The following is a 72,089-nucleotide window of genomic DNA, read 5'->3' as shown; positions in this document are numbered from 1 at the left end:
AGAGGAGGCCGTTTCAAGGAAATCATATTTATGCAATCTGAATCATATTTTTCAGAATACTTTTCAGACTACTGAGTAGAGAATGCATTGTATAGGGTCGAACAGCAGAAGGAGTAGGGAGATCATCTAGGAGGCTACTGTCTAGGTGAGACACGGTGGCCTGAGCTAGTGGGTAGAAGGAAAAATAATGAGATACAGATAGACCTATTTCTGAAATTCTTGCAAATTCATTGCTTATTGTCATTATAAAGAAAGCATAAAAGAGAAGGGAGTTTTTGTTTAGATTTAGACAAAACTAGGATTGAAGTCTGACTCCATAGTTTAAAATTGTGTTATATTCTCTAACTTACTGTCTCTATCTCTTTTATATTATTTATATTATCCTTCAGAGTAGCCATTCTCACCCAGAACTAGAAGCACAGAGCCACATTCTGGATGTATTGCATCAGAATCCTCATGGAATGTATCCTGCCACTATTTTTAAATTACCCCAGTCAATTCAGACCAATGGTAAAATATGAAGTCACTATTACAAGGGGGTGTTGACATTAAGATAGCAAATAAGCCACAGGAAAGAATTAAGCATGAATAATTCCTAGGTTGTTTGACTGGTTTTCAGAGGAGCTGGACTTTCCACAAGATTAGATATGAAATTTTCTGCTGTATGGCACATCCAATCCCATAAGCTAAAAACAAAACCCCTAGACTTCCTTTTTTCAATATAATTATTTACACAGTTCCTAATCAATGAAGAATTATGGTGTCAGTTCTTAAGAAAATACATTTCCATCTACATTATATTAAGAAGGCAATTTTGATTTTAAAAGATTTTTAAAATGTCTAGAAAATAATTTCAGTACCAATTGAATCATTAAAAATAATTGAAAGTGCATTTTTAAAATTGTGCTTAAATGTTGCTAACAATTTCATTGAGGATTTTAAAAGTACCGATACTTTAGATGATTTTTTTCATCCATTTTGGACTTCAAATAAAAAGTATCATTTTAATTTAGAATCTTCTTCTTCAAATGAATTTTTATGAATATTCTCTCAAAGTCTTACAATAGAGATTGAATTCCCTTTATTCCAAAATTATTTTCAATTTTGGGGGAAATTATTGCCATTATACTCTACAATCTGATATTGTTTGAATTAAAGCATAATTCAAGAAAATTTATTCTTCTTCTATTCAGTTTTTTACTGCATTTATAGCAGCAATATTTGCACCTCTTTTCAATATCAATGTGATAACAATATATGACACAATTCTTTTCTTTTAGAACTGTTGTTCTTTTATATGAATGCTGCTCTATTAATCATAACTGTGGCAGCTCAATGCTTGGATTGCGGCATAAAATGTAATTTATTAAAATCTTTTCCAGGCAGCTCTGAGACAGGGAATTCAGTATTTATTAATGCTTTCTCAATTTTGGGTTTAGGGAAAAGCTGAATTAAATTCAGGAAAACTTGTGACACTTTCTTCACACTCATTTTTTTTTTTTTTGAGGCACAAAAAGAAGTCTCCATAACCAGTATTATATTTTTCAGGATGGTCCCACTGATAAGTAGCAAGTTAAATGGAAAATATATTTTGTGTGTAAATAGTACTGAGATTCTTAATAAAAGATACATGATTGTGAAAAGATAGAGATTGCTTATTTTCAAATTTGGTAAGTATCTAAAAATTAAAAAATAAATAAATAAATGAGGGATAAAGGATAGTTTTCTTATCTAGAAACTAGAGGGAAATGCTTTTTTTTTTCCTTGGGGGCATGAAGAGGAGAAGAGTACAGCTTTATATGATCACTAAAGCCAAGTGTTTCTAGGATTCTGGGCCACCAAAAAAATTCTGAAACATTTCCTTCAGAGATTTCTTTCCCAATATGCCAAATAGTTTCCATCCTTTCTTAATCTCCCTAGCCTACAAGCCTAAGAAAAATAACTGGATGTTGTTCTAGAAACATTTTGATTTTGCCTATATAGTTATAAATAATATGAATACAGATGTGTCAACATATCTCTATCCTTATTCATTATCATGTTGCTTTAAGTTTAATATTATTAGTATTTTGCATTTGAAAAATATTGTCTCTATGGTCTTTTGTCAAGAACCTTCCGGGTATGGTCCACATTGTCTCTCTGTATTTTTCTCCATGCAGCATTTAGTACAATGACCTATAAATCTGTCAAAATGATTAGGATTCTGTGATTGTACTCCACTTCTAGGCTAACAAATACTCTACTACAGCTTCACAGATAATGGCAAAAGGCCCTAGACCTCTGGAACACAAAAAATGATCTTTACTGTTCATGACACAGAAGGTGGCTTGGGTTTTATATTTCCTTCAATCACTTTTCTTTCTCAGGTCTCATGAAGTCAAATAGAATAGCCCATGAAGTCACAGGTACACAATTCTGAGTGTAAGATTTCTCCAGTCTGATTGTCAAGGCTATAAGCAATCTTGCTCAACTTTTGTTCCTGAGGAAGACATTATATTAATCTGGTCAGAAAGCAAATTTGCCAGTATCCTGTAGGGAGCATTATCTCTATTCTTCTAGGCTGCTTACTATACAACCTGGAAATGATAGTCCAGGATGAAACTGTTATATAATGTGTGGAAACACTGTGGAGAATTGCCTCCTAACAGAATGATCTACTGGAAAATAGAAGCTATTTTGTAAACTCAGTGAAGTCTCATTTTGAATATCCTTTACATTTAAAATATAGGTATGTCCTATCTCTCACCTGGCACAAAACTCAAATCAAAATGCCTCAAAGACTTAGGCATTATACCTGAGATCCTGCACTTACTAGAAGTCCAAATCTCCATCATGTTGGCTTAGAAACCAAATTCCTCAACAAGACTGCTAAGGCGCAAGAAATAAAATCAAGAATCAATGAATGGGATGAATTCAAACCGAAAATCTTCTTCACAGCAAAGGAGTCACTCAGGACAAGAACTTGAAGAAAGAAACTATGAAATGGGAGAAAATCTTTGCCACCTTCATCTCAAATAGAACAGTAATCTCCAGGATATAGAAAAAACTTACCATTTAAAAAATAATAATAACTCAATAAATGGGCAAAAATAAACTGAACAAATACTTCACAGAAGAAATATGATTGGTTAAAAATATATGGAAAATGTTTAACATCTATAGCAATTACAGAAATGCAAATTAAAACTACACTGAAATTTCATCTCACTCTAGTCAGAATGGCAATTATCAAGAATACAAACAATAATATATGTTAGAGAGGATATAGGAAAAAGTTATACTCATACATTCCTGGTGAAACTGCATATTGGTATCACCCCTCTGGAAAGCAGTTTGGAAATTCTTCAGAAAACTTGGAATGGAACCACGATTTGACCCAGTTATCCTACTCCTCAGCATATATACCTCAACATATATACAAAGGACTTAAAATTAGCACTATAGTGATGTGGCCACATCAATATTTATATCATCTGTATTCACAATAGCTAAGCTATGGAACCAACCTAGGTGCCCTTGAACACATCTGAATGGATAAAGAAACGGTGGTATATATACATAATGGAATATTTCTCAGCCATAAAGAATGAGATTATGGAATTTTCCAGTAAACAGATGGAATTTGAGACTATCATGCTAAGTGAAATAAACCAATCCCCACGAACCAAAGGCTTAATGTTTGCTCTGATATACGGATACTAATACACAACAAGGGGAAGGGGAAAATAGAAATTCATTGGATTAGACAAAGGGAAATGAAGGAAAGGGAGAGGAGATGGGAATTAGACATTAAAATGAATTGGGCATAACCTTCCTATGTTCATATAAGAATACACAACTAGTGGAACTCCACACCATGTACAATCACAAGAATGGGAAGTTATATTCCATGTATGTATAGTATGTCAAAATATATTCTACTGTCGAGTATATCTAAAATGAACAAATAAAAAAATGTAGGTATGTGTCTTGGTTTGGACTGCTATAACAAAGTATCATACCCTGGATGGTTTATAAACAATAGAAATTAAATAAATTACATAGAAATTAAAATAATGTCAGCACAGTCACATTCTGACGAGTGCCCTCTACTGGGTAGCAGACTTCTGCTTTCCTGTGGTATTCTCTCAAGTTGAAAAGGATGAGAAAGCACTCTGGGATCCCTCTTATGAGGTCACTATTATTTATGTGGGGTCCACCATCATGACCAAATTTGCTACCAAGGGCGATACCTCCGAAGTGTCACTTGGGGATTAGGACTTCAACGTATAAATTTTGAATGGACACAATTATGCAGTGTATAGCAGTGCTCTTTCTTATAATACTGTATTCATTTTCTATAAATCTCATTCCCTAAATATTTTCAGTTTAGAATTAAATTGACTCATACTCTATAATTAAGTACTATTGAACCTGGCACCTTATCCTACTTTAAAAGCATTGTGCAAACCACATGCTATTAATCTCCATGGAGATATCGGAACTGCCAACCACCTCTTACATTCTCACACACACACACATACACACACACACACACACACACACACACAGAGAGAGAGAGAGAGAGAGAGAGAGAGAGAGAAATTTTAGCATTTGAGAGTATACAAAGGATTAATTCATCTGAAATGTCCTGCAGTACTTCTAATAATACTGAGAGGAAATAACTGTTGACAGGCTGATGATATATATTTTGGTCCAATATTCAAAAGCATATGTAGCTTTGCAGCAGTGCAAATCAGAGAACCCGTTCTTTCTTTTTCTTCTTCCTATTTTTTCCTGATTCCCTCCAAGAGCTAACCCTCTAAATTCTACTTCAATATTTAAGTCATGTTAAAGTTTGAATGCCTGAATATTTCATTTCCATTTCATCCCTAAGGTTCATCAGTTTTAAAGATGGATTATAAATCTATAGCAAGTTGTTCCTGGGTGGTATGGTGACCAAAAATAGCTCACTTGAGGTGTCTATTCAGTTTCATTCATTTTCTATGCTAAATTTTAATATCCAGAGTATTCTAAAGGGACAAAAGAAGTATGGCTCTTGTAGTGAATGTTTTTAGTAGTGAACTATTATAAATACATGATTGATAGCTTTTAAGAATGAGGTAATACAGTATATAAAAGCACATTTTTTAAAAAGTCAAATCATGAAAAATATTTGTGTACATGTAAATGTCACATGTAATTGCCAACAATTTTGATCTGAGATTTTACTTATTTCAAATGCAGACCTATGTAGAAATTGTCAACTAACTCATGCTTTTAAAAGAAAATTTTATTTAAATCAAGATAATAGAAAGGATAAACTGTTAGACAAACACTGTTGGCTACTTGTCATAATCATGTAAATATTCAGGCTATTTATAAAAAACTTTCAATTTGAGAAGGTTACAGTGCATTCAAAGATAGTTTATGTGCTGTTTCAAAGGTCACAGAGTTACTAAGCATAACTAGAGTTCAGCACTTCATGGTCAAGGTTATTTTCACTATCTTATAGATTAAGTATTGATAGTAATAACTATCATTTGTTAATATTTTCAATATTTTTTGTTCTACATAAGGAGTATTACTTGAGCAGTCTTATTTAATTTTCACAACAGTCCTAAGAGACAGGCTCAATTGTTATGTTTTTAAGTTCAATAGGTTGAAGCTTTGTCAGATCACAGAGAAAATTCAAGTCGAAGTACCTCAGAATCCAGAAATTCAACACTAGAAATTAAATACATTCAGCAACTTCCCAATTATACACATTTAATCACAAAGTGAGAACTTATAAACACTCCTCCATCATCAGCAAATATATTTTTCATAAGTCAAATTATACTCTGCTGTCATGTATAACTAAAAGAACAAAAATAAAAAATATATTTTTCAGATTGCACGAGTCACTTAAAATTCAATAGAAACTCATTTAAAATGTTAATTCAAGCATTTCTTTTAACCAAAGAACCTTAGAGAAAATATTAACAGGAAATACTGTCAATAAGGGACAATTTTCATAATGCATAGTGAATAAAGTATCATCTACCAAGGCAAGGCATCTCTTTAAAAAGTCATTTTGAAATGTGTTAGCAGGTGAAATATTTTCATTTCAACGCAGAGAGTTAACATTATGTTTACTCTGTATGACATCCAGTGCTCATTTGATCTGGTAGATCATTCAGGAACTGCTCAGAGCTAAGCCAAGGTTCTGTTTATTATTCTATGCAAATTCCATATTACTTTGTGATGCTCTGGAAACAAAACAGTTATTATTCATTTCTCACAGGGAAATTCAAACTGTATGTGAAACTATAAGCAGCCTACTCCATTTCATGCAGTGGTTTATAAAGAGCAGAATTTTCTTGCAATTTTGCTAAGGAACCAAATATAATCATGATACATTTAAATTTAAAAACCTTGAACTCCACTCCACTTACAAATAAAGATCTTAAAATCACATTTTAAGGTAGTGAGAATTCAGAGAAAGTTATTCTAAGGTTGCCTCTAAAAAACTGCAGAAATATTCTTTGTCCTGGCTTTTCCTTTTCAGAAATAGCTAGGACATAACAGTGTTTACAAAAAGACTGCATCACAAAAACTGAAAAATTATATCAAATTTCAAGTTGGAGAAAAATGGATTTTTCTAACTTTCCATTTGAATCCTAAAATTTCCCTCAAATGCAATTTCCATTTCTTTCTTTGGGAAACATATTTTTATGTTTGTATAAAAACATCACAGAACACTCTCCTGATAAACATTCTACATTCTTCGTTATAATAATCTAATACATTTTCATACTCTTATAATTATTTCCATCTTGGAAAAGAAAAATAAAAATTTCAGTAGACAATAAAAGGAGAAATTGGAAAAATGATGCTGAATTGCACTACTAAACCAATTCATGCTGTCTCTGTGAGATTATAGTGTTCTCATTTTGTAAGTCATTTTGAGTTGTTTCTATTATTTAGAACTGAAAGTTGAATGCACACATTATTAAAGGCGGTGTACATTTGCTTGTTCTTTTTCTAATTCCTTACCCCAGTAGACAAAACATAAACATCATGTGGAAAATAAAATCACAATTTGTATAAGATGCCTGGTTTTATTTTGGCAGTGCTAAATTTTGCCTGTTTTTCTAGCATAATTATTGATAATAGTTCACTTCATTTTCAAGTCTCGATTGGATGATAAATTACGTAGTTTTTGTATGTTATCTATAATTACATTATTGTGATGTCATAAGCCATTCTCAAACTTAATGACTTAAAAAGCAACTAATTAGCCAGGTGGGGTAGTACACATTTGTAATTCCTGCTACTCAAAAGCTGAGGCAAGAGAATTGCAAGTTTGAGGCCAGCCTCCGCAACTTAGCAAGATTCACTCTCAAAATTAAAAAAAAAAAAAAAAATAACAGATATTTTAAGAAAAAGTTGGTGATATAGATCAGTGGTAGACATCATAGCATCTATTCCCAACACCACTAATATAACAATAATAATTATAATGATTATAGTTACCTTTTATGAAAATGATAACCATTGCATTGATGTGATTCAGTAATTTAATCAGTCTGAATGATGGTGGCTGGGAGTGCTTATGTTTCTGTGGTCAGCTAGCAAGGTAGCTGGTAGATGGCTAATTGAGAATGAACTCAGTCTGGTCTGAGACCAGTCTCTGGTCTGATTTGTTTGTTTGTTATTTGTTCCACCAGTTTAGCCCTGGGCTTGTTCTTATGGTAGATCCAGAGTTCTAAGACAGTAAATAGAAGGATGCAAGCTCAACACCAGCATAATATCCTTTTCACGCTAGCAGACTAGCATATTTTGCTGGCTAACCAGACCCAGGAGTCCAGCCCAGATTGGATGGGAGAGAGGGACAAAAACATTCCAGGGTAAAGGTTGTCAAACCATTAATTGGATGAACCAAAACAAATGAACAGTGACTCAATATATATGTAAAATATATTTTTCTCTTCATTAACTCCCCCTTTCCCCTCTGGTTAACTATGTGTGCCTTTTCAAAAACAACCTAATGATTACTTTTTAGAATTTCTCAATTCTGTGAAACTTTTAAGTCTTGGTGTCTCCACAACTTATAGTAACCATTTGACAAATTCTGTTTATAACATTAATTTATTTTTCATATCTTTCTCCACAACGTATTTCTAATGTATTAAGCTTCTATTAAACTTAATAATTTCCCTAAAAAATGTTTGATAAGCATAGGATTATAGTTTTGCTTGCTTCTTTTAAAAAATGTGTTCTTCTTTCCTTTGTAAGTAATCCTGCTGAGAAAATATCAGACACAATCATCTAACAAAGCTTGCCAGAATGATAATTTATATTTTAAAATTCAAATGATTGATTATTATTACCCAATAAACATTTCTTTGAAACCTGCCTTATGCTGTTGATTGCAAGAACAGTAAGAATAGTCAGGAGAGTCATGTATTGATTTGCATCTCTTCGGTAACAGAAACTGTTTTCTTTTATTACCCAGTTTATGTTCTCATTACTGTATTCAATGTCATTGTTCTCTGTAATTTTATACTATATAATGCCTCCAGTTTGAAAATGTAAAATAGTACTGATGGATCTTGAAGTATATCCAGTATTAAAACTGTCTACTAAATAAGATAGTGCAGCAAAATTCTTATTTATAATATAACCTAGAGTTACAGTGTCACTTGGTAAAAAAACTTTTCTGCTTGGAAAAACATTTTTCCCAAAGCATTCTTTTCCTTTAAACATATTTCTCATTCATTTCTCATTTTAAGAATGCAGCATAGTCTCAGAAACAAAAGCCTCATATGTATATTGACAAGAGAATTCTAAAATAATATTTTCTTATTATTATTCAGAAGATTGTAACTTAGAATCACACCAATTGTCAGTTGAAATTGACATCTCTTTTGTTCAATGGAAGAATATTAGCTTAGGTACTTTGGGATTGAGGGAACCTCATGAATCAGCAATTTCCCTATTGAAAATGCCTTGAATATATAATTTTTAGATTTTCTTGATGAAATGTGATCTGTAACTTTCACCAAAATAAATAGAGAAAATAATATGACAGCACAGTTTATTTCCTTTCATCTCCAATAAATGCTATCCCATTAATGATGAAATTATTTTATGAAATTTTAGGAATTTATATTTTTTTCTGGGTATTTTAATTTTTAGAATAAATGATCCACTTAGCTACCATAGAGCTATGGAAAACCCATAAAACACTCACACACACACATAACTTAGAGAGAAATAGCCATTTTGTGTGATTTCATAATTCTTCAGTATAGTAAATGGAAGAGCAGACCAAGCAAAATTTTTTATTTATTTCCTTGTGTAAAAGGTACACACAGAAGAATTTAATCATTGCCTGTGAACTCTTCTCTAATGAAGCTGTTACAAACAAAAAGAAGCTGAGTGAAAATTCCTGGATTTTACCTATTGTTCTAGTCATCCAACCTATGTTACAAAACTGTATCTGATAGATCATAATGATCAAGAAGCATTATGATATTATTCTCATAATTTGATAGTTCCTAGAAACACAATATAATATCTCATAACAAGTATAATTTATCTCCCATAGAAAGATTTCCTGTTCAATATTGTAGAAATTCTACACTTATAAAATTCCTGGCATGTAATTACTTTTCATTTCTTGCAAATCTAATTCTCCAAACAAATATTTTGTTAATGTAATTGATTTCAGAAACAAATTATTTAATTTTGATATTCAATTGAGAAAAAAAAGTGTAGAGATTTAAATAGGGAAGTATTTAAAATCAACTTGCCACAGTTTACAAATGTTTAGAAATTTGTGAATTTTTCTAGAAAAACTGGTATGCTCTCACACTTTGCAATTAATATTTTATAAATATGATTATCACTCTCCATAGTCTTGGAAAAGTCAATCATGTTAATATAAAAACACTTAAATTTTTTTCACTTATTTTTTTGCATTTGCATTTTCCCTTTCATGAGAAAATAAACAGCCTCTTTGTTAATTTGAGATAATTAGAAATTTGTTTCCAAAATTCATAGGGCTACTTAACATGTAATATTAATTACTTCCATAATGTAAATTGTGTGTTACACTCTAAATTTTAATTCTAGTAGCAAATATAAAAATTACTTAAATATCTTGAATTTTTCTGTTCCAATCTCCAGTTTAAAAGTTTCTATTTTTATTTTTCCCCTGTTCTTACAATCCTTATTTGCCATTCGATTCTGAAGAATGTCTCTCCAGGAACCCAAGAGCTTTGTGACTCTGAGCTTTTCAGAAGAATATGAACCCAGCTAAGAGTCAACCAAAAGAAAGAATATGAAAAAATTAATGGTGGTAGTTTTAAGCCCTTGAATTTTAAAACATTGTTTCCACACAAAATTAGATAACTGGTATACCCAATCAAGAAGTTTTTTAATTCAGTTTATATGACATAGGTATTTTTAAAGTTCTTTAGATGATTCTAATGTGGAGCTGGTGTTGAGAGCAATAGCCTTAGAAAATGGAGACATCATATTTTTACCTAGAAATTCTAAAATGAATCTTAGTCATTTAACTTTTTATTTCTTTTAATTGGTAGAGTATAATTATGCCAAATAGTGGGATTTGTTGTTACATTTTCTTACATTCACACAATGTAACAGTAAAATTTGGTCAATTTCATTCCGCAGTATCTACCTATTCCCTCTTTTCCTTGCTCCTGTTTCCTTAACTCTATTGGTCTTCCTTCTATTTTCATGAGACTTTCTCAACCACCTCCTCTGTCCTCCCTCTCCCTCTGACCCAGCTTCCACAGGAGAGAGAAAATGACCCTTACCTTTCTGAGTTTGACTTATTTCACTTTGCATGAGCTCCATACATTTACCAATAAATGACATAATTTCATTCTTTTCTATGGATAAATAAAGTTTTATGGTGTATATATACCGTTTCTTCTTTATCAATTCATTCACTGACAGACACCTGGGCTGTGAACATGTTAACATTTTAGTACTAGGAAATAAAGACTTTAATATATAACAGATAATTTGGTAGATGACTTTATATTAAAGATGGATTTTAAATAGAAAAATAAATAGGTAACTGATAAATGAATAATTTTAGAAAATTATTTATTGATTTTACCAAAAACAAATTTCTGATATTTAATTTTATGTGCCAACTTGCCTGGACTATGAGATACTCAGATAAACAATGTTGGCTTTTTGTGTGCCACAGCCTTTACAGAAGAGATTAACATTTGAGTTAGGGCACTAAGTAAAGAAGATCTGCCCTCTACAATATGAGTGGGCATCATCAAAGGGCCTGAGAAAAACAAAAAGGAACAGAAGAGTGAGTCTGCTCTCTGCTTTAGCTGTGACTGTCATCTTCTTCTGCCCCTGGACATTGGGGCTCCTATGACAAAGCCTTTGGCTATGGATTAAGACTTATATCATTGTCTTCCCTGTTTTTATTCTACACTGCCACCGTTTCTGGGCCTCTAGCTTGCAGATCACAAAATCACAGGACTTCTCAGCCTCCATAATCACAAATTAATCCCTAATAATAAATTAGTCTCATCTATATATTGATTTTGTTTCTACAGAGAACACGAATTCAAAGATTGATCACAATTAACAAAGTTCCTTGCTTGATATTTTAAATTAAATTATTAATTAAGGAGTATTTTGGATAAGGAGTTTTTCTTTCCTTAATAGAACATTTTCTTAGAGTCTTTTATTCTATAACAATATTTACAAAAATGGATTAAATTATCGTTAAATATAAATGACTTATTTTCAACTTGAGAAAGTATTGTCAATGAAATAATTTATAAGGTTTTATTCTTTTTTTTACATTATTGTTTTTGGTTTTGTTTCTGGGTATTAAACACAGGGACACTTTACCACTGAGTTACATCCCCAGACCTTTTTATTTCTTTTTATTTTGAGACAGGTTCTTGCTAATTTTCTGAGGCTAGCCTCAAACCTTGCGATTTTCTTGCCTCAGCCTCCAGAGTCACTGGGATTATAGTTATGTACCTCCACATCTGGCTAAGTTTTATCTTTTATCCTACCCTGTTTGATATGTTTATTAAAGACTCTACTAAAAAAACAATTCTAGCTTATTAAATTTTCATAACACTGACAGAGGGATAAAGCACACATTAGGTATAAAGATTAAAATCTAAAACATTTCTTACTAAATAAAGATTTTTTTAAAGAAATAATATTTAGTATTCTTACTAAATTTAGATTCATTTTAAAAAATAGTATTTAGTTTTTCTAATTATCTCAAATTAACTCCTCCATTAATTCACACAGTTTCGGGGGAAGGGGTCGCTATAATTATTTCCCATATGAAACTTCAAGCAGTCATCATGAATTTTTATATTTTTCTTTTAAGTAATAAGTCTATAGGTTAATTGCAAGCAATTAAATGAAGAACATATGATAATTCTCTCCTTTCTTTCCTCATTTAAGATCTTTCCTTGCTTCTACCCAGCACCCTCCTAACTTCTATCTGTAACCCTTTCAGCTCTGGCAACTTAAAAAGGTAGTGTCAAAGAGAAAAAGGGAGAAGGAGAAGAAGACAAATCCGTACATGCATCCACAGTCAGAGAGATCCAGCATTGTCTTGTCGGGGGTTAGCATGGACTTTCTCTCTCATGGGCACTTTTCCCACTGGCAGATCAGAAGGACTTTCCTATTCTGCCCCCATCAAGCAGTTATTCCTCATCACTCAGATCTCTAAATCAAGACTCAAGTTTTTAGTACTTTCTCTGTCCTATTCCCTAGGTGATTTTATGTACTGCCCAGCTATACATGCTGAAAACTCTTCAAAATTTACACCAGTATGAACTTCAGACTAATTTATCCAAATGCACAAAGTCTTTTCTTGAATATCTAACAAGCATTTTATAAGTAACAAGACTAATCTCAATCTTCCTATTCACTTATCTTGTATTCTTCTAGAGTTCTTACTTTCTGGGTAAAGGAAAATTCCATTCTCTTGGTAGTATAATGCATAGGAATTATCCTTGATTTTCTCTTTTCTCATTTTTTCATGAAGATATGGTTATATTATCCAATTACAAGTACCTTAAATATCATCTGAGATTTCAACCACTCTTCCTCCTCTCCACTGCTCTCAAATGGTCTAAATTATGGTCATCTCCTACCAACACAGTGCCACCCTTCTGTGCTCTGATAGTGGCTTTCCATTCCCTTTTCATGATCTAATTTCTTCTCAACATATTATCTACTTGTCTCTTGTGACTAGAATATATGCTTTATGATAGCATGGGCTTTATTATACTTCATAAACATCGGTCTTTAGTAATGGTTTGTCAACCTCTAAGGTAGATGACTTTTAATAACTATTTGTTGAATAACTAATTTTAATGCCCAATAACTGATCATTGCTCTTCTGGTCATTGTGGTTAGAATAGCCTTTTTGTAGGATAGTCGTTTGCTTCTACATCTCCAATGAGTCAGTTTGGTTAACTCTGGCTAATGCAAATGACATCCATTCAAAGCAAGATAAATCCTGAGAATATTTTATTATTTTAATGTAATGCATTACCAAAGAGAATTTTTCTTAATTAGTTTTCCCTAAATGTACCTAACAAACTGAGTACTTTCTGCACTATTGAGAGATATATTCCTTATCGTTTTTACTCTATAGTTATTTCCATAAAGGTTAGTGGTTATTGCTATTTTTTGCATATTTTCACTCTTTGTAAATTTATTTCTTCCCTTTTAAGCTGGATATATTCTCATCAGTCTCCATAGTCTGTTACTAAGTTGCCTGGTATCAGCATGTTAACAAACCCTCCTAACTGCTCAGTGTTTCTAATCAATCATGGCGTATTTCTTAGAGAGCCCATGAAGGTCATAGACAAAAACTCTTGTGTTTTATGTTTGAGTATCTTATTTTTTTTTAACTAGTACTGGTAAAAGACAGGAGTTGAAGAATGAAGTAGTGGAAATTGGGAGAAGGCTGTTGTCCTTGGTCTGTAATTCCAATTTCAGATAAATATTTAGAGGAACACACCGTAGAATGTGGGATTATTTCTGGAAGAGAATCACTAATAATACGAATTCTCATGCTAAATGAAACAGTGAAACAGCTGTGTTTATTGGTTTATTTAGCTGTGCTTCCCAAAGCAATTTTTGTGTCTGCCTATTATACCATTTATCAGAGTCTGACTCTCCTGCTGCATTGTGAGATTCTCAATTATAAACAGGCTCTTCTTTTGTATCACCATCAAAACTGAGAGTGCCTGATCCATAGCAGTCATTATGTTAAACTATCTTGATGTTAATTAAATTTACTTGTCATATTATTTCAAATGATTAATCCTTTTTAAAATTTGGCCACAATGTCTTGGAAAAAAAAATCTCAGGATTTTCTCATTTGGAATTGCCTTGAACATCATTTCATTGCCCTAAAAACTGGTTATTTTATTTTTTGCTTTATGCTTTTTATGTATTTTCATTTAAAAATGTAAAACTTATTGTCATTACTTCATTGTCATACTTAATATTTATCACTAGATATTAAATATGTATTGAGTGCCTGGACTTTACAGTGAAATCCTATACCTATTTATAAACATAAAATTAAAATGAAAAAAAAAAAAAAAGCCAGCATGATACTACTGCTACTAGGCAGAAAGATTTAAAGAAGAGATCTGTTAGATAGGGGTCATAGATGTCTATCGATTTCTAGAACTGGTAGATACTTGACATACTTTGAAGAAGAGCAACTCCTAACAGTCTAGTCCTAGCAAAGTTCATTAGATGTAGTGATCAGGATTATAAGATTACATGTTGAAGATTTTCTGATCATTTCCCATATTAAGGAATATAAAACAATTTTAGTTGAAAGAGAATGTACTTAATTGGAACTAATCTAGGGGGAATTTAATTCTGAGATTTTCTCTTTTAATGATATTATTCTTGATGCATTATCTATGGAAGTTTGAAACACACTGAATGAATGGGGAAAATTTCCACGAACTCTTGAATGTGTACAGCAAAGTTGAAATCAAGTAATTGAATAATTGAGCACCTAACAAAGTTCATGATTTTTGCTTCAGAACTTTGTATTAATAGCAGAAGAGAATAAGTTTGGAAGAAAGAAAATAGTTACAAGAGACCAATGAGTAAGATTTGCAAAATTTAGTCTGGATATTTGATTTCACTTTGAGGCTTTGAAAAATGTGGTATATCTTATAAGTGTCAATAAACAGGGGTCCAATCAAACGGGCATTATAAACTGACTAAAAATTATGACAGACTAAAGCAGTTAATTCTTACATGAGGACTGGCTTTGAAATGACTGCCTATAAAAACATACACCATTTTCAAGAGCACATCTGTGACTTCTTTGGGAGAAGAGACCTTGAATCACTTCCTGTTTTCTGTTTTAGATGTTTATTTATGATGCTCACCAATGTTGCTACTTCTTTTGTGTCTATAATAAATCCATGAGAACTTCTTCTCTTTATGTTTTTGAATCAGAAAATAATCTCTTTATTCTGATTCTCTCAATCATGTATTTCTTTCTCTTTAAATTTCTAAGACTAACAGATATTAAAGCACGTAACACACTATTGTTTAAATAGAAATGGGGATTTCCTAATTCTGGAGATTTCTGTAGTTTATTATTGATATTTTTTGCTTTTTGGTTTCTGTATTAGTTCTAAATGTAAATGTGTGTGTGTGTGTGTGTGTGTGTGTGTGTGTGTGTGTGTATGAACACTCATGTATGTAAAAATACTTCTGATATTTTAAAAGCATTCCTGCTGAAGAATCTTTTTTTTTTTTTATTTCACTTATATTCTTTCACTCATCTTAACCTTGAGAATTGGTCATTTTAATTATGAAGACCAATGGGTCAACATCATAATTTCATGTTACTGTTCATATTAGTATAAAAGTTTTGAAATTATATCATGGATCACATTCTTCATTTGTATTGAGTACTAAATTTCATAACATGTGAATTGCATTTACGTGTTCAACCTATTGTATACTTTAAAAATCAAAATAATATCCTTTTGGTTTTTCTAAGCATATCATATTGATATTAGTCACTTAATTTTATTTCATGTCAACCATGTTCTCTTGGGTTTAAGTATTTACTATAATTATTAAAAATAATTATGAAGATATTTAGGAAAATTTCTCTAATACCTATACATTCTTATGATGAATAACTATGTTCTTTCTTACTTTAATTTCTAAATTTAATTAAGTATAATAGAATATTTATTTGTGTTATTATTTGATAGAAGAGTCACAAAACTATAGTTCCACAAAATATAATTGAGGAAAGATATGGTAATATCTTTCCTTTAATGCAATTGTTATGCTAGGCTAAAGGAAACAATTCACACTTGATTTCCTTTTAGGAATTGACCATACCCGCAAAATTTCCTGCATTTTTGTAATGGCCATAATGAAAAGTAAGGGTATGAAGAATAAACTTCATTCTATCAAGAAAATTTAAAAAAATATTTAGTAAATGGGATATTTCATAGTTTCTATTGCATTCAGTTGTACATTTCAGAAAAAAATGGTAAGATCTTCTATCATCTCAAGTACTGGTTTTAGAATGAATCTGTAAAGAAGAACCTTGCCATTTTCTGTAGTCTCCTAAATAAATTTTAAAGTTTCTCCCACAACTTAGAAAGAGTGTGAAAATAAATTTAGTTGTTTGGGGAGTATACATTACCAAAAAAGAATGACAAATATGAGAGACAAATCTACTGACAGAGTGCTCAGTGAGTGCTGTGGTTTTGTATATTATATTTAATCCAAAGTTTTGGTTTTTTTTTTGAGAAAGATGTGGTAATTTTCTTCACTACTCTATTAGCACTAACACAGCACAAATACTGTCAAATAGTAGGTCTTTAAAAAGTGTATATTGAATAAGTTAGTAAATGAACATTGATTCTTCAAAATAATAAAAAATCTGCAATATAGGCAAAATATTTAATAAATGGGAAGTAACAACAATTTGATCTGAGACTGAACACCAGTACTGAAGGCAAAGGGAATTATAGTTTAGGCATCCATTGTTTTAGTGTTCCATCAATTCTGTTTAGTAAAATTTACCCAAATCTAGTGGCTTAAAACAGCATAAATTTGTCTTACACCTCTAGAGTTCAGAAGTCCTAAATGAGTCATATGGCAGTAATGTCAAGATGGTGTCAGGTTGTGTTCCTCCTGACGACTCTAGGGGAGAAAAACACTTCCTAACTTTTCCAGTTTTTCAATATTGTATTTGTTCTGTGATTCTTGCCTCTTGCTTTAATTAGCTTTCTCATCATTGTAAAAAAAACACATGAATTTATGATTTAGAGGAGGAAAAGTTTATTTTGGCTCATGGTCAGCTAACTCTAAAGCTTTGAGTCTGGGTGAGGCAGAAGAATATCATAGTAGCAGGGTGTGACAGATGAAAGCAGCTCAGAACATGGCAACCAAAAACCAAAGAGAGCTCCCCTCACCAAAGACAAAAAAATAAACCCCAAGGGTACTCGATCAGTAACCTGCTTCCTTCAGCCACATCCTACTCGCTTACAGTTACTGACCAGTTAATTTCTATCAGTGGCTTAATCCACTGATTGGGTTATGCCTCTCATAATCTAATGGTTTCACCTCCAAAAATTCTTGCATTGTCTTATACATGAGTTTTGGTTATTAATATTCAGAATATATAAAGAACTCAAAAAATTACCACCAAAATATAAATAACATGATTAATAAATGGGAAAAAGAACTAAACAGACATTTTTCAAAATAAGAAATATAAAAGGACAACAATAATATAATTAAAAAGTTTAATGTCTCTAGCAATTAGGCAAGTGCCAATCGAAACTACATTGAAATTTTATCTTACTCTAGTCAGAATGGCAATTATCAAGAATACAAATAATAATAACTATTAGCAAGGATTTGGGGGAAAAACAAAAAGGCACACTCATACATTGTAGGTGGGACTGCAAATTAGTGCAACCACTATGGAAAGCAGTATGGAGACTTAAACAAACTAACAAACAAACAACAACAACAACAAAACGAGGAACATGATTCAGTTATCCCACTCTTTGGTACTTATCAAAAGCTCTAAAATTAGCATATCATGCGGATACAGTCACATCAATGTTTATAGCAGCACAATTCACAATAGTCAAGCTATGGAACCAAACTAGGTGCCTGGCAGCAGGTGAATAGATAAATAAAATTACACACACACACACACACACACACACACATACACACACACAAAGGAGGATTACTCAGCCAAAAGAAAGAATGAAATTATGGTTTTTGCTGGTAAATAGAGGGGACTAGAGACTATCGTGCTAAGTGAAATAAGCCAGACCCAGAAAGTCAAAGGTTGAATGTTGTTTTCTGATATATGAAAGCTAGTTCCAAATAAGGGTTAGGGGGTGTAGAGAGAAAGGAAGAATGGAGAGGGAATTCCAAATCAAAATGGAATACAGATCAGTGGATTAGATGAAAGGAACTGACGGGGGAGTGAGGAAGGATGGGATAAGAGAAAAACAGAAGAATGAATCTGACCTAACTTCCCAAATGTACATATATTAATATTTTACAATGAACTCATTGTAGTGTATATCCAAAAGAGAAGACACAATTTTTTAAAAATATATAAATAAATAGCAGAAAATCAGTAAAATACAGGGAAGGGAGCAGAGGGAGGAAGAGAGAGGAAAAGGGGAAGTCATAGGGACTGAAATACAGAAAATTATATTCCATTTTTTAATTATGTCAAAATAAATCCTAACGAACCAATATAAAAATGTAGACATTTTGGGGGGGGTCTCATTATTCTATGGTAGATAGTCTCTCAAATACTTGGTGATAGTGACCAGACAGTATCTAGTTTCAGGTTTCCCAAAATTAATAAGTAGTCATCCACCCTACCTTGTCTATTTAACTATATTTTGCCTCCTAATCTCTAAATAGGAACCAGTAACCTAGACACATCTGGCACAATTGATTTTGTTTGTTCTTGCTTCTTTATGTTGTGAGTCATGATATTTAAACTGGCAGGTATAGAAAAGGCATTGTCATAAAATGGTGAATCTGTGGGTAGATGTTCAAGACATAAAGATGAAATCTTAATTATGAGTCTTATTCAATATTTTGGGACAAAGAGGCTTCAGAGGAAACAAACTTTTTTTCTCTTCTTTTATTTGTTCTAATTAGTTATGCATGATAATGGAATGCATTTCAATCATTGTACACAAATGGAACACAACTTTTCATTACAGAAATGTTTTTGATCTTCATGTGGCCTTGTCTCCTTTGGTGTGCCTCCTATTCAGCATCATTCTCTGTTTCATTCCTCAGAGAACTAATCGAATCTTTTGCCCCCTTAATTACTCTCACAATGCAAAAATCTGTAGCAGATTTCTATGAACAAAATATCGTTACTGGCATAACTTAAAAGGGACAGCAATCAGTTTGCGCTGCTCCCCTCAGGACCTCCAAATCATGTTTATCCATTTTAGTTACAGAATATGTTAGGTCTTCTCAGCAGAATAAAATCACCATTGATAGTATAGGACAAATGACACAAATGTTCATCTGTGTCCAATGTACACTCTGACAAATACAACACCTCTTTCAGTTATGTTTTACTTTGCCAAAATGTCCATAGTGGCAGAGAAAGCCTTACGTAGCTCCAAAATGATAATAGGTCAAGTCTTTTTTAATTTTTTTAAGAGAGAGAGAGAGAGAGAGAGAATTTCAATATTTATTTTTCAGTTTTCAATGGACACAACATCTTTGTTTGTATGTGGTGCTAAGGATGGAACCTGGGCCGCACGCATGCTAGGCGAGCGCACTACCACTTGAGCCACATCCCCAACCCAATAGGTCAATTCTTATAAGGACATGAAGTTTATCTTCCTTTTCCTGGTACAATTGAAAGTAGCAGTCTTCATAACATCCTCACAGGGTGTGCCCATAGGAAGTTGAATATGTGTAAAGTTAGCACAATACAAGAGTTTGGAGGGGAAATTTATTTTTAAAAAAAGTGGACAAAATACTTTTGCAAATTTTACAAAAGTATATGATCATATCAAACATTAATTAAGTCTTTTCTAGAATCTACAGAAAATGAGAAGCTGTTTACACTGCATTAGACAACCCATTTACTTGTCCATGTTCATCTGCTATTTACAGAAAATCAGTCCCTCTCTTGCTCAGTGCATAGTTTACATCAACAAATGTTTACTGAATTGTTTCTGTTATCTTCCTCACTTTCCCCTTTTTTTTGAGAATACTTCAATTACACCAGCATCCCTCAGTTGCCTGAGCGTTGTACTCCTTTATATTGTTACCAGAAGCACAAAAAATAACTTCACATCTCCTATATCCTCCAAAATATACATTCCAAGATAATTGTCAGCACCTAGAAAAATAAGCAAAAGTTGACTCCTTCAGGCACAAAGATAGCCACTGTTTACTGTTACTGAAACCAGATATTGCTGCTGTCCCTGCAGCCAATGTGTACCATACAATGTCATGTAGAATTCAGTTACTGATAGGCAGATCTTTCAGTTCCTGGGATTCTGGAACAATTTATTACTCTACTTTTTCTTGTCCAGCTCAAAAATTGGCTATACAGGGGCTAGGGCTGTAGGTGAGTGGTGGATAGCACTTGCTTCACATGCATGAGGCACTGGCTTCAATCCTCAGAATCACATAAAAATAAATAAAGCTATTGTGTCCATCTACAACTAAAAATTTTTAAAAAGTGAAACTTAAAAAAATTGACTATACATAAGCATAAATTTGATATTAAGGCATTAATATAAAATGTTTTAAAGCAAGCAATTTATTGTTTTATTAATTATATAAATGAAGAAACTATTATATCATCTGCTTTTAAAAAAATTAATGGCCTGCATATTTACGTAAATATGTCTACATATTTAAATAAATACATCAGAAGAATAATGTCACCATTGATAGTATAAGACAAATGACAAAAATGTTCATCTGTGTCCAATGAACACTCTAAAAACACAACAACATTTTTTCATAAAATACCTAAAAATTTTGGATAAGATGCATCAACCATATTTTTGAATGCATAGCTATGCTTTCAAGATAACAAAAAAAAATTCTAAAGGCAAAAGTAAAAAAAAATACCACAAAATATCACAGTTCCATATTAATTGAAAGGGTTTCTATGTTTAAGATGACTTAGGTAATTTTTAAATTAAAAACAGCTGTAAAAGGAGTTGTTTCAAAAATAGAAAAGCTTGTATTTCATGTGTCTGTAATATAAGAAAAAGATTTCTGGTGTCCTTTAGGCCTTAATTTCTTCTTTTATTCCCTCTGTCTTGTATTTCTGAAGGCTGCCGAGTGTAGTCATATGTTGTATCCTTTCTGAATTGTAGTCCTGTGATTATTTTGTGAAGTCTTCTTTTATTTGCAAGGCAATGGGGAAAGAAAAAAATTACCTACTTCAAATAGGAAAGAAAGAAAAAAAAATGGTTTCCCACTAGGTCCCACTTCCCCAGCCTGACACCCTGGAAACAAATGATAAAAATGTTCAATTATACCAGCATCCCTCAGTTGGGAAACCAAGCACTTACTCAACACAGGAGGGGACACTGGAACCACACCCAGTTTGGCAGTCTTCTTCCTGATAAAATTGGGATAGGGGGTCATGCCTGAATTCAGGAGGGGAAATTTCCATTTTTTTGCCTTTTACAGGACAGAGCCAGGTAGAGAGCTTTTCCAACATCTGTTGCTCCCCAGAGGCCTTTGGCTGAAAATAAGCCATATGCTAAAGTGGTGTGGTTTGGGATGAAATGCCCTGATCCCCTTCATTACCCTGAAAGTTTGTTCTTTGTTTGTGTTTTGTTCATGACATCACATATCTATTATATGTAAGGTAAGAAGATTCACTATTTAAGAATAGTTTTAAAAATATATTGTTGGACTTATATTTTTCATCTGAGGAATACATTTGCATATAGAAATACTTTGACTACTGTCAACACCCACCCCTGCAAATTATGTATGTTTTCTCAGTGTTTTCTATGAGGTGTGTAAAAAATTCATCTGGCCCAACAGTTTTAAATATCTACCCTTCAAGTGATTCTGATTCTGGGTGAGCTCCAAAAGTATCCAGGCATAGTGCCAGTGACTAAGGAGGCTGAGGGAGAAGGATTGCAAGTTTGAGGCCCCCTTTAGCAATGTAGTGAGACCCTGTCTCAAAAAACAAAACAAAACAAAAACTGGGGATGTATCCCAGTGGTAAAACACTTCTGGGTTCAACCTCCAGTTCCAATAAAAAAAAAAAAAACACAAACATACATACATGCATACTTCATGTGATTCTGATAGATTTCCTGAGTGGACCATTCTTTGAGTCACTACTCTGAGAGGGAAAGATGTGAGTTCAAATTTGTTACCTGATACATGTTATCAGGTAACAAATTTGATGCTGATTGTATGGATTTTTTTATTGAATAGTGTCATACATAGAAAAAAAATAAAACTTTGCATTTTTTTTGAATTTAATAAAACAACATGAATCAAGAAATGGAGAGAAGAAAGGAAGACAAATTCAAAAAGGTATTGATGGCATAATCATTGCTAGGAAATGGGCTGTACATCCTATTTTTATTCAAGAGCAACTGTACAATTTCAACTTATTAAATCTTATTATCACATGGTCAGAGAGTAAGAACATGTAAGGATCACAATTGGAAGGGACTATTTTATATAAAATGTTGTAGTTTGGCTATGTGGTATCCCCCAAAAGTTCAAAAGTGCAATTGTGAGACAATGCAGGAATGTTCAGAAGTAAAATGATTGCTATGAGAGCCTTGGTTGTATTTGGATTATGGTTTAACTGGGGAAATAACCATAGGCAGATAGGGTGTGGCTGGAGGATGTATGTTACTAGGATGTGCTTTTGGAGTTTATATTCTGTCCCTAGTGACCATAGCTTTTTCTGATTCCTATTTGTCTGCCCAAATCTGCTTTCTTCTGCCACAGCCTTTGACCATGATATTCTCCCTCCCTCACTTCAGACTCAAGGCTATGGTGTCAGCTGACCAGGGACTGAGTCTCTGAAACCATAAGCACAAATAAACTTTTTCTCCTCTAAATTGTTCTTGTCAGGTATTTTGATCACAGTGAGGAAAAGCTGACTAAAACAATATTGTATACCTCATCCTCATTGGGCAGGTCTGAGATGGTTATAATTAGACTCCCTATCCAGAGCTTCTAACAGGCTTTTTAATATGTAGCCAAGGTCATGAACACCCAATTCAGTGTATGTACTCAAGGACATAAATATTTGTCTGTGAGCATGAGCCCACTTATGCAGTCATGTAATGTGCATTCTTTGGTTAGCATAGGAAAAAGACCTATGAAAATGGCTTAAGGGACTAAATGAAACTGGCTAGGGGATGAATCTGGAACTGGGGACTGGTTAGAGGCAATTGCCACCTCTAAATAAAGAACATCTGCTATCCCATCTTCTTTCCCCTGGCAAGAGCACCAAACCTTGCTTCCCAGGCCTGAGCCAAAGCAGCACAGGACACCCCCTTACAAATTAGGTTTATGTAAAGTTTGATTCATGCTGAGAGCTACAGCCGAGTCTGTATGGCTCCTGGCATTTTGCCAACAGTATTGGTTGACAGGCGAGGCATTACTATCTGCTTCCGCTGCTACTTTTGAGTTCTCACGCCATTTAGGAGTTCTCGTGGGGATTCCCGGGGATTCCGCGGAAGTTCCCATTGGTTGGGGAAGTGCAGGAGGAGGGATTTCTGAGAGAGATATTTCCAGCTGTGGGTTCCTGGACGAGCCGCGTGGTGCGTGGTGTTCGGGAGAATCCCCCAGGAGCATGTGTGAAGTGTTTTCTTGCAGTTCAAAAATACAGTTTGTTCCTGCTTCAGTGGCTCGTGATTTGTGCCCAGCCAGACTGCGGCAATTGGCGGCCCATACGGGGAACGTCTGAAGCTTGGGGGTAAGTGAAATTGCTCACCCCTAAGGGAAGGCGAGAGAATGGGTGACCATTTTAAAAAACAATGTGTTCTTGTTTTGATTTATTTTGTTTTTGTTTCAAGCTTCCTATCCCTAGAATTTTCTCAGGCAGACTAGGAAAAATGGTTGGCTCAAGGTTTGAAGAGATAGAAATAGACCACAAATGCACATGTCAAGAAAACAGGAAAATTGATACATGATTTTTTGTTCCGTTTTTGTTTCATTCTGTTTCGGTTTTGTTTTGTGTTATCTTATTGGGTTGCGTTATCTTTATAACAGATTAGAAATTAGTAAAAAACAAACTGAAAGAGTGTTAAGTAAATTGTTAGAGGTTCAGACCATGGAGAAAGACATTTTAGATCAAGCAAAAGAGAAGATCTCTCGAGCTAGTCAGACAGAGAAAGAAAATTTAAAGGAAGAAAGCTTAGAAGAGAAACAGCTATTAGGGAAAAAGCTACAACAAGAGGCTGCTAATAACACCGTTCTATCATCAGAGGGCGTAATTCAACCAACAGCTCCACCTATGGAGATAGCTGAGTGGCCCTCAACCCCCGTAGTTGATAGATGGGATCCTGAGACAGGACCTCAAAGATTAGCATGCCCTGTACTTGAGCAGGCAGGAGGGCAGCGAATTCACCGTGCTTTAGATTTCAAAACAGTGAAGCAGCTAAAGGAGGCTGTAACAACCTATGTTCCTCAAGCACCCTTCACTGTAAGCATGGTTGAATCCATTAACAACTTGGACATGACGCCAGCAGATTGGGTTAGTATGTGTAAATCTGTGCTAAATGGAGGACAATATTTGTTATGGAAGGTTGCCAATGAGGAATTTTGCATAGAGACGGCTAGGCGAAATGCAGCAGCCGGATACCCACAAAGAAATCTAGATATGTTGTTAGGAAAAGGACCTTATGAGGGTCAACGGCAACAAATTGAATATGATCCTGGTGTATACGCACAAATTGCTGTAGATGCAGTTAGGGCATGGAAAACTTTACAGGGGCATGGAGATTTACAAGGACAATTATCTAAGGTAATACAAGGAACTAATGAACCTTACACTGAATTTGTAGATAGGTTTATTCAAACAGCTTCCAGAATTTTGGGGGATACAGAACAATCAATGCCATTTATAAAACAACTGGCTTATGACCAAGCAAATTGTTGCTGCAGAGAGGTCATTAGACCATGGAGACATGAAGATTTAAACACATATATTAAATTATGTAGAGACATTAACGAACAAGGACAAGTTCTGGCACCAGTACAACAGGCTTTATATGCCAGGCCAAAAACATGCTACAATTGTGAACAAACAGGATATTTTAAAAGGAATTGCCCCATAGGAGGAGGGTATAACAAAACTAGGTATCAAAGGAATAGAATGCCGGGTATTTGCCCACGATGCCATAGAGGGAGACATTGGGCTAATGAATGCCATTCTCAAACCACCATAGAGGATACTCTGTTATCAAAAAATGGACAAGGACCAGGTGTTCACCCACGATATCATGGAGAAAGGCATCGGGCTCCATTGCCAAAAAACGGACAGGGGGGCCCAATGCTCCGGGGCCCACGACCACAAATATACGGGGCACTGGAGGAACCCAGAAACACCATGGAGGAACCCAACAACACCATCAGGGTAGTGACCAGGACACATTATCCATCAGATCTCTCATCAGACGAACCAGAGGGAGCACAGGGTTGGACATCTGCGCCTCCGCCAGAGCAGTACTAACTCCAGAGATGGGAATTCAAATCCTTCCCACAGGAGTAAAAGGACCTCTTCCCCAAGGAACAGTAGGCTTATTGTTAGGATGCAGTTCTTCTGCGCTAAAAGGACTTATGATAAGTCCTGGGGTAATTGATCCCAATTATGAAGGTGAAATAAAAATTATAGCTAGTTCTCCAAAGGGTATATCAGTAATTTCACCAGGAGATAGAATAGCATAGTTATTAATAATACCCAGCCTACATGATAAATTTTCCAGTAGTAGTATAGAAAGAGGTTCCAGGGGATTAGGCTCCACAGGTATAGATTGGGCTATGCTGTCTTTGAATTTAGATTCTCGCCCAATGCTGAAACTAAATATTCAAGGACATGAATATAATGGGCTACTGGATAAAGTGCAGACCTTAGCATCATATCTCATCAAGAATGGCCAAAACATTGGCCGTTACAACAAGCCACTCAAATGCTTCGAGGCCTAGGAGTGGCAACTAATCCCCATAGAAGTGCAATGGTATTAGATTGGAAGGATCCTGAAGGATGTGAAGGAACTATACAGCCATATGTATTGGATCATCTTCCTATAAATTTATGGGGACGAGATGTCCTAGATCAATTAGGTTTGACATTAACAAATAACATCAATCCAAATGTGCCCACTATTAGGGCTAGACAAGTTTTCAGGAAAGAAAAAAGATTAGGAGAACAAGGTATAACAGCACCAATTCAAATAGATCAAGGAAAAAATAGATATGGAATGGGTTTTCAGAAGGGGTCACTGAGGCAATAAAAATTACTTGGAAATCAGATAGACCAGTATGGGTTCCTCAGTGGCCCCTGACTAAAGAAAAGATACAAGCAGCCCATGACCTGGTCAAACAACAATTAGCGGAGGAACATATACAACCTTCCATATCTCCCTATAATACTCCCAATTTTGTCATTAAAAAGAAATCTGGTAAAAGGAGATTATTGCAAAATTTAAGAGCCATTAATAATGAGATGGTTATTATGGGACCTGCTCAACTGGGGATTCCTCAATTGTCTGCTTTGCCAAAAACCTGGTAGGTTTTAGTTATAGATATTAAAGATTGTTTTTTTTCAATTCCAATTCATCCTGAGGATAGTCCACATTTTGCATTTACTATCCCTGCACTGAATCATGAAGGTCCTGATCAGAGATATGAATGGAAAGTACTCCCTCAAGGGATGGCTAACAGTCTAACTATGTGTCAAATTTATGTTAACAAAGCAAACCAGCCACTTAGAAACCAAAATCCTGAACTACAAATATTTCACTATATGGATGATGTATTGTTAGCACAAAAAGATAAAAACACATTGCTAGAATGTTATGCCACACTTACAAATTTATTAAAAAATTATAATCTAGAGATAGCAAAAGATAAAGTACAATTAAATTTTCCAATTAATTATTTAGGAGTTCTATTATCCTCAACCATGGTCTGTCCACCAAAAATTCAAATACAAGTAGATCAACTCAAATCACTTAATGACTTTCAAAAGTTATTAGGAGACATAAATTGGATAAGGCCTTATCTAGGTATACCAACAGGAGAGTTGGGACCTTTATTTGATATCCTAAAAGGTCCATCAGATCCAAATTCACCCCACATGTTAACGCCTGAAGCAAGAAAGGCATTAAAAATTATTGAAACATATATGGAAAATATGCATTTGGATAGAATTGATATAACTTTGCCTTTATTATTTATTGTAATACCAAAAAAATATTCCTACAGGAGTATTTTGGCAAGAAGTTCCATTATTGTGGATACATTTATCTTATTCTCCTAACACTATTCTTACTAGGTATCCTGAGGCTGTAGAACAATTAATACTCAAAGGAATAAAAGCAGCAAAGGGAGTGTTTGGAATTTCTCCCAATAGAATTATTACTCCATATACTATGGATCAAATTGATGAGTTAGCTAATGAGTTAAATACTTGGGCAATAATCATGTGTAAATCTAATGTTTCATTTGATAATCACTTATCATCTAATCCTTTGTTGTCTTTTTGGTCTTCGCATCCTGTAGTTTTTCCAAAAATGACAAGAAAAACCCCTATCATGAATGCTCCAAATGTATTCACTGATGGGTCAAATAATGGTACAGCAGCATTAGTTACCCCTGATCAAACTTTTACATTTTTAGTACCCAAACAATCAGCTCAAAAGGTAGAGCTTAATGCAGTTTTACAAGCTTTTGTGATGTTTAAAGATTCTGTATTTAACTTATTTTCTGATAGTCAGTATATAGTTAATGCTATAGTATCCCTTGAAGATGCTGGTAGGATTTCCTCTTCCTCTACTATTTTCTGCTATACAAAGTCTAATCTGGGACAGAAAAGATCCATTCTTTATAGGACATATCAGAACACATACAGGATTGCCTGGAGCCCTTAGTTTGGGCAACGATTTAGCAGATAAAACTACACATGACATACATATTTTCTCTACACTAGAAGAAGCTACACATTTTCATAAAAAGTTCCATGTCAATGCTAATACTTTACAAAAGCGTTTTAAAATAACTGAGGAATAAGCTAGACAAATAATAAAACAAGGTCAAAATTGTGTGATATTTTTACCACAAGTTAATCTTGGAGTCAATCCTAGAGGATTGATACCTAACCATATTGGGCAGATGGACGTCACACACTTGCCAGAATTTGGAAAATTAAAATATTTGCATGTTACAGTTGATACTTCTTCCGAATTTTTGATGGGCTCCCTTCATGCCAGAGGAAAAACTAAAGATGTTATAGCTCATTGCTTACAAAATTTTGCCACTGTGGGCGTTCCCAAACAGTTAAAAACAGATAATGGTCCTGGTTATATTTCTACCTCTTTTAAACAATTTTGCTCATCATTTGGCATTACTCATATAACAGGAATCCCATACAATCCTCAGGGACAAGGCATAGTTGAAAGAGCTCATCAAACTATTAAAATTTACTTATTAAAGCAAAAAGAGGGAATTGGTAAGGGGTATATATCCCCCAAAGATAAACTTAAAATAACCCTTTTTACTCTAAACTTTTAAAATTTGGATTCATCAGGGCTTAGTGCTGTGGAAAGGCATATGTGTCCAAAGAATGTGCATAAGCCCAAGGTACTTTGGAAGGATATTCTAACAGGACAATGGAAAGGTCCTGACCCAGTGATTGTCTGGAGTCCGGCGTCTGTTTGTGTGTTTTCACAGGGAGAACAGCAGCCGATTTGGATTCCAGAGAGATTAACTAAAGCGATTTCTACAGACCAAAAAGAAGATGATTTGACTCAAATCCATAACAGCTGATATCCAGAGCTCCAGTTTGGCTATTCTTACATCTGTGACAATGATTAACCAGGATGCTTTTTTCAATATTTATTTTATTATTGCCTTTTCCCACATCATAAAGTTCTATTTTATTTTTGAGCTCATACAGACCTAGGTTAATGTTTTTCTGATCAGTTTTATTTTTTGACTATGGAGTTTTTACACATTGCAATGGAGATTTCACCTGTGTAAAGTTACAAGGCCTTTACTATTGTCTTATGTGTTGTATGTTATGTGTGCACACTTCTGTTTTGTGTTGTATGTCTGTATGTGCGTATGTCCATATATCATATATGAGGAGCGCTCATGAATAAATGGATCTGAATTTTTTTATTCACGTGATTTTAATGGTTGAATTTAGATTGGGTAAACAGCTGTTGAAAATTGTTTTAATATGTGAACAAATAAGGAGGTTAACAGATCTGTTTGTTTACTTTCACCTTTCCTTTTCATTATATTTAATAATTCTGTTCAGGATAATGTAAATTGTTCAAAAAATTGTTTTCTTAGTGCCTGTTGGAATCTTACATAATTTTTTTTAGCATCATTGCCAGAATTCCTATCTTCATCCCAGTGCCAGTGAAGACAAAGATATAACCAAACTACAGCTTCTTCGATAGTTATCACAACAAACTGTATAAACTGATGCATCAATGATTAATAACTCAACAAGTAATGCTCAATCAAGGAGTCGATTTACTTTGGGAGGAAATGGACATATTGACAGATTCCTCTGCTTTGAACTGCTTGCAGAACTTGCCTGGACTATGTATCACTTGTATGCATTGTGAACTATATTTTGGTGCAGCGAATTGTGGTAGTGCTGGAGTTCCCATTGGTTAGGGAGGTGCAGGAGGAGGGATTTCTGAGAGAGATATTTCCGGCTGTGGGTTCCTGGACGAGCCAGGTGGTGTGTGGTGTTCGGGAGAATCCCCTGGGAGTGTGTGTGAAGTGTTTTCTTGCAGTTCAAAAATAAAGTTTGTTCCTGCTTCAGTGGCTCGTGATTTGTGCCCAGTCAGACTGCGACAGATTCATTTAATATTTTTAAAGGTAGGCAGAATAAATAGATAGGTAGATAATTTATTTGCTTTTCAACATCCTTATAAGTAAATATTAGTGGTTTTCCACATAAAATTGGTACATACTTTCTCATGACTACCTGCCAATTGATTTAAGTAAACTTGGAATCATAAGTGATAAAGAAAAGATTGGGAGCTGTTTTGTGATCCATTTTGCCTTTCCTAGTGTCATAGTCAGCTTTGCATCACTGTGACCAAAATACCTGAAAAGAATGACTAATAAGAGTAAAGTTTATTTGGGCTTAGAGTCTCAGAGGGTTAGTCCATGGTCAGCTGACTCCATTGCCCTTTCCCCAAGGAGAGGCAGAACATGATGGTAGAAGTACATTAGGGACATAGAACATCATGGCGGAAGGACATGGTGGAAGAATAATGTTCACCTCATGGCATCCAGAAAGAAGAGAGAGAGTACAGTAGGGACTTATGGGAAGATGAACCCTTCCAGGGCATCACCCTAGTGATGTACCTCCTCTTGGGGACAGCTCATATTCAATCCATGACAACAGGAGACACTAGGGAATAAACAAAAGAAAAAAATAAATAGTTGCAAAAGGATCACCCTCATTGATAACATGGCAATTAAACTACCAGATGGAATTGACCAATAGAAAAATATTGAAGAGTGCTGATCTGCATAATGCTCTTAGTAAAATGCATAAGATCAAAGTCATTGTTGGTTCACAGCAGGTAAGGATTTGTGGAATATAATCCACTGAGAAATGTAGCAACAGCTTTGTAATTATCAGAGTAAAAATAGATATATTTTGTAACTCAAAAGGGCTCACTTTGCAAAAGTGATTCTCTTAATTCTCTTACTTAGCTTAGAGATTTCTTCTGTCAATTCTGAATCATGTGTGTCCTAATGTGGCAGGGAGAAACTTGAAGAACTTGATTGGTATTCTCAGATTTAAAACAAAAATGACTTGTTGGCTAATCTGTGAATCTTTATTTATTTTCTGTTGAATTCTCCATCTTGTGTGTTGCCAAATTTTTTATTTTTCTGAAAATTTTAACTCTGCAAAGCATGAAGAAAAATAGCATACCTGATATAAAATGCATTTGAGTTTCTCTCCTTACAATATCTGTATATTAGTCTATGTTCCGTTCTTTCTCATCTGACTACAATTCATTCAAGAAAAATTTTCACAAAACATTACTCTGGGAATGTCACCTACAGCAAGAACTGGATACAAGAACAGGAGAAAAGAAAGGATGATTATGGTTCATGAGAAGAGCATGAATGAAGGCCTTCAGGACATAACAGAACTGAGAGAAAGTGCCATGGATGAAGTTTATGATATGAGAGTAAGGAAACCGAGGCTAGGTAATGGAAAGCCCTGTAGGCCCTGTTCAAGAATTATGGTATTTAACAATAGGACACCCTTGAAGTCTACCATCTTCTTTTCCTGATTCAAAACTTTACCTTTGTTTTTGTACTAATTCCTTCTCTCCATCTACGAGTTTATCATCAGCCATGTCCTCTTTCATTCAAACCCTTTTTACCAATCAATTTCTTCCCCTTCCAAACATCTCCAGTCACACCTATACCAAAGAACTGTTTTACTTGAACATGGATACATTCTCTTGTCCTTCATTGCCAAATATCTTGAAACGAAAATATATTTCCTCCTATAGTGTATCTTTTTTCAGAATTATATCCAGAAGACCAGAAGATCCATGACTAAACCTCAGTTCAATCTTGTTTATTTACAAATCATTTGCAAAGTACCTAGTATTGTAAAAGCATCAAATGGCTTTAGTTTATGGGTAAACGAGCTGCCCATTCCACAGGATCAGCAAAATTACAACAAGATAATTACTTTCTCAATATAAGTTTTGTCAACTGCTAGGTGTGAGATGAAAAATAGGGATGAAGCAAAAGTCAATGTTTCCTTCCAGAAACAGGTGGTGTAGGTAGGGGAGAGGAAATACAGATAAGAAACAAGTAAATAAATATGTTAATTTCACATTACAATATCTGCTGTACAAGTGATAAACTATTATAAAGTAATTTAAATTTATTCACTTTTTCAATCATTTATTCAACACATATCTGTTTGGCATTTGCTCCATGAATTTATTGAACAAGCAAATATCAGTCAGAGAGGGTGTCCTGCCCTTAAGAAGCTTGAGTTTTGATCCATGGACATAGGTGAATTGACACATTTCCTTTCAGTGAGCTAGGTGATGGAACAGAGAAAGGAGATAACCACTGGAGAAGAGACTGAATTTACTCAAAGGAGAAGAGGAAAAATTTCATAGAGGAGGTAAAATCTAGAGAAGGGTACTAAATTTTAAAGGATTAATAAAAGATGGGTTGGGCCAAGAGTAATGGTGCACATCTCTAATTCTAGCTATTTAAGAGGATGAAACAGTCAGTCTGGGAAACTTAGACCCTGTCTCAAAATAAAAAGGAGTAGGGCTGTACTCCAGTGTTACAGAAGGTGCCTACTCTGTGCAAGGCCTTGGGTTAAATTCCCAGAAGAGCAATAAATAAGTAAAAAAAAATTAATTAAATAAAATTGGGTTGATATATTTCCAGCTAAAAGATTAGCATGAGTAAATGGATAAATGAAGAAAAGGGATTACTATGTGATCAAGTCAGGTCTAGTGGCCAAGACAAAGAACAGATGAGTAGTAGGGAGACAAAAGACTGGTAGACCCAGGAGATTACTCCTGAAATCCTTCAACCCTTCATTCAAAAATATTATTTGTTCTTAACTCTTATCAAGATTAAAATATTAGTCTTAAATCAACTATTCAACTCAGGTAGATATCAAATAAATTAACTAGATAAATTTGTAGTATAATTAGCTACTTATCCCATTTCACAGTGAAATCAAGCCTACAATACAACAACTAATTAAACAGGATTATTCTTTTCAGGGACATGTAACTGCATTTTTCTTTCTCTCTGGAATCAATGAAATTTTCCATTCCATAACATGCATTTCATCACTAAACTTTCAAATTCCCACGGGGCAGAAAAATATTAGTATTTTAATATTCATGATGGTGCTAAAGTATAGTTCAGCGATTATGTTTTCTGTGATAAAAGTAATAGTAAGAACAACCATTCTTATGTATTATAAGTTTGCTGCCTACCACCAGGACCCTCAGGGGAAAAATTCCATTAAAGCAAATCAAATTAATAAACATGCAACCCACCATACCATCAGCATTTATCATTTTAAAATGATTATAGCATTCACCTTCTATTGTAGAAATGCAGTTATTCTTATAGATCATCATCATAAGATCAATGTCTCCAGCTTCAAAAAATAGATGTCTCTTTTGGCTCTAAATTAATCTGCTAGCAGGAGTCTGATATTACTTTAGTATATTAGTATGAAAATATGTCTATGAATATTCATTCATGAGCCTGGACTTCTCAATTTAGATAGTTAGCCTTTTAGTATAGTTTCTTTTATTTTACTTTCCCAGCCACTATCCGTTATTACTTTGCATTTACACAGCGGCTTTTCTCTAAGGAGCCTAAAGTACTGTAGTTTAATTGTCCAAAAGAAATGGTGTCAGGGTAGAGAAGAGGGAGGTAGAAAAATGTGTTTCCTGATTGTCTTAGGGAATTGGGAGATACTTAATTCTAATTCTGGCTTTAAGCCCAGACAGTGATGCTGTGTCTACACAAGTGAGGTTGTGTGTGAAATTTCTAAATTTTGCTTCCATGAGTACATGTAAATGGGTTTCCATTTTATGAAATTCACATTTTTCTATCTAAGCCAATGTTTCTCAACCTGAGGCAATTTTCTTCTTCTCTTCGTCCTCTACCACCTCTACCACCCTAGGGCAATATGGCACCATCCTGAGAAATTGCTTTGGGAGAGAAAATTTACATTACTGTTATTTTGTACATAGAGCCCAAGAATGATGCCCCAATTCCTACAATGTATAGATGAGCCCCTTAAACAAAAGAACTATGAAGCCCCAAATATCAGTAGTACTGAGGTTGAAAAACTAATCTAAGTCTTAGTATTGGATTTCTCTGGTATTTACAGAAAATGTCTAATGCATGATAGTATTGATAGATGCCGCATGCAATTCTGATTATAGTGCAACCTTATTTATAATATAAAGAATTCTCAGACATGGTATAACATGCACCTTTAATTCTGGATGCTAATGTAATAAGAAGTTATTTTCAGATATAAAATTAGTCTTGATCCTAGATTCCTGCCATGGACCTAAAGTAATGTACTCTTTTCTAATTCCCATTTTATCTGGAGTTTCTGAAACCCTCTCTTCCTTTTTCTAGAGTCAAGAAAAGTTTTAAACTGATTTTCCCAGAGCTAATCCATGCAGATGCTAAGAAGACTTTTTTTTTTTTTTTTTTGCAATGAACAAGATTGAATCTAATTTTTTTTCTTCCTCCAACTCCAGAAAATTTCAATGCCTTCCTTAGTAAGTACAAATATAGAAATGTACTAAAACTGAAGCCGATCTAGGAAGGAACATCAGCAAAGACCTGTATGTGAAGTAATCATGCAACTATAGAATTTCTTTTTTTTTTTAGTATAAAAAATTTTAATAGGAAATGGACAAGATCATAAAATATTACATATGGTTTTAACACAACTACCTCAATATTTCAATACTTGTTTGCTAAACAAATCACATAACACAAAATGCTAAATAATTCTATTAATATTTGACTAAGACATCTAAATAAATTAATGAAAATTCAAATTGTCTAGTAAGGTATGTTTAACCTTATTTATTAATACTATGTAAAGATGATCATGGTTAATAAAACTTAAGCATTTACAGAATACTATTTATGTCCAATATTGACATATTAAACCAAAGCATACCAGAGAACTCAGTATTTATAGAGAATTATAAAGAAGGTTATGAAGAGGCTTTATTTAGCTTGGTGTGGTGGCACATACCTATAATTTCAGCGACTCAGAAGGCTAAGGCAGGAAGATTGCAAGTTCAAAGCCAGCCTCAGAGATTTAGCAAAGCTCTGAACTACTTATCAAGACCTTATCTCAAAAGTTAGAAAAAAAAAAAAAAAGGTGGAGGGGAGCTGGGGATGTGGCTTGGCAGTTAACTGCCCCTGGATTCAATCCTTAGTATCAAAAAAGAAAACAAAAACAGCTTTATTTATCACCCTATTAACAAATGCTGTAGTCATTAAGTAGAATATTAAGGCCATAGATCAAGTTTCATATACAGGGACTATTACTGTTCACTTAGTTAGAAAACTCATTTTCATGCTGTGTCTTAGGAGGGTTAGGGTACCTTACAGACACAAAATAGGTAAATTTAAAAAACTGCTTTTTTCCTCATCAGGTTTCATTTTTTTATTGGAATTAGGTTTGGGGGTGGAGTACTGAATTTGGTAGGGGTTAACATATTTACACTTTATCAAGATTAAAAAATTCTTGAAGAACAAAATGAGGCATATAATTTTACTCTATAGCACACATCTTTGCTAAACTAAAAATAATGCTTTAAACAAAAATTTTGAGATACATCAACAACCAATAAATTTCAAATAAAATGTAGTGATCAAAATATTTAACTGTCCTTTATAAAGCTTCAACCAATACATTCAGTTTTCACTGTCTGAGCAAATCAATTTTAGTTCCTTCATAGTCCTCCATCTGTCTTTTAACATGACACTTGTTCGGTTGTTGAATTTATAATGTGATAGTATTTTAGACCAGTTTCCCTCTCCATACTTCCTCACACCAGATCTCAAATTCTTTTCTTCTTTCCAAAGCCATGCCTGTCTTTTCCTAGGTCTCTGTTTTTAGGAGTTATGGGTTGATTGTTTGAAACATATACTCTCTTGCTTTCAGTGACTCCTCTTCTATTTTCTTTTTTTTTATTCTTTCCACTTTAAAGAGTTCCTACTCGCTCTTCTTTCTCATTAAAGTCTTGCTGCCAGCTTCCATGTTTCAATTTGGATATGAAGAGATTCTTGTGAGACCTTTTTACTTTATCCAAATTGACTTCAGTTTCTGTTTCAGTATCATTACCATGAAGTTCATCTTGAGAAGTTATTTTTCTCGATTTTTCACTTTCCACTACTTTTGCTGCTGCCTTCATTAGAAAAGTTGATGATTTTTCATTAAGCACACAATTCACATGACTCTTAATTTTCTTCATCATGTGGTTGTAGCTGAAGTGTTGAAAAAAAGAATGGAATGTATCTTTCTGAGAGATTATCCTAAGCAATTTCCTTTCTAAATGCGTGTGAGAATTTGCGTCACCAAATATTCTTTCAAAGGCTTCTTCTGCTTCCTTAAAACTGCCATTTTCCATACAAACAGATATAGCCTGAATTTGAATTAAATTCTCTCTCTCTTCATGAAGTTTGTCACGTTCTTTTTCAATTGAAGCCCAAATCATCAGGGCTGATGCCAAGGGTGTAATTGGCTCATCATTTTCAAACTGTGCGTCAAGGGATTTTCTTGCTGCAATTCTTGTCAAAAACTGACCTATGTGTATAGTTTTTAATTGATAAGTTGTAAGACTGGATGATCCATGAATTATGGCTTTGGCGCTGTTGCGGTCCCGTGGAAGTCCTCCAAGGGGCTGTGCGAGACACGCAGAGGAAATGGAACATCCAGCCAGCAGCCACTGTCTTGGGCTCTGCCACCAGGCCCGCATCCTCCCTCTCTTCTTCCTCCTCCTCCACCTCCCCCTCCTCTTCCTCAGAGGCCCCCAACTGCATCTGACACTTGATCAGTTCCTGGCGCTCAAACTGTTCTGGGTCCTCTCTGGCCCTCTCCATCACCTCCTGTTGGGAGGACTCTGCATCCTCTGGATCCGCAGGGTCCCGCGGGCTCCGAGTCCATAGAATTTCTTATTCAGTTTTATGTTTGCCTCCGATTTACTGACCGATCAATCACAAGACTGAGAGGGCCTTACATCTTTCATCACTCTAACTACAGCATAATACAATATGATACAATAATTCCATAAAGCACAATTTACATTTATCTTGCTCTGTCCTTAACTCGCTAAGGTGGCATTCCAGTTTCCAAATTTCCCTCTTTTTCAGATTGATTACCATATAATTTATAAGAAAAATGGGAAATTAGGGGGAGTGAAATGGGGCACATGAATAAGTACTCTGTCAATCATCAGGTATAAATCAGAACTGTCTCCAGAAAAGGGTGACATTAGTTATGCCAACTGCAGATGGTTCAAGTAATTTTTCATTGGCATCTGTGATTTTATTTATCTTTCTCTGTTTGAGATCACATCTGTTAATATCAGAGATTCCTGAGCTCTCATGGGCCCTTGTGCTAAGAATAATTTGCACTCCTATTGGATATCACTAGAGAACATACCAGGTACTCACTTTTTAACAAAGTTATTATAGTTTCCTCTATCATTTCTGGGTAATCACTGATTCTCCTATATACTGGGCACTGCCACCACATTGCAGATTCTCTGCATTCTTTCATGGAGCTAAATCTATACAATCCAGTATTACAAATGAAGAGAAAAATGCCCCTTTCCTGTTGCTTCTAACACTTGGTACAGAACACATTTTATTTTTGCCCCATTGCTTTCAGATTTTTTTTTCATTAAGTATAACATGCAGTGCAACCCAAAGTTCATGGTGGCTAGTCTGAGAGATAATTCTGATTGATATATCACATACTTTCCCTTACAAAGACCAAGATTTTGTTTTTTTTACTGATTAAGTTTATGGTCCATCAGTCCTCTCTTAGATTGTGTTTTCCCCCAAGAGACTCCTTAGATCCTTATGTAAGTAGGATTCTTGTATTCTCAACCTACCAGTCTGTGAACATGTCCATACAGGTCAATACCCTAAAGAGTTTTACACAGTTCAGAATCAATCTAGGAGTTATTATTATATTAGGGCCTGAAAAATAAAATATATCATTTTAGAAGTAAAAGCAAAAACAAAAACTTGCCAGCAATGTCTTATCATCCATAAGTTAAACAACTGTTTCCAAATATGTCTGATTTTTATTTTTCTATGTACTGAGATCTTACTCATGTGCATATTTCTCCAGTGACCTTTTCTTTTATGCTATGAGCCTAGGAGAATAAAAATTAAAGCTTTACATTCATTTGGTTATTTCAAATTTCCAGGTGTTACGGACTGAACTGTGTAACCTGAAACTCATAGGTTGAAGCCCTAGTGCTCAATGACACCATATTTGGAGAAAGGGTCTTTAAGAAGGTCATCAAAGTTAAGTGAAGTCATAAGGGTGGAACTCTAATCCAATAAGATGAATGTCTTTATAAGAAGACAATAAGAGGAGTGAAAGGAGTGAGTACGTACAGAGAGACAGCCAAGGCAGGACAATGGGAGAGTCCACTGCAATCCAGTGAAGGAGACCTTACCAGACACCTACCTGGAAGGCACCTTGATCTTGAACTTCTCAATCTCCAAAAGCGCAAGCATTTAAATTTCTGGTCTTTAAGTCCTCCAGTGCACTAGCCCCAAAATCATTCCATGGAAAGCATCTACTGCTCTTGTTTTCTTCTAATCCTAGGGAAAGGACATAGCCTATTTTCCCTATAATATCACCTATCACAAGATCATAATGATGTGATGACCAATTAGTTTCTCAAAGAAGAATGCTTTCTTGAATGTAAATGACTCCTTGACACACCATCCCCATCATTTTTTTTTTGTCATGGCTTTGAAATATTAAGTTAACTCAATAATTGGAGTATATCATGAATTTTTCATAAGTATAGAATTATTTATCTGATACATTCATCTAAATTGGCTTGCTCAATCAACCTTATATATACTTTATTACATGTAAGGATTTTAAAATGGCTTTAGACAATTAACATTTTTGCGATACTATTGGCTTCTAATAGAAATGTCTCCAATGACTTAATGATACCTGGCCCACTGCTTAAATTTCTAATTACATATTCTTTGGAGTATAAATGTAGATCAGTGCTTAAAATCTAATTTATTCATCTAATTATTTCTTTTTAAAAGGGATACTCTATTGGGAAGCTACATAGCATATGCATTAGGTCTCCATTATCTTCATCCAGGTACAGCATTTCTCAGTAATGAGTGAATTAAGCTTAAGCATTTGGACTGAAGCACTATCTTGCTATGAGATAAGGCCAAATTCACTTCCCTGTGAGAACAAAGAGGGTGAGGACTATTGTAAAATTCTTGAAGAGCAGAACAAATTCCCTTTTTCATGCAGGGTGTAAAAGAGCAAAAAAGAGACTAAAGTAGTGGCAAAAGAAAAGAAAAATAATCTTAGTGCAATGCCTATAGCAACCAATGAAGCAGGGTTGCTAATGAGCTCCTTAGAGGTGGCACAACTGAAGCATATTAAAAATCAAGTGAGTATCAAACTAATCTTATGTCTGTGTCGAAAATTTTATTAAACCTTTTCTGACAGGATGTGACAAATGTGCCTCTATTTGTGGTTGCATAGACTACAACTTCCACAAGTTGGGCATCAGAAAGAGTAATGGAGTAGGAGATTTTTACAGTGATCATAATAATAGCTAACATTAATTAAATGTCATCTAGATGCCAGGTACTGTACTAGGCATTTTATGGTATCATTTTATAAAACACTTTCACCATTCCTAGGAAGAAGAAATTACAATTCATCTTTTTAAAAATATAAAGCAAGGCAAAAAGGGAAGTGAGTTGCTCTAAGGTATACTTACGGGGAAAAGTCAGGATTTGAACTTGCAAATATTTGAAGTCCTTTCTGATTAGGAAATTAGTTCAATCAGTAAATACACACTGAGTGGCCACTTTTTTTGAGGCTACAGTTGTTCATTTGTGGACAAGTTAAAGACCTTTCTTCCCATAAGCAAATTTCTAAAGCAAAATTTAATTTTCCAGGACTGGGTAAATTATATTTTAAGGAGGAAGAGAGTTTGTGATCCTCCCTGAGTTATAAGATACTTGAGGAATTATCTGCATCTGAAAACACATATATTATATGTTCCATCATTCCAAAATATGATATTGAAATACGAAGAAGTTATTTATCAGTAGTTACTCCTTAGCTATTAATATCATACTTGATTTATTAAACCTTTAGACTGTAGAGCTTGCCCTCTCACAGGGAACTGACAACAGGGAGCACAACACTGTTAAAAGTGACAGTATGAAATCTATTCATGTCATATAAGGTCCTTTATAATCTAGCATCTGTCTTATTCTCTGACCTTTTTTCTGCTCATTGTCTTATAGATAAACTTTTATTCCTGCAGAACTCAACTGCTTGGAGCTCCTTAAATGCCACAATTTCTATTGTTTCATGCCTTACTTAATTTCCTCCCTTGGTCCTGAGCAGGCAGCCTCCACATCAGCCTGGATTCATCTCTGGCCTGACATCCAGTTTTACCTCTAGTAGAACACCTTCTCTGATCCTTATACCTACTTCATGCCCTCGCTGTTCAGTCTTCAATCGTGTTCCTGCACTGCTCTGTTCACATTTCTACTTTAATAGGATACTGGTATCATTTACTTTTATCTCCCATTCACCTATGAGTTCTTTAAGTTTAGCTGTGACCACAATAATACTGCATAACAAGTTCTCTGCAAATGCAGTAGCCTGCAATAATATTTTTGTGCTCAGAGTTTCAGAGTAGTTGTGTTTCAGTTTATTTATGAAAGTCTTAGCTGATGCAACCCTTAATCTAGGTGTAAACTCTGAACTTTAGGTTATTGCTTGTGTTTTGTATTCAGTTCTTCTACATACATGTTATTTGGGGATTCCGTCTAAAAGAGCAGTGACTACTAGGGTTATGTTCTTCTCATGAGGACTACCAGAGTGTAAAAATCAAACCTAACCAAACAAGAATATTTAACAATAACAACAACAACAACAACAACAACAAACTTCTAGTGGAGTGATATGAGCAGGAAGTACTGAGTTCTAGCTAAAGCAAATGTTGGGCAAGCCACTCATCAAGTTGAAGTGTACTCCACCCAATGCAGATGACCTAGGAAGGATAGTGGAGAATTTCTGAATGATAATCTGAAGTGTCAGTTTTTCCTCTTGTTCACAAATAATCAATGTCCTCCTATGTGTAAAAACCAGGATGGTATTATGGCATTAGGCTTTCTGTCCAGGATCCATGGTCTAAATGTGGCTCCACTTGTTCCTTAAGAACTAAAATGTCAAGTCATCTTTCCCAAAATAACTTGGAAAAAAGATTGACTAAGACTGAGGTCATCACAGCAGACACTTTCATTCAGAAAGAATAGATATGCCAGGTGCAGGAGTTACTAGTTCAAAACAGTTCTGAAGTTCTCGGCAAATGTCACAGCTACATCCTTTTACCCTGAAAGCGGGAGTATTGATTGAATAAGCCAGTTTGGTGGGAATAGTGCCCAGTTCATTGTTCATAACAGATTATTGCTCTGGTCTCTGGAAGGGTCTGGCCTTTGGACACCCTTGGACACTTTTGAATAGGATGCTTGTTCCAGATCGTAGGTGTCCCATATGAAGGTTCTCAAGATAAATAATCATCATGTGTTCTTATTGGCCCAGCATTCAAAAAACTATCAACATCATAAATTTTAATATTCTCTTATCATCTAATCCATTAAGTTCATTTCTAAGTAGATGACAGAGAATTGATATCCACCAAATCACATATACAGAAATATTGAGCAATTTAATTAATATTAGCCAAACAAACAAAAGAACAAAATCATAAATTTTTAAAAATCGTAGCATGTTAATATAATGAAATACTATTTTTCAATTAAAAATAAGTACTGATACATATAATAGAATTAAATTATATAAAACTATATATAAAACAATATATGTAACAATTACTGATATAGCAATATTAGAAGAATATCAAATTCATTATAGAAGGAAATCAGACAAAAAAGAGTAATATTGTATAATTGTATAATTTTAATTATTTATTTTGGTACTGGGGATTGAACCCAGGGATATGCTACCACTAAGCTACATCCTCAATCCATTTTTTTTTCTGAGCCAGAGTCTCACTATGTTTACCAGGCTGTCCTCAATCTTGTGCTCTTCCTACCTCAGTCTCCAGAGTTGCTGGGATTACAGGCATGCACCACTGCACCCAACTGTAGAATCTTAACATTTATATCACCTAATGTACATCCTCCAAGATATATAACAGTCTGTGAATGATATATAAATGTGGATAAGATTTATAAATGTTTTCAGTATGAAGGAGAATGATGAAGAGTTTAATTAATCTATTCTCCCACTGACAGTTCATAAATTGTCCCATTATTTGGCATTCAACCAAAAATAATTATGAAAATTTATAAGCTCTTGTTTATTTGGAAAAGATAAAATATTTTTCTGTTGTGATTTTGAATTAGATGATGTAACTTACTTTTAATATTGTGTAATTAAAATCTATCAAATTTTTAATTAAAACATTTAATTGATAATTATATGTGTATTTGCTATGTGCAGTTTTATGTGTTATGGTACATGTAAACTATGAAACGACTAAAATCTAGCTAATTAACATGTCCATCATCTCACATGGTCATCATTTTTTATACATACTCTCTTAGAATTCATCATAAATATAGTTTTAACCAAAGTTATCATATTGTAAAAAAATGTTCTCTTGAACTTGTTCCACATGACCAAAATTATGTTTTTTGACCAAAATATTTTCTAATCCTACTCCATCTATTCCTTTTTCATAATTAAATGTTGAATTTTACAATAATGTTTTCAGTATGTATTAGATAAATTAAATTGGCTTGCTTATTTTAATCCATTAAGTAGTGAAGTACATTTATTGATTCTCTAATGTTAAGCCACAGCTGTATTTCTGGGATAAATTCATACTTATCAGAAAACATTTTGCATAATATTATTACTATTATTATTTCTTAATATATCTTGTTTAGACATTTTTTATTGTACTCACTAGGACGATTAACTTTTATAAGTTTTTTTTTTTCATTTTAGACTTTTTTAAAACAGTGTTAGGTTAACAGTGATAATGAACAGAAAATGCAAGAAGTTCACCTCCCTCCACACACTCACATATGGATAGCCTTAGCCTTCTACTTCAAAATGGTTCCTTTGTTACAGAGAATGAACCCAAAGTTCATAGTTTATATTAGGGTTTACTCTTGGGTTTTTTTTTTTGCTTTTTTATTAATTTTTAAAATTTATATATGACAGCAAAATGCATGACAAATCTCATTACACATATAGAGCAATTTTTTCATATCTATGGTTGTATACAAAGTATATTCACTCCAATTTGTGTCTTCATACATGTACTTTGGATAATAACATCCATCACATTCCACCATCATTTCTAACCCCATGCCCTCTCCCTTCCCCTCCCACCCCTCTGCCCTATCTAGAGTTCGTCTATTCTTCCCATGCTCCTGCTCCCTACACCACTATGAATCAGCCTCCTTTTATCAGAGAAAACATTCAGCATTTGTTTCTTTGGGATTGGCTAACTTCACTTAGCATCAGCTTCTCTAACTCCATCCATTTACCTGCAAATGCCATGATTTTATTCTCTTGCTGAGTAATATTTTGTTGTGTATATATGCACATTTTATTTTTATCCATTCATCTATTGAGTTTACTCTTGATGTTGTATTTTAGGAGTCTTTTGGTTTTGTACTGGGGATTGAGGTCAGGGGCAATTGGCCACTGACCATATAACCAGCCCTATTTTGTATTTTATTTAGAGACAGGGTCTCACTGAGTTGCTTAGCACCTCACTTTTGTTGAGGTTGGCTGTGAACTCGTGATCCTCCTGCCTCAGCCTCCCAAGCTGCTGGGATTACAGGCGTGCACCATGGCACACATCTAGGAGTTTTGACAAATGTATAATGACAGGTATCCAGATGCATCATAGTATCATATAGAATACTTTCACTGTTATAAAATTACCTGTGCTTAGCTATTCATTCCTTCCTCCCCTACACCATTGGCAACCATTGATCCTTTTATTGTCTCTTTACTTTTTTCTCTTTCAAAGTGTCATATACTAGAATCACACAATATGCACCCATTTCGGATCAGTTTGTTTCACTTAGTAATATACATTTAAATTTCCTCCATGTCTTTCATTGCTTGATGGCTCATTTCCTTTTAGTGCTGAATAATATTCCATTGTATGAATGCACCACAGTTTATTTCTCTGTTGAAGGTGATTTTGGTTGCTTCAAGATTGGGCAACTACTAATGCCACTGCCATAAACATCCATGTATTTTTCTGTGGGCATGAATTTTCAACAAATTTGGTAAATACCAAGAAGCATGGTTGCTAGATATTACAGTAAGGGTATGTTCAGTTTTGTAAGAAAGTGCTAAACTATCTTCCAAAGAGGCTATACCATTTTGCATCCCTACTATCAAAAAAGAAAAGTTCTTCTTATTGCACAACCTAATGTGTATTTGATGTTATCCATGTTTTGGATTTTAGGATTTTAACAGGTATGTTGTATAATTCTCTGTTGTTTTAATTTGCCTGTGGGCTATTGGCTTTTATATGTTTTGTTCATCATGCAATCCTCATCTGATTTTTTGGAGTAACAAATATATATATTTCACAAAGCAATTTGAGGAATTTCTTGTTTTTTGTTCTTGGAAATAGTTTGCAAAAAATATTTTAATTATTTTAGGTATTTTTTTCTAAAAAAATATTGTATATTTAAAACACAAGCTAAGTATATTTGTTTTCATACTGGAAATTTAATTGATGTTCATTAATATTGATTACCATGATAGTTGCTCATATCTTTCCCAACATTCCATGCTTTCAATTTTAAATTCATTTTACTTTTTTTGTGACTTCTGTTTGGTGTTCATTTTGTGTGACTTAGGAACAATGTTTACATTTGTAAATAAATAGAAAATACTCAGTCAAGTTTTGTGACATGAGAAACTGAGACAAAGTGAAATTTTAAAGGTCAAAACAGGGAAAGAAGAGTGGACTTCAAATGTCCTGGAATGTAGATACAGTAAAATATGGAAAATTTGATATCAAAATACTGTGTTTACTACTTAATGGCCTTATAGTTGCTCTAAAAGAATAAAGTACTTGTCAATATTATAATACTAAATGCTCATCACTATATCTGCAACCCTAGAATATTTATGGCACTTACTTCCTTAGTATTCAAAAAATTAAAATGGAATATCTCATCATAACAGAATGAAAGGAAGATGCAGCCAATGTTTCCAAGGGCTCATTTGTTGATATCAGTATTTGGCACTGCCTATCCACATGAAAAGACATTTTCTAACATGAAACATGTAGTCTCATTATAGTCTCATTATGGATTTTATTTGCCATCAATTCTGATGTTGGAGAACACTAACTTTTAGCAATAATTAAGCAAAAATGTTTAACATTTTCATCTTTAGAGCTGCATTATACAAAAGCTAATCATTATTAAGGTTTGAATTTTATTAATTAATAAATTTATAGAAATGTGTTATTTCTGTTTTTAGGCTTTATTTTACCTCTTGAACTTTCAAAGCCTAAAGGATTTACTGTCTGAACCTTTACTGAAAAAGTTTGCTAATACCTGTTTAAATTACATAAGAAATTTAACCCTTCTCTAAAATAACAGTTTTATACTGTCATATCCACGTGTTTTAAGTCTACAGTTATTTTTAACAAAATGATTAGGTGTGATTTTATTAGTGATTTAAATTTTTAAAACATTTATATCAGATATATTATACCCATACATTTTCCAGTATCTTTGCTACCATTCCTTCTAATGATGAAAATCTTCCATGCTGAATCCTACTTTTGCTGGAAGTGTATCTTTTAAAAATGCCCATTCTCTATTCCTTTGCCAACATTTCTTTTCTCTAGGATTTCTAATATTAGTCATTCTAACTGGTGTGAGGTGACAGTTTATGGTGATTTTAATTGCATTTTCCTGATGATTAGTGATGTTGAGCACCTTCTCACATACCTGATGATCTCTTTATGTTTTCTTTAGGAAAATGTTCATTCAAGGCCTTTGACCATTTTTAAAATTGGATTATTTGTTTTATACTTTATAGAGTTGTATGTATTCTTTTTTAATTATAGATATTAGCCCATTATCAGATATGTGGTTTGAAACTACTTTTTCCCAGTCCATGGGTTGCTCTTTAATGTGTTGATTGTTTCCATTCCAGTTGAGAATCTTTTTGGTTTCATATAGTCCCATAGTACTCTCTCCCCCACACCTTTTTTTTTTTTTGGATGGGGGTGAGCTTCTGATGTAATATCCAAGTAATCATTGGCAAGACAGATGTCAAGGAGATTTGTCCTTACCTTCTCTTTTAGGAGTTTTATGATTTCAGGTATATGTTTAGCTCTTTTATCCATGTTGAGCTGAATTTTGTGTCTGTGATAAGTTAAGGATTGAATTTTGTCCTTTTGCATAAGGAAATCAAGCTTTCCCAGATCCATTTATAAAAAAGACTATTCTTCACTATTGTATGCTTTTCGTGTTTTTGTCAAAAATTAATTGGCAATATCCTCTATCCTGTTTCATTGATCTATAATTCTATTTTTATGCCAGTATCATGGTGTTTTGATTACTATAACTTTGTACCGTAATTTTAAATTAGAAAGTGTGATGCCAACAACTTTGAAGTTCTTTCTCAGTATTGCCATACAAATTTATGATAGTTTCTCCTATTTCTATGAAAGAGTCATTGGAATTTTGATAGGAATTCCATTAAATGTGTATATTGCTTTGAGTAGCTTTTAACAAAATTAATATTTCTAATTTTAACAATATTAGTATTTCTAATCCATGAAGTAAGATAATTACACTCTTGGTGAGCACGTAAATTGGTATAGCAATTATGGAAATAAACTCCTAAAGAAATTAAAACTAGAAAAATCATATGACTCAGCAATTACTCTTTTTGGTATAAACCCAGAGGAGATGAAATCACCACCTTGTATAGATATCTGCACTCTCATGTTCATTGCAGCATTATTCACAATAGCAAGATATGGAAATTAATTAAGTGTATGTTGATAGATGAATATGTAAACATGTGACACATATACATACAATAGAATTATTCAGCATTAAAAAAAGATCACATCATTTGCTATACTCTGGATGGGTCTGGAGAACATTATGCCTAGTGAAACAAACAAGAAATAGAAAAAAATGTACCATTTCAATTATTTGTGAAATATAAAAATAAAGAGAATAAAACAGGGCTGTTGTAGGGTGAAGAAAATGAGAAATATAGGTCAAAGGATATGAAGTAATAGCCATATAGTATAAAATATAGAGATCTGCAAGGACCTAGGAATTAAACCAGAGACACTGCGCCTATTAGAACAAAAAGTAGGCCCAAATCTCCATCATGTAGGATTAGGCCCCCAACTTTCTTAATAAGACTCCTGTAGCACAAGAACTAAAACCAAGAATCAAAAAATGGGATGTATCCAAACTAAAAAGCTTCTTCTCAGCAAAAGAAACAATCAGTGAGGTGTATAGAGAGCCTAAAATTTGGGAACAAATCTTTACCACATATACATCAGATAGAGCACTAATCTCTAGAATATATAAAGAATTCAAAAATCTTAACACCAAAAAAAAAATAGCCCAATCAATAAATGGGCCAAGAAATCGAACAAACAATTCTCAGAAGAATATATACAATCAGTCAACAATTATATGAAAAAATGTTCAACATCTCTAAGCAATTAGAGAAATGAAAATCAAAACTACTCTGAAGATTTCATCTTACTCCAGTCAGAATGGCAGCTATTAAGAATACAAACATAGTAGATTGGGTAGAGAGAGGTGATGGGAGGGGAGGGATGGGGAAGGGGAGATAGGAAGGGCAGCAGAATACAATAGACACTAGTATTGCTGTATGTATATACATGGCTGTATAACCAATGTGATCCTGCAATTTGTACACATGGAAAAATGAGAATTCATACCCCATTTGAATCAAATGTATGATATGTCAAGATCATTGTATTATCATGAGCAACTGGGGAAAAGGCACACTCATACATTGCTGGTGGCACTGTAAATTGGTGCAGCCAATATGGAAAGCAGTATGGAGAATCCTTGGAAAATTGGGAATAGGACCACCTTTTGACCCAGCAATTCCCACTCCTCAGTTTATACCCAAAGGACTTAAAAACAGCACATTACAGGGACACAGCCACATAAAGGTTTATAGCAGCACAATTCACAATAACTAAACTGTGGAACCAAAATAGATGCCCTTCAGTAGATAAATGGATAAATAAAATGTGGTATATATACACAATGGAATATTACTCAGCATTAAAAGAGAATAAAATCATACCATTTGCAGATAAATAGATGAAGTCGGAGAATATAATGCCAAGTGAAGTTAGCCAATCCCAAAAAACAAATACCAAATGTTTTCTCTGATTTAAGGATGCTGATTCATAATGTGGTTTGGGGAAAAGGGGAGGAAGGAAAGAGGACTTGGGGGGGTAGGAAAGATGGTGGAATAAAAAGGACATCATTACCCTAAGCATATATATGAAGATATGAATGGTGTGACTCTACTTTGTGTACAACTAGAGATATGAAAAATTGTGCTCTATATGTGTAATATGAATTGTAAAGCATCCTTCTGTCATATATAAGAAATTAAAATAAAAACAAAACAAAAAAACAAGTTAACACTTCTACATTTAACTAGAACCTTCAAAGCTAGAGATGGATAACCAATTGCAAGTAATGTAAAGTCTCACAAAAACCTGAAATGCCTCACAATTTTCTTCTACTAAGAAATTCAGAGTCTGGAAGAAGTTTGATTCCACTACCAAGAACAAAAACTTCTGGAAAGTAGACTTAACAAGGGAGGTATGTTTGTGTTACTTACTAGACTGCTTAGTACAATGTGTAGCATGTCGAAGTTTATTAATAGATAATTTTTAAAGAGAAAAAAGTCTAGAGATCTAATGTACAACATGAAAACTGTTATTAATAAAATTGTATTTTATTGATAATATTTATCAAATAATTAGATTCTAAATGCTCTTGTCACTCATACAAAAACAACCATGTGAATGATAGCTTTATTATCTCTATGTATTCTTTAACACTGTGTTGTAAATATTTACAATAATTTATTTTCTAAAAGTCTATTAAGAAAGACTCAGTATTTTCCTGCCTTTATTTTTTCTTTATTCTTTAGACATAATTTTGCTGCTATATTTCAAGTTATTTTCACTCAATATAACAAAATAGTTTCCTTCTGTCTTTGGGTTTCCATTGTGACTGCTTAAAATACTGCTATCAGTGCAATTTTCTATGATTCTCAAAAGGTTTCTAACCTTCAAAATACTAGGTATCTAGCTAGGCTCAGTGGGACATGACTATAATTCTAGCCACCTGTAATCCCAGGGGTTTGGGAGGCTGAGACAGGAAGATTGCAAGTTCAAAGCCAGCCTCAGCAAATGCAAGGTGTTAAGCAACTCATTGAGACCCTGTCTCAAAAAACAAAATAGGGCTGGGAATGTGGCTTAGTGGTCAAATTCCCCTGAGATCAATCTCTGGTACCCTCCCTCCCAAAATCATAATAATATTAGGTTTCTATATTATATATAATATTAAATTTTTTAAAAATAATATTGAATATTCTTTTTATTCTTTTTATTTTTATTATTTTATTATTTTTATTATTCAGATTTCTAAATTAAATATTCTCAGCACTATTTTTAGTATTCTAAAGCCAACCACAGAGTGCCTCCTTTTAAAACATTCCAATATTTTAAATCTGAGCTACAGAGAATTTTAAAATTATACTGAAATTTTGAATATATTGCTGAAAATTCACTATGTTTAATATTCTGAATAATAATGATAACATGTAACTATGGAATAGTGCTTTCCCATTTCACATTCCTATGCATGTATGATTTAAAGTGATTACTATAATTAAAGTATTGCAACACATTTGAGACATACTGTTCTACTATATTATGGCAATAGTGCTGCATGTTAGATTGCTGTGGTAGATTATATTTTTCAAAAATTTTTGTTCAGTATCTCCCACCCAACCTGCTCCTCTGAATATTGTAAATTTGACATACCTTTCATGGAGAAGTAGGTTCCACATTTCCCCTTAATCAATGTGAGTGTGCTTATGATTATGGCAGATACAATATTATGTTTTCTGAAGTTGGTATATAAAAGAAATAATTTCTGCCTAGTCGTCATTAGAGAGGCTCATTCTTGGATCTCAAATATCATGTTGTGCATAAGTCAAGTAACCACTTAAAGAGACTACATGTGGGTATTTCAACTAAGAGTACGGTAGAAATTCTAGGTGACAACCGACATCAATCAGAAGATATGAATGAGACAGAGCCTTCTGGTGTTTTCAGCAAAAGCCATTGAGTCACTTCTAGCAACTGATGCCCTGTGGAGTAGAGATGAATTACTGTCATTGAGCTTTGACTAAATAAGAATATAAGTGTATTGTTTTAAGCTGTTAAGTTTGGAATGGTTTGTTACATTACAATAAATAACTGGAATAGTCATCATTTTACAGAATTTAACAATCAGTTTTTCCTAGGTCACATGATAACTTTAAAAAGACAGAACTCAAAGATTTCATAACTACACAATCTTTTTCTATATTAAGATTAATTTCATGGGCAAGGTCCTGGGTTTGATCCTTAGCACCACATTAAAAATAAATGAATAAAATAAGGGTATAAAAAGATTAATTTCATATGAAGTTCCAATAGAATATCAATATTGTTCTTGACTCCTGATACACATAAAAGTTAACACAGATTGTCCAAATTCACACAGATAGTAAGTAGGTATGGCCAAGATTCACACCTGACCACGTTATTCTGAAGCTTGTTCTTGTAATCATTATACAATTTAGCTTTCTGCCCTCTCCCTCTTTCTACTAATCTTTGTCATCTTCTTGACAGCTCTAGAATTGTGAATGTTTAACAATAAAAATTGAGTTATAACTCCAAAGAAGTGGTTCAGTGATCTAAAAACAAAAACCAAATCCACAAGTCCTCTCTGAAAATATATGGGTACACAAGCATTCACATTTTCAGAGGGTATATAGATCTCCTTGGAATCAATAGATTAAAAAGTAGGTGTTCAGGAAATTCAGAGTATCTACTTTGCACTGTAAGTGAACTTTCACATTTCTAGTAATTATTCGCAACAGAAGAAAAATTATACTTTAATGTCCAAAAGTAAAGATATTGATGAGTAACTATACATAAGTGAAGATAAAGACAAAACTCAATTTAGCTTTATCAAGATACATTAGGCAGTTTCCCTGCCTGCATAATCATTGTAGATTGCATTATCTTTTCTCCACAATAAGTTTGTTTGAAGGATCCATTTGGAATGTTCCTGGCACTAAATCCTTCTTGATATTAAAGGATTGGCTTACGGTGTTATTTTGTATCTATTGATCTGGCTCTTGGGCCTCAAATTGATATTAAGTAGAATTAAAGTAATAAACTACCATCTAAAGTGTCAGATAGTCACATAGTATGTAGATGTTCAAAAAACAAAAACAAAACCAGAATTGATCGTTGAATGGTTAAGAAATCGTGTTTGGTTGTAAAGTCACAAGATTCAAATTATAGCTATGGCTATTTACTACTTGTGCCAATTAGGGAAATAGGCTTAATGTCTCTATCGGGGACAATAGCATTGCATCATTAGGGCTCAATATAAAATTAAACAATTTCAATGTATCTAAAGTTTCTAGAGTAGCACCTTGTTGGAATTGTGTTGCTTAAAAGTGAGTAGTTTACATGGTAGTTATCATCTCCTCAGAGTTCTAGAAGTTATTATAGGTCCAACACTAGAGTTCCAACAGATTTAACAAGATATATGTAAGGTGAGCACAAAATGATTTGATCTCTAGCGAGAGCTCACTTTGGGGTTAATAAGGGATAACCTGTAGCTATATCCTTATATGGAGGATGGTAGAACTCTGTCCATTCAGCCCCATATAAAAGCCACTGATCTCTTTCACTAGGGTTCCACCCTCCTAATCTAATCACTCCCAAAGCCTCTCACCTCTAAATATCATCATGTTGGTGCTGAAGTTTCAACATACAACTTGAAGGGTACATAAGTATTCAATCCATAGCACAGTCAAATTAATAGGTTATCAATAAGTGATAACTAAGTCATTTATATCTGTATCTTGAAATAAGCTATTATATAGGCTTTTATAACTTCACAAATATTGCTTTAATTTACAAAATATGTTTAACTTCTTCATATTTCAAAGTAAGGTTTCAGTGCAGAGTTTAGTGCTGACTTCAGTTTTGCTAACAGTAAGAGTTCTGTATGTGGTTTTTCAATGGTGGTGGTTATTGTTTTGTGTTCTTTCTGATCAGATCTATTAAGTGAGGAAAAAAGAAATGTAGGTAATGTACATGGAAAAACTTCCTCTGAGTGAGGCAGATCAAATTCAATGTAGAGCGTTTATATCAAAATGAGCAATAAAATCTAATGTTTACTAGTGATAGCAAAACTCTTTAGGCTGTTAAATTATAAAATAGAAGTAGAAGGTCTACATAGTTATGCTGATAGGCAAAGTTGTAAGCTGTGGGTCTCTAACATATGTTTAAGTGTTTTGATAGATGAAGAATTATCTAGAAACATAAGGTTGCATAGATAAACACACATTTATTCAGGAAACATCTCATTTTCAAATGCTATTTCAATCTGATATGAGTAGAAAATTATTCTAATACCTCAAAGTTAAATTGCATTGTACTTCACTTTCTCGGAAACTAATTCAATCAGAGCACATAGATTTTTCATCAGTTTTTAATTTGCTTAATTTTTGTGAGCTGATGGCTTAGAAAATTTCCCATTTTTCAACTATAAAACTATAGGAATAGGCTATGTGCTATTCTTTCTCTGTGTCATTTTCATTTCAGTATAGATTTTATAGCTCATTACCTGTCAATCAGTTTTAAATGGTGCAGTATTCATTTTACCATGTTCTGTAAAACTGTTTTATGCTTCTTTCGATGTCTTACATTCATTCTAGACTGAGCCCTATTTATTTCTCTAAGAGCTGTAGCCATCTGTAGCTGTGCACATTTGAATTTGTATTTATTTTAGCAAATGAAATATTTTGCTTTATATGGTATATTCATTTGGAATATTTATTCAAGCAAGTGAACACTGAAGAGGCAGCATGTAGAAATGCTTTATCTATGTAACACCATTTCATAATATTTTTATTTATCTCAAACTTTGAGGCTTAGAATTTCAAACACATTTTAAGATCCTGACACTGTGTACTTTATCATCTGATTTAGTCCTTAACAAATAAAACATAGATACATAATTAAAATTCAAACCATCAGAGCATACAAGCATAAATTTTGAAACAATTTTTTACATAAATTAACACTTAAATATGCAACAAAGGAAAATGATACATTAAAAAAAACTTAGAAGTGCATTTGTTGCTTATTTTCACTGCTACACATTTTACTTCATGTAACAGCTTGTCTTCATCAAATGTATATAAGCTTTATTTCTCTTCCTTTAAGAAATATGAGTCTTTAGTGTTCTTTTAAACAGATTTGGATAAATAATGAATCAATCAAAAAAATAGAAAAATTTCCCTCAGGAATTAATCAGGAAAGCCACAGTTTTACTGAAAGAACTGTTTTTTTACATTTGACTTGTTAAATAAGAAATCACTGAAAAAGGTGACACTTACAACACTTTTTAAATAACATACCCTCAAATATTTTCCATAACCCAACTTGAAAATTAATTTCAAATTATAACAATAATTTGTATTGTGTGCTTATGAATTAGCTCTCTATAAAAATAAACCAAAATGAACTTATAGTGTAGACTGCTTTAGATAATGTAAAATTTCCCACCACAATTTAAAAATCATAACATTGAAATAATTAGCTGATTTTACTGTTTCGTCACTTTAGTATACCACTGCTTCCTACCATCTAACCTAAAATTTCTTTTGTTTATATGTAAATTAATTTCTTCTGGAAGACTTCTTAGGAGAAAAAGAATATTTTCTTTCCACTCTAGAGGAATTCAGCATTTTCTCTTTACCCAATATCTACATTCACCCTCCATAATTCACAAACTATCTTTCATACACTTTTGCACTAGGCAAAGTAAACTTATTTGCTGCTCTTGCTCTGCCTTTTCTCACAATATATGAATTGCTGTGATAAGTCAGCCTTCTGCAACAAACTACCTGAGGTAATAAACTTAAAAACAGGAAAGGCTTATTTTAACACAAATTCAAAGGGTTCAGATGACGGTGGCTTAGCCATGTTGTTTTGGGCTTATGGAAAGTACATCACAGCAGCAATATAAGGCAGAGAATGTCCATTCACCTCACATGGACTATAGCAAAGAGACAGGAAGAGGCCAGGGTCTGAATATTCCCTTCAGGTTTACATCCCCAGAGATCTAACTTCCTTTTAGTCAGTTCCACATCATTAAGGTTCCACCATCTTCCAGTAGTGCCAGAGGCTAGTGTCCAAGCCGTTAGCACACAGGTCTTTGGAGGACATTCAAAACTCAAACTATAGTAATTGCTATTCTTCCTTTTTGACTCCTGACTTTTCCTACTTCCTATGTTTATTCTAGGCTTTCTATTTCTCTGAAATCTTTCCAGGTAGCTACATTTATTGTTTTAACCGTGTCATTTCAGGAAATGCATTCCTTATTTTTCCTCATCTTTTAAAAATACACATAACTTTTGTATTTCAGTGCAACAAGTTTCTTTTAATAACATTACCTCATTTTATTTTTATGTATAATAAAAACAAGATTTCATTTGGGACATTTGTACGTAGAAAATATTATATGCTTATATGTCCTTATATTTTTATATCTTTGTGCATATTATTTTAATCTCTTGTTTATCTTCTTTGAAGGAAAATTCTTAAGGCAAGTGTTTCTCAGCTAGAATATTTCTAAGCATATAGTTGAATGCCATGGCCACAGCAGTTTCAGTAATTGCCTGACTTCGTTTAAGTATATCATCCATATTGTCTTTATCAGGCTACATAATCCTATCAATAAATCTACTTCCTAAGCATTGTGTTTTTTAAAAATTTCTATTTTAACCTTTAAGTTCTGGAAAGTATAACAAAATTTCTAAGGACTTTTTTTTTGGGGGGGGGAGGGGATTGAACCCAGAGGTACATAGCCACTTAGCCACATCCCCAGCCTTTCTTTTATAAGGAAAACTTTTGATTGCCTTTTTTTCTTGTCTTCCTGAAACTCTAAGCTTACTCTGTTTTCCTGCTTATTGTGGATTTTATCTTTACAGTATACACTAGAGAGGGACTGGACACCAAAAGTCTAATTCTCTGGTAATTTAGTCAGAAGAGACAAGATTAATGCCAAGGGGAACAAATAATAGTCCATCATCTTTATTTTATTCTAAAAATTATGGTGAAATAGAAAGTAACAAATATATCTTGTGCAGTTTCATCCTGCTTAAAACAGAACTTTTTTATTCATACAAATAAAATGTTTTCTTTTTCAAGAAAATCCTTTCTGTAAGCTGCTTGAAAAACCACTGCCCCAGAATATATTGTTGATAGTAGAAGCTGAGGGCTTATAAAATGCAAATTGGAAAAGCAGAGTATTGAGTTAGGAGAAATGCCAAAACCATTTGGAGGATCTTAATGCAGGGGAATAATAAACAGAACCATAGAAACTGGAATGAATGAATACATGCTTCCTGTCCTTGGGATGAGTTATTTCATTGGCTCCATAAGAACAATACAGAGACAGAAACAATATTTGATAATGGAAATACATCAGGACAAAAGCTGTAGGTAAGATACCAAGACTTAACAGTGTGAAAAACAATCAAATTTCCATTTACCACCTCTGAAAAGAGATTATAGAGCTATGAGGACTGAACTGTATACAGATTCTACAGATTGGATTTGAAATATTGGGACACCATTTAGTAGTTATGTGAAGAAGTACTGCTAAATGAAGTATAGAACATCTAATTCAATTTGAATTTCAGATAACCAATGGATAAATATTTAGTATAAGAACGGTCCAAATACTACATGGGATATACTTATATAGACAAATTGTTAGATGTCAGAAATTGAAATTCAACCAGATATCTTACACTTTTATTTGATAAATCTGGCAATTGTAGACAAGTGCATTACTTAATATCTCATCTATTAAATCTAATAACAATAACAATAACAAATGGAGCAGAAGTTATAATGATATGCACACAGAGACTTAGTTTAGATGTGAGGTATCCCCCAAAAGCTCATGTGTAGGCCAGTGCAAGAAAGTTTAAAGGGAAAATGAGTGGATTTGAGAATTTTAACCTTATTAGTCCCTTAACCCTTGATAAGGATTAACTGGGTGGTAATTGTTGGCAGGCAGTAAGTGACTGTTGGAGGTGAGTAACTAGGGTGTGACTTTGGGATATGTATTTTGTCCCTGGTGAGCCAAGTTTAGACTCTGTCTCTTCTTGATGCCATATCCTGACCAACTTGTCTCTATCACACTCTTCCACCATGATTTTCTGCCTCACCTTGTGCCTAGAGCAATGAAGTCGGCCATCTATGGATTGAGACCTATGAAACTGTGAACCTCAAAATAAATTTTTCCTTATCTAAAAGTGTTTTTGTCAAATCTTTTGGTCACAACTGTAAAAAAGCTGACCAAAACACATGATGTAGAAAAATATTTGCACAATATAAGGGAGTTCTTAAATTTCTTACTTAAGCAAGTAAACATTATTCTTGCTATATAATCAAATGAACTTTATTTTTCTTTCCCTTGCCCCTTAATATTTATTCTATGTGCTAGTTGGTTCTACCCCTTACTTATTGATGAGATTTAGGCAAATGCCATAAGTGTGTGATCATTTCATATTAGCATTTTTGCAGGCAGTAATTAAATACTGAGTTCAGTCTTGATGTAGATCTTGATTTAAAATTGAGATATCTTCCCTTTTCTATCTTAATTCTGCCTATGTAGAAGCTGAATATGATGGACTTCTTCACCATTCACTTTTTCTCCCAAGTTGTGAAGCATCTTTTCTGACAAAATATAGTTACATGTAGTGGGAAGTGGGTAGAGGGGAGGTGTGGGAAAATCTGGAGATAGATGAGAAAAAGGAAAGATGAAACATCTTATTTGGGTGGTTACTGAATTGTTATGTCTACTATGTGGATGTATGACAGTGTCTATACTTGAGAGGTGATTATCACTTTATAACCATTTATAAAGGCTATCAGCAATTACCATATTTAAAGAAAATATGTATCAATTCTAGCAAGTCTGCTACTTCATCTTGAGTCCCTTATTTCATCAACTATTTCATCAACATATGTTATTTTAATACTAACAAAGCAAAGGCTTCACATGTATGATTGTATAGTGCTAAAAAATGTATAGTACTAAAAAATTCAAGATCAGGGATTGACTGCTTATTCCAAAACAATTTTGTAAAAATGTGCATTTTATTCCAAATAATATTATACATTTTATTTTATCAGTGTTTATCACTTATAAATATTATTTCATTCATATTTGAAAAGTCTAAAGGAGTATTTTGTTTTTTTTTTTTTTGAAGAGAGAGAGAGAGAGAGAGAGAGAGAGAGAGAGAGAATTTTTTAATATTTGTTTTTCAGTTTTCGGTGGTTACAACATCTTTATTTTATTTTATGTGGTGCTGAGTATGGAACCCAGTGCCCCGCTCATGCCAGGCGAGCGCGTTACCGCTTGAGCCACATCCCCACCCCAGTATTTTGTTCTTAAAAGCAAATATTCCTGGCATATGTTGTCTGTGCTAGAAGAAAATGGAAAATTAAAAAGATATGAACCATTATATAAAATTATCTTCACTACTGGCTTCCTGACATTTGTGAAGTGAAAAATTTGACTTCTGGAGAGTAGGAATTGAATTATGAGATTCTAAAGACAAGCTAGGTTAATCGATTGAAACAAAGATTAGGAGAGAGTGTTTTATCTTGGGCTGCTTTAACAAAATATTAGAGACAGGTAGTCTTAAACAATGCTAACAATTTCTTACAGTATTGAAGGCTGGAAAGTTCAACATCAAGATGTTGGCCACTCGGATTGCTGTTGAGGCCTCTCTTCTTGGTTTGGAGATGGTCACCTTCTTACTATATCCTCATATGGTACGAAGAGCTCTTGTTTTTCTTTTCTTGTAAGGATACTAATTTCATCTTCAAGTCCCCAGCCTGATGATCTCATTCAAGCCTAATGATTTTTCATAGACACTACTTCCAAACATTATTACATTGTAAATTAGAGTTTCAACAAATACATTTGTGGAGAACATAAGTATTTATCCATAACAGAAGGACAGAGCTTGAATAAAATTCAGCGAGAGAGTGTGAATGAATGTGTTTCAAATTTTTCCATAGAGTCTTACCTTACATTCAAAGTCATACAGGAAATCTAGTAAAAGAGTGAGTTGAAATTTTTCTATTCTTTTTCTGCAACCCTTGTAAAGAGAAAAAAATACTTGTTTTTGTGCTCACTAAATATTTTCGGACTAAATGTAGACATGTAAGCAGGAATGTATAAATGGATGATGAAAGCATGGATAAGTGCCATATAGGCTTAAAGTTAAATACAAGTAAACTAACTAAGATGCATTTTTTAAATATTAGTATAGGAATTATGTCTCATATGCTTGGGAAACTTTCTAAGCAACACAATATATATCATGTATGTGTATATATGGTTATATCACTTTAAACATTTTATACTTTATTTTTCCTCTTAGGTAAATTAAGTTTCCTTTGGCCTCAGTACAAAAACTTACCATACTGACATTCTCTTACACTTCAACTTGTTACATTATTAAAATTTTACCTGTTTCTCCAAGGTGCCAACAGTTTCTTCCAAATTAATGTTGTCAGTAATTTGATGAATAAGCTTTCTGCTTAGCATCCCCAAATTCAGAATACATTTCTCACAACCAGCATCTATCCTGAACAGCAGTGGAATGACCTCTCATCAATTTTTTTTTTAAATACCAGTGTGAAATCAAAACCAGTGATCCTTACAGCTTGGTTATTTTCTCCAGTAGACAAAACAAATAAATGTTGAGACAAGTTCAGTATCACTAAGACCTCTAATGGTCCAAGATTTTTATGACAAATAGGTTTCCAGTCTACACAAGAACTGAACATTTGAGAACACTTCATTCACTTAATTATGCAGATGTACCTATCAGATGTTACAGGCAAAGAAGCAAAATCAGCCCTCTGTTTAATCAAATTGATGAACGATAACAGTATAAAAGAACAATTGAGTTGGATAATGTTCAAACACAACAAGTGAATTTTTGTTGTTATTGTATATTCTGCAGAAGTTCCAAAATGTATTTTTTAGAAACAATATTACAAAAAAATTATATGATCATATAACTACTCTATCCTAGAAATATTCCAGAATCACAGTAGTGATTAAAATATATTTAAGTGTGTGCATATTAGGAAATAGAAGCTTGAAAATGCCTTACTGAGCATAGTATGCTAAAACCAGAGAAGGTTTGGTAAAGCTGTTGAAAGATAAATTTTGATGCAAGATTTATAAAAAGAAAATATATCCAGGCACAGTGGTGCATGTCTGTAATCTCAGCGGCTGGGGAGGTTGAGACAGAAGGATTGAGAGTTCAAAGCCAGCCTCAGCAAAAGCAAAGAGCTAAGCAACTCAATGAGAACCTGTCTCTAAATAAAATACAAAATAGGGCTGGGGATATGCCTCAGTGGTTGAGTGTCCTGAGTTCAATCTCCAATACCCCCCCCCAAAAAAAACCATATCATTTCTGTCGTAAGAATATCTACATATGTCCATAAATTAAAGAAAAAGAAAAGAAAAAATTATTAAACTAATGAAAAATAATTTTTATTTCTCTGAATCTAAAGAATCACAAAAACTATCATACTATGAACACATGTACATGTATAAAGCAAGCTTGCAAGACAGGTAATCTTGTATGCATGAGAAGATTACAATAAATAATTTTCTCATGGTTTAGTAGAGAAGGGACAGTTTAGACATTTGAAATAATACCCATACACTTTAAATTGTGAATTTTTGAAAGATTATTTTGAAACTTTTTCACCCCCATATTCTACTGACCTTTGGAAAGAGAGCCTGAAAAGATAATTATAAAATAATTTAAATTAAATTGTAAAACACTTCTTTTATAACTTTTATGGACCTACTCAAATTTTGAAATCCAATCAATCTTACCACAATACTATACCCTTGCTTGAACCTGGCCAGATCATAATTGGACATAAACATAACCAAATACAGTATAATGGTGGAAAACGGAAAATGATAAATATTGTTAAATCTGATTCTCATATTTATGAACTTAAAGTAAGTGATTTGAGATAAAAATTTAAAATAACTATGAAACAATTGGGAGGAAGTGTTCTAAGACCCTAGTTTATGTAAAGGAAAATATCCTGTAGTCACTTATATCAGAGAGACAGACTGCCTTGGTCCACCTTGTGGCTAAACCACTTACTGGCTGTGTGACCTTGGACTAAGTTACTCAGCTTCTCTGTGCCTCACTATATCTTATTACTCAGGACAGTGAGTGGTCCATGGTTATAATATAAAAGTATTTATTATCATTATTATTAGATATGAGGTCTTACCATACGTTTTAAATTAATGTTGAAAATAAATACTGGAAGGGGAAATGTGTACCTTCAGTGACATATTTTGTTTAGAATGTGAATAGAATCTGTTAGAGACTCCGAAATTCTAATTTCAATTGCAGCAAGAATGTTAAACATGACATCTACTCTAACATATTTTAAAATGTATTTTATAGTATAGTGAACTACAGGTGCAAGGTATTGATTGATTTTTACAGTTTAATTCAAAACACTTTCAAATATGAAGTCATTTCTAAATAAATAAAACCCCCACTTATTCTCAATTAAATTAAATTTAAAAATAAAACTTTGTCTTGATTTTCTGACCATAGCCAGAATAATTATGTACATGTACCTATTTTTTTTAAAGAGAGAGTGAGAGAGGGAGAGAAGAGAGAGAGAAAGAATTTTAATATTTATTTTTTTTTAGTTATCAGCGGACACAACATCCTTGTTTGTACGTGGTGCTGAGAATCGAACCCGGGCCGCACGCATACCAGGTGAGCGCGCTACCACTTGAGCCACATCCCCAGCCCCATGTACCTATTTTTAATAAGTTCCTTAGCCACCTCTGTCTGTAGGACTTCATCATGGTAATATTTCAAAGAATATGTATTTTGATATGGACTATTATTATTTAAGAAAAATTCTTGCAACTTTGAAATATTATTTTATGGTTAGTGGATTTGAAATTGCTACCACCACATTTGATCCTTCTTGAAAGATGACAATGTTTTAAAGGACATTCTCTCTGTGGTTGCTGAGGAAATTCTGCTAAGTGAGTGATATTTTAATTCTATGTTATTATTAACTTTTATAAATATTTCAGCATAATTATTTAGTATAAGCAAAATGTTCCAAAGTCCTCATCTTTAGAAGTCTTTTAAATATTAGAAAACATAGATGTTGCAAAATCACAATTTTTTTCAATTTACTTTTAGTTAAGGTCAATTAATAAGTTCATATAATAAGAGTTACTTCTTACTATAGCTTTAAGTATAAAAGACTCATTACAGAATTTTAATTATAGAAAATAAATCTTGCATACTGTATGAATTATCATTATTAATACCTTTAGTTTCATCTTTGCCTTTAAAATAATACATTTCAATACCTTTCTTGTAAATAATTTCAGTAATTGCAGTTCACAAAAAGCTTCAAAATCTGAAATTTTTGGCTCATAGATTACTTTGAATAAGACTTTTCAACTAATTAAAATGTGATTCAACCAACATTGGGTGAATACTTTAAAAGTTTAGTATCATTGTTATGACATTTGATTTCAAATGTAGTTCTTCAGGGCTGGGGTTGTAGCTCAGTGTTGCTTAGCATGTGTGAGGCACTGGGTTCAATTCTCAGCATTGTGTATAAACAAATAAAATAAAGGTCCATTGACAATAAAATTTTTTTAAAAAGTAGTACTTCAGAAGATTAAGCATTTCCTTTTTACATTTTTTATTGATTTTTAAAATAGATGACAGCAGAATTATTAGAATTCGTATTACACATATAGAGCACAATTTTTCATATCTCTGGTTGTATATAAAGTATGTTCATACAAATTCATGTCTCCATACATGTACTTTGCATAATGATGTTCATCACTTTCCACCATCATTTCTAACCCCCTGTCCCCTCCATTCCCCTACCACCCTTCTGCCCTATCTAGAGTTTGTCTATTCCTCCCATGCTCTCCCTCTCTACTCCATTATGAGTCAGTCTCCTTATATCAGAGAAAGCATTCAGCATTTGTTTCTTTGGGATTGGCTAAATTCATTTAGCATTTAGAAGATTAAGCATTTCTAAAATCTATTTAAAGGTAGTGCAGTAAATAGAAAAAGCACTTTCCATGTTGTTTTATTTATTTTCTAATTTATAATCAGGTGTATAGCAAAAATTCTATAATGCAATCACTCTGTGACTATACTATAAAACTATAGATTTTCAAAATTTTATCTTTTATTCAGCTTTATAGAATATCTCCAGTTAGATGATGTTAGCAGTCATGTTTATGCGTACACCATGGTTGATTCCAAGTACATTTCTGACCTATTTTTTCTAAATTAGTTTAAAAAAATGTTCCATGAAAATAAGTTCAACCAAAATGTGTATTCACAATATTAGAGGAAAACACATAAAATTGTATTCAATGCTGACCTATAAATTGCATTTTGAACACTCATAGAATGTCAAATGTTTCTCCATTGAAAGACTGAACTCTCCAAATTGGATGAAAAAAATCAAATATTTATTGAATTTTTACTAATTTCTCTTTGAAGTATCTAATGACACTGACACAAAATTCCTTTCCAAATACTTCACCTAATGGAACCTACTCATGAATAGATACTGCTTCACTTTTCCTTTTATGTTTTTTGTTAAAAATATAAATTAAATTTATTTTTAAGTGATACATAAAACATACAAATTGTACGTATTAATGGAGTACATGATTTTCAATACATGTGTACAATGTGTAATATTTAAATCAGATCAAATATACCTATCTCTTCATACATTTGTCATTTATTTATAATGAAAACTTTTAAAATCCTTTCTTATAGCTTTTTGCTGTACACAATACACGATCACTATCCATAATCACCCTACTATGTGCACCAGTCTGCAACTTGTATCAAACCATAACTTTGTATGCATCGATCAACCCCGCCCCCACCCTTTCCCACTCCACAAACCTTTAGTAACCACCATTCTATTCTCAACTTCTATGAGACCAACTTTCCTAGACTCCACGGATGAGTGAGATCAAATGGGTCTCCCTATGCCTGGTTTATTTCACTTACCATAATGATCTTCATTTTCATCCAAGTCATTGCAAAACACAAGATTTAATTCATTTTATGGATAAATAGTATTCCATTCTGATATATATCACAGTACTTTATCTATTCATCAGTTGATGGACCCTTAGTTTGTTTCCATTTCTTGGCTGGTGAGAAAATAGCTGCAATATATATGGAGTTCAGATGTTTCCTCAACATACTGATTTCCTTTCCATTGGATATATAGCCAGTAACATGATGGCAAAATATGTGGTAATTTTACTTCAAATTATTTTGAGGAACTGTTTTCCATAATGTTGTACAAATTTTCATTGCCACCAACAGTGTATAAGTGTCCCATTTTCCTCCACATTCTTGCCAGCACTTGTTATGTGATGGCTTCACTTTTTTATGTAAAGGAAATTATAAACAGACACAACTAATTTGGTGAATTTTCTTCACTTTTTACTAAATTTTCAGATATGCATATGTGCACAAAAGAATTTAAATGTTTCATAATGATTTCTATATCAGTCCTGCAAATTTTGAGATGTCATGAAAGTTAAAACTGTTTGTGGATTAAAGCCCACTTAAAATGGCATTAAGCAAGGTGCCTTTCCTTTTTGAGTGTTGATTTGTGAGAGTTACTTGGAACAGTATGCTGGCTAAAAGCCTACTTATCTGCTTGTGGAAACCTCTTCACATGTAAGTAAATGCCAAAATTATTGATAGAATTTTGTTTTCTTTTCCTTTTATAGAAATTGGATTGCAGAAGTTTCAAACTAAAAGAATCATCCACACTTTCTTTGAAATTATATATATATATATATATATATATATATATATCTCCTCGTATATATAATTCTCAATTCATTTGTCCTGGAAGATAGCCATTAAGAAATATTTCCTTATTTAGTTTTACAGAATGTCACAGACTGTTATCTAATCACCTTCTTATCTTTCTCTGAAAAAGGAAAGCACATTTAATCTTTGCAACACCCTGAAACCTATAATCAATTTCAAATGGTAGATGATTCAGCTCAACATTTATTTCTGAATGGCAGCTTTACTTATCTTTTTGTTTTTCTTCCATGCCTTGGGTTGTCAATTCATTCTTTTCCCTCTGTGTTAATATTAAAATAGGTGTGACATATTTTGTTAAAGCTCTATAAAATATTTAATTCTGTAGCATCTTTCTATCCTTTCAGGTAGAAATTAGTGTCTCCTTCTACCCTGCCTGGGCAGGTGCCTCTTGACCATTTATTTTGTCTACTGAATGCCTACCTAGAAAATGTATCTATCAATTCTCATCTGCTGTCTGGGAACCACTGTGGTCAGCTGTGCCATCTGGGTGGGACATTTTAAATCAATTTGGGACTTGTTTGAAACCTATTTCCATTTTTCCCCATAAGAGCACTTGATGATCTTCTACCATCTTTCTCACCTACCAGCCCAATACACGTTTGTTGATCTGATATACCAAGGATCTCAAAATCTAGTGCCACTGGGATCTCACAGGCCCTAAAACTGAACCTAGGTTTTGGGAGCAAGGCTGGTAAGGATGGTTCTTGTTAACTGAAACATATTTTTTTTTCACTGACAGAATGGCGCTGATGCCTTGACTCAGCATCTGTAATTATCACTGGACTCAGGATGAATCAGTTTGAGTATGGCTGTCCACATTTTGCTGTCAATTAGCCAGAACACTTGGAAATTTTCTTGCTGGTGGTTTGACTCTGATGCTACCCGAGTTGTACAGCATTCCTGGGCACAATTCTTTTATCCTGTGTGTGCCCTCAGTCACTGGTACTCAGTGTTTTCACCCTTGAGACTTTACAGCCGCCACAGCCCCACTGTGTAAGGCAGTGTTCCTGGGATGCAACTCTTATTTTGGCTTATAAAATACATCAAAGGACTCTTCCCATAGGTTTTCTGTCTTGACTCTCAGCTATGTGGTAACAACATGCTCTTCTGGGTAGGTCTTTAAAACACCAGACAATGATGAAACATTCATTTGCAAAGGGGACATCTCTTTTGGTTCTACATATAGGCCCTTACTTAATCTTTCTGCTAGTTGTGGTATGTGGAAATAGAACTATAGTCACTACTGCAAATCATATTCCAAGAATGAAGTGATTACAGCCTAAAATGTTCAAGATAAGAAGATATTATTGGAGAATTTTTATCCTGTGTTTATATTACAAAATTCTCATTGATAAATTTAGCATAATAATGAAATGAATTGTCATTCACATTTTCCTGTACCACATGGGTAAGATTTGCATTTGTAATTATCAAAAATGGACCACAGTTACTATCTTTCAGTATCTGGAATCCATTATTCCTGGAGGCATAATGAATAGAGTAGTCCTTAAAAAATGATGCAAGCAGTACTGAATAGATGTATTAGGGCATAAAGATCTATTCTCTTTCAACAAAAACTGGACAGAGAATCACATCACTATTGACAATAGCAGCATCACCACCTTTTCTTCATAGTAGAGAAATGAAATTCACTAGAAATGGTACATTTATCAATAAAGTGGGTAAACAGATGGTTGTTGCTGGATTTTAATGTGAAGAGTTGGTACCCAAACAGTATGAAGAACTTTCATATATACTTAATAAGTCAAAAAAAGCAAATAGATAATTATCTTCCCTCTACCCAATATGATCATATTGTAACACATTCTCACTGATAAATTATTTTAGTACAAAAGGGATCATGAATTTTGTAATATTTTAAAATCAGTATTGTATGTGTCAATATTTTTAGAAATGAAATTGTATGCATAATAGGAAGGTTTATCTACTATGTTTATTATATATTCACTCTATCTTTAAATATGCTGTATTTATTTATTTAGGATGGAATGGTAGGCTGAAATTTTAGCTGTCTAGTTGTTTCATCATGGTCCTACGAATTCCAGGTAATTCTGATTGTTGAGAACAATCATACTAGACCTTACTACAGTATCCCTCTTAGGAATCAATATCATTTTAAATTATTATTCATATCACTGGAAGGAAGAGAGTTGGAATTGCAGTAGGAACTTCCACTTTCATTCACTTCCACATATCTAGGAACTGTACCAACAGGCACTAGGAACTCAAAAGAATGGTCATGCATCATATTGTGAACAAACTAAAAATAAAACTAAATGTGAGTGATGAATGAATTCTGTCTTCATTTTAATATAATGTTTATGCTGCCTGGTCATTATTTTAAGACACTCCTTTTAATAAAAATCAGAAAAAATGCATGATTTCAATTCAAGGATGTAGTTATATTACCTAAAATCAGTATTATTCCTGTTCTTCTAATGTGCAAATATTTAATGCTGAGGGAGCTTCAAGTACAAACTCTTTCTATTTGCTTGTTTTTATTACACAATTAATGAAATATTCATTTAAAAACATGTTTGATGTTAACACTGTGAGAAAAGAGAGAGAGAGAGAGGCACAGGGGGAAGGAAATTGGGGAGTGAGAATATTGAGATTCAAAATTAAGCTAGTTGTTCATGCATGGGATATAAAGAGGAACAAAGAGAGGTTCTAATGTTTGGTTTTATAAATTATAGTCTTTCAGACTTCAAGCACATGAGTCCATTCAAAGGAACCATCTGGCCCAATGCTCACTGTTAGTGTTGTGAGGAGTCTGAAATGATTGATTTTGTTACATTAATCTGACAACCAAAAGTTACCTTTGTTTTTGTATCTGCAACTCAAGCTACAAATACTTGTAGTGTGCATCCAATTTAAAGTTTGATCATGTTCCTCTTTGCTGCAGTTATCCATAGTACAGTATATACATTATCATCCCCAGAACTTTGCAGCCTTCATTCTGGGAAGCAATCAACAAAGGGTGGCTGAGATTACTCTGCAGAGAATGAAGAGTCATCCCCAAATGAAAATCTGAGAATTAAAAGAATTTGGGAGTAGGATCTAGGTGTAGGTTTTGATCAGCAAAAGCTATGATGCATATGCCATAGAAGGCGGTTTAGTCTAACTAAACTCTGGATTTAATTTTAGGAGACTTGAGTTCTATACTCCATTCTGCCACTGACTTTGGAAACTTTCTTCATCTTTCCATTTTCTCATCCGTAAAATAGGGGAGGGGTGGAAGGGTTGTATGAAATGCTCTTGAAGGTAAATTCCATTTCTAAATGGATTCTATTCTATGTCACCTCTTCAAATCTTAGCCTGACATTTTCCAGACCCATTCTTGTTTATCATTTACTGTCAACAAAAAGACCTGAGACTTTAATATTAAATTTATACAAAACAAGGGACACCATTCCAACTTTCATTAATGGTGAGATCTTGTTTGTACATGCTAATATAAGCAAAGAATGAATAAGGTCTAGGTCCAAACTACAAGATATTTTTCCATCTTTATAGAAATGTTAAAATTCCATCAAAGTTTATTTATTTCATCTATATGTTATTTCAAAAAAGAATTCAAGAAAATTTGGTGTGCTAAGAAAAATTGAAAGATTGGAAATATTATACTCTTTGATAGCCACTGTAGACTGTTTACATAGTTCTATATTTAGAGTACCCTCTGGTAAATTGTATAATGAATGTATATTGAATAATTTTAATGTATAATTAATATTTTTTAGTTCTAGTACAGTGCATAGGATAGAAAGAGTAAATCAACAGGTAATTGAAATATTGATTTGATAATGTATTCTGAAGACATAGCCAAATGATTTTGAAAATATTTGTAGACTAGATTGATATTCTGCATGTAAATTTCAGAATGATTGCTATAAAACTGCTGCTCTTTAGACAATCATTAAGCAAAAGATTCAGCAAATACTTATTTAATAAGAATGTTATAGGCAATGGGGAAATGAAAAAAAGTAATGCTCTTTTGCAGTAGAAATAGCATGAACTATGTTCAAGTTCCAGTCCCTAGAAATTATTCTGAGATTAAGAAGCACATCAAGGAAATCATTGGCAAACCCTGCAATTTCTTACTGAAAAGTTTGTCATTATGGACAGACCAAGCCAAGAAACATGAGAGCAGATGGTGAAATGCCAAGTATGAATAAATTCATGTCTCTCTCTAGTATCCTAAGCCTAAGGACTTGGAGATGAACCAACACATACTACTGTGGGCCCAGTGAGGAGCAAAAATTATTCGGCAATCATCACAGTCAGGAATAGAATCCTGGAGAGTAATAACAACACTTTAGCTAGCTCCATTACAAATCCTTCATGGTCTCTAGAAGGCCATTTGCAATGCCGGGGACATGCCAATGCACTTACTTAAAGTTAACTCCAACTACAGAAGAAGTCTCTGGCAGGGCCACAGCAACTTTCTTTCCTTTTTTTCCTTTTTCAACTTCTTGCTAATCTATCCTCATAGATTATCATGAGGATTAAGTTAGGTTGTTAAATAAGATTACACTGAAAGATGTAAAATGTTATTATTCAAGGATCATTTTTGTACTACATTTTTTTTCATAAATTCATCAATTAAACCCATTTTTTCTTTGAGAAAATATTCCAAAAACTACTGAAGACTTTCATCATAAAGTCGATTAGAGTACTGATATTTGCATAAGTGTTATTTGCTCTTTCTCTGAAAGATATAGTTATATACATAAATACTTAAAATATTTTAATATAAAATGAAATATTTCACCAGATAACTAAATTAACTTTAAAGTAGATTAAATTTGGCAAATGAAAACTATATTATGTGTAATCAGATCCTTGATTTGTTGGATTTCATGAGAGAAATACGAAAATAACACAGGTTAAGAGGAAGCATAGTTTAAAATGATGCTGTAAATAATGATTATATGATCAGCTTTCACCTCATGAAAACTAGGCCCTTCTGTGCAAATTATATTAATGAAATAATGTTCCAAATTGGACCAATAATTCAATAATTAAATTGAAGCTGTCATATATATGTGAAAATAATAACTTACCAAGGTAGTTTTATCTAAAGAGACAGAGAACGTAGGCCTAAATACTTGTCATTAACTAATCAATGTAGTGATTTTTAGTCACTTAATTAGCAAATGATCCATTTTTACTATTTGTCAGGTTCTGTATTAGGGGACATTGGTACTGTAGCATAAAGGATAATTTCAAATAGGTTTTAAAACATTTGCATATATGAATACATATATGAAAAAATACTACTTTTTAATATTATAAAAGATCAAGAAATTAAATGGAAATAGGAAAATAGTTTCTGTAATCTATTATAGTTTTTTAAAAACATTATTTACAATCTTCAATTGGAAATTAATTTTAAAGATGACTTACTTTGGGGGTAATTTTGACAATATTAATTTTACCTTACCAAAGATAAACCAAACTTTTGAGAATAAACTCTTCATATATCTTTGTCAATTACTGCACGTGGTTTATATATAAATTGCACTTACTTAGTCAACCCATTGAATAGTGGCATGTTCATATAACAGCCCTTTATAAAAATACCTAGTATAGGCACTGTGCTTGGCATCCACAAAGGTAATATAGTGTCCTCAAAGGGCTTACAGTTTCACTGGTAGATAAAGTTTAATATAATAAAATGAAAAATTAAAAAAAGTTAAGGATAGGAATTATGGAATATATAATTAGAGCAATTATTTACTATTTGTGGTATCTGATTTCATTAATTTTTTAAATAATATGCTGATGCATCAGTATCTACATCAAATAAAATGTGCTGTCGTTAAAGGTTCTTAGTAGAAATGCTTATAACTTAATGCAGAAATGATGATTGTTTTCATCAGTGATTATATGTCCTGTGTATATTGGTATTTACATTAAGCTTCTTCATTTAATTTGATTTTCCCCACAAGATTGGAAATACTTCCCTTAAAAGATCACAAGAAATTATTATTGAAAGATCTCAATTTGTTTTAAAGCACACATTAAATAGGTATTATGGTTTGAATATGAGGTGTTCTCCAAAAGCTTCTGTTAATATAGAAATATTTAGGGATGAAATATTAGAATATGAAGCTGTGACCTAATCAGTTAATTCTAGGCAGATAGGGCATGGCTGGAAGAAGTAGATCCCTGGGGCTATATTCCTGATCAGGTGCATCTTCCCTATAGCTTCTCCCCACTTTAGGTCCCACCCCCCACCCTCTGCCTCATTCTTTATCTTGGTTAAGGAGAGTAGTTGAGCCATGAGCTGAATCACTTTCCTCCACTTGGCCCTTCCACCATGACTTTCTGCTTACCTTGAAATCAGAACAATAGAATCCATCATGTATGTACTGAGACCTCTGAAACCATGAGCCCCCAATACACTTTTCCTCCTTTACATTGTTTTTGTTGAATATTTTGGTCATTGTATTTTAAAAATTGACTAAAACAACAGATAATGCTGAATTTCAGAGCCAAATCTACAGTTTCTACTGAAAATATTTCAGCACAAGAAAACTTGTAAATTATGAAGCAATAATTCCAATCAACAAAAATTTTTAAAAAGAAAATTAAAATAATAAAGACAAAGCAATCAATTAATGAAATAAAAAATGATGCAAAAATAGGGTATAGCACATCAGATTCACAGAGCAACACTCTGACACAATAAAAACAAAAAGCTGATTCTTTAAAAAATCCTTCTGAGAGTGACAAACCTTTAATTAAGTCAGTGTTATATATAGGCAAATCACACTCATAAACATAAAAGCAAATATCCTAAGCAAAATACTAGCAAAGTATATTCAAGAATGAGTAAGGAATATAAGTCATTATTAGAAATGATTTTAGACATAGTGATCTACATCAGGATTAAGACTATTTCCTCTTCAAATTTAGAAAATAAAAGCATATTACCAGATTATAATAGAAAATATAGTTGACAAAACCCCGGTTTGACAAGATTTACAAGTCATTAGCCATGAACACATTTAGCAAACTAAAAAGGGGAGTACACCTGAATTTCATAAAAAACATGTGTAATAAACCTTCAGGAAACTGTGGATTTGCCTCTAAATGATGCTTAATATCATCTCACAATTTATAATAGAAATATATACTAAACTTCAAAAAAGTGCACCTATAAAAGAAATTGTTTTCATATCTTTGAGTTCTAAACAATAATAACTTCTGATTATATTATATTATTATTAATAATAACTTCTCTTTCTCGCTCTCCACCCCCCACTGTCTCTTTAACTTTCATCTCTCTCTCTCTCTCTTTTGTTACACTGGAAATTGAACACAGGGTGCTCTACCACTGAACTACACAGTGAACTATATCCTCACATCTCCATCCTTTTGTATTTTTTTCATTTTGAGGCAAGGTCTCACTAATTCACTCAAGCTGGCCTCAGACTTGATATCTTCCTGCCTCACCCTCCCAAGTCTCTGGAATTACAGGTTTGAACCACCAGTCTTGGCTATTTCTTACTTTCCTCCATGAGCTATTTTGAAGGTTATTTTTGCATTT

At 33.4% G+C, this 72,089-nt stretch overlaps 1 pseudogene; it reads right to left on the bottom strand.

Annotated features, from left to right (window-relative positions):
• Positions 1–35,965: 35,965 nt before the first annotated feature.
• On the bottom strand, positions 35,966–38,598 carry LOC143398540 (telomeric repeat-binding factor 1 pseudogene; annotated as a pseudogene).
• Positions 38,599–72,089: the final 33,491 nt, after the last annotated feature.

Source organism: Callospermophilus lateralis, chromosome 4 (assembly GCF_048772815.1).
Source record: "Callospermophilus lateralis isolate mCalLat2 chromosome 4, mCalLat2.hap1, whole genome shotgun sequence".
NCBI classification, from domain to species: domain Eukaryota; kingdom Metazoa; phylum Chordata; class Mammalia; order Rodentia; family Sciuridae; genus Callospermophilus; species Callospermophilus lateralis.
Note: the sequence above shows the minus strand (reverse complement) of the source record. Positions and strands in the feature narration are given on the sequence as shown.